The 71,772-nt window shown below is 43.0% G+C and overlaps 4 protein-coding genes and 1 long non-coding RNA gene across 15 annotated transcripts in view; 2 read left to right on the top strand and 3 right to left on the bottom strand.

Annotated features, from left to right (window-relative positions):
• LOC144715040 (alpha/beta hydrolase family protein) overlaps positions 1 to 2,118 on the bottom strand; it is a 5,851-nt gene extending 3,733 nt beyond the window's left edge. The window contains exons 1-3 of the mRNA XM_078589888.1: positions 1,686 to 2,118; positions 1,534 to 1,611; positions 311 to 961 (exon numbers count right to left, since the gene is read on the bottom strand). Coding sequence (XP_078446014.1) covers positions 311 to 961; positions 1,534 to 1,611; positions 1,686 to 2,036 — 1,080 coding nt within the window. The 5' untranslated portion in view covers positions 2,037 to 2,118. The remainder of the gene's footprint in view (positions 1 to 310; positions 962 to 1,533; positions 1,612 to 1,685) is intronic.
• Positions 2,119 to 15,218: 13,100 nt separating this feature from the next.
• On the bottom strand, positions 15,219 to 52,216 carry LOC144715099 (Metallo-hydrolase/oxidoreductase superfamily protein). 4 transcript variants are annotated; one of them, XM_078589989.1, is made up of 13 exons: positions 51,884 to 52,216; positions 51,644 to 51,791; positions 51,405 to 51,556; positions 50,683 to 50,865; positions 48,036 to 48,111; positions 31,395 to 31,472; positions 29,484 to 29,569; positions 27,236 to 27,309; positions 18,496 to 18,563; positions 17,749 to 17,878; positions 16,948 to 17,122; positions 16,726 to 16,801; positions 15,335 to 15,547 (listed from the first exon to the last, which is right to left on the bottom strand). In XM_078589989.1, the coding sequence occupies exons 1-12, from the start codon at positions 52,172 to 52,174 to the stop codon at positions 16,745 to 16,747; spliced, it is 1,518 nt and encodes a 505-aa protein (XP_078446115.1). In that variant the 5' UTR covers positions 52,175 to 52,216; the 3' UTR covers positions 15,335 to 15,547; positions 16,726 to 16,744. The 4 variants fall into 4 exon arrangements, with proteins under 4 accessions (XP_078446113.1, XP_078446114.1, XP_078446115.1 ...); XM_078589987.1 differs by lacking the exon at positions 16,726 to 16,801 and having other exon boundaries at positions 15,219 to 15,547; XM_078589988.1 differs by lacking the exon at positions 16,726 to 16,801 and having other exon boundaries at positions 15,219 to 15,547; positions 17,749 to 17,858; positions 18,518 to 18,563.
• Positions 52,217 to 54,228: 2,012 nt separating this feature from the next.
• On the bottom strand, positions 54,229 to 56,570 carry DELTA-ADR (delta-adaptin). The gene has a single exon (XM_078589747.1). It carries the CDS (start codon positions 56,525 to 56,527, stop codon positions 54,317 to 54,319), a length of 2,211 nt encoding a protein of 736 aa, XP_078445873.1. The 5' UTR covers positions 56,528 to 56,570; the 3' UTR covers positions 54,229 to 54,316.
• Positions 56,571 to 57,483: 913 nt separating this feature from the next.
• Positions 57,484 to 66,837, top strand: LOC144715101 (uncharacterized). 8 transcript variants are annotated; one of them, XR_013584527.1, is made up of 12 exons: positions 57,484 to 57,544; positions 57,745 to 57,951; positions 58,054 to 58,150; positions 58,618 to 58,682; positions 58,762 to 58,883; positions 65,205 to 65,274; positions 65,353 to 65,421; positions 65,504 to 65,565; positions 65,722 to 65,783; positions 65,857 to 65,984; positions 66,128 to 66,223; positions 66,592 to 66,837. It is a non-coding gene; the product is annotated as an uncharacterized LOC144715101 (long non-coding RNA). The 8 variants fall into 8 exon arrangements; XR_013584524.1 differs by having other exon boundaries at positions 57,745 to 57,978; XR_013584528.1 differs by having other exon boundaries at positions 57,491 to 57,544; positions 57,745 to 57,978; positions 58,070 to 58,150; positions 58,618 to 58,662.
• Positions 66,838 to 71,249: 4,412 nt separating this feature from the next.
• Positions 71,250 to 71,772, top strand: part of LOC144714970 (uncharacterized) — a 2,401-nt gene continuing 1,878 nt past the window's right edge. The window contains exon 1 of the mRNA XM_078589800.1: positions 71,250 to 71,404. Within this exon, the coding sequence (XP_078445926.1) occupies positions 71,294 to 71,404 (111 nt within the window). The 5' untranslated portion in view covers positions 71,250 to 71,293. The remainder of the gene's footprint in view (positions 71,405 to 71,772) is intronic.

Genomic DNA, 71,772 nt, shown 5'->3' with positions numbered 1-71,772 from the left:
ATTGATGAAGAAAGTTATCATGTGAAAACTGGATGGCCCTGATGCAATGAAAAGTTTGGATAATGTGTAGCTGAAAACTTGAGGGAGAGAGAGAAATCATGGGAGAGGGAGAGAGAGAAAGAAAGCAGCAACTAGCAACTCAAAAGAAAGAGCCTGAGAGAAAAGAGCAGAGATAGAGAGAAAGTGGAGATAGAATATGATAAGAGGATAATGACTAGAATGATGATGACATCACCATCTTCACCCAAGTGGCAGACAAGTAACCTTTTTAAGTGTTATTAATGCATTTTAAGTGGATTCTAAATCTTACAGCAGCAGGAATATCCTCCTCAAGATAGTTGTCAAAATCCCAGTTGTACATCTCGACAAGATCAAGTTGCTTCTGGAAGTCCTCTATAGTGGTTGAAAGTCGCTCGTGGAGGTCAAATAGCGGCGGAGAAACAGACCTATGACTCTCTTCAAGGATGCTCACTAACCCCCGGCTAAGCTCTCCAATCTGACTCGAAAGGGCAGAATTCTGACCAGCTTCCAACAGTCTAGAAATCTTAACATGGACATCCTCAAAGCGTTGAGACAGTTGGGCGTCTTCCAATAATTTTGACATTTGGTCAAAGAATTTGTCTGATATCTCCCTGAGTTGACTTTCACTGATATAGCCTGAGACCCTCTCAGTGAGACGAGTAAAAGTTTCAGTCAACTTTGTCACTAGTTGTGACTCCTCCCACGAAGACAGGACATCATCGTTGCCCTCATTAGGTTGTATTGCCAGATTCTGTTCTTCGGGTATGGCGGATCTGTGGCCATTAATACGAGAAGATACTGTCGTATTATATGGTTTGAAAGAGGTTTTTCCCTCTTCATTTGAGCCCTCTTGGTCAATGCGTGTGCTCAGGCCGGCGCCCCTCACTTCAACAATCCACGTGTCGAACCCTCGAGTAGCCATGCTTCGTGCAAATGAAGCCTGAAATAGGGAAAAAAAATGAGAGGCATCATATTGATTAGGAAATGGGCCTACGCTACCCAAGTTGACCAACATCAGAGAAACGCAACTAAGTTACTACGAAATTAATGCAAAATATTAGATAAATTACATCATCCAAAGGATTATGATCTCCTCTTCTTATGCCCAGATCCCAGAAGAACAAAATGGGATAAAGCCAAAAGAGTTTCTAGGATATTGATACGAAATATTAGATAAATTTGTAAACAAGCTAAAGGATTAGGATTTTCTCTTCTCAAGCCCAAAACCCAAATTGCCAATCTGGGATAAAGCCAATAAATTTGCTAGGAGATTTAAAACGAATTGTCCAGTCTCTCTGGCGTTAAGCTGGAAAAAGTTAATATCAATCCAATCAGCAAAGAAAAATTTAAATGAGAATTGCCAGTTAGACGCATCCCACGTTACACAAGCATACGCTCAGTTGTGAGTTAAAGAATAATAAAACAAAAAACCTTTGTAGAATTTCAGAGCATTCATGCAATAAGATGGATGAAGAAATAGAAAAATGGCAGAATTTATGACAGAAACATTACAGTGGGGGAGAGATCGTAACCAATCGCGTTCGTCCCCACGCCGGAGAGAAGCATCAACGGATGATTCCTCGACGGCGCCTGCAAGAACAAAATCAACAGCCAGAAAAAAAAAACAACCCCAAATCGTCAAACAAAAAACCCTTCCTACTCACATCCGCGCAAGGTACATATCGCCAGAGCGCGATCCGCCACTCAGTTCCAGGCACAGCAACATAGTGAAGCTCGTCCGCGGTACACACCGGGGGCTTCTCAACAGCGTTCTTCACAGATTCCACTTCAGACATCGGGGACAGTCTAGCTGACGCGGGAACCGCCGAAGGCGGAGGAATCTGAGAACAACGCGGATAAGAACGGAATGGAAATGATACGAGACTCTTCGCCGGTTGCCTTCTTCGATCCAGATGGTGAATCTCGCGACATGGCGAGATCGAATTGAAGCTGAAGGCGGCGGCGGCGGTGTGAAGAACTGCCCGAACATCGCCGCCGCCTACGATCGTCGGCATCTCTCCGATCCACCGATCGAAGAAGATCAACCCCCGTTCTCGAAGCAATCCGCACTCTTTCAACCGCCTTTGATCGCGAAAATTCGAGTTCATCGCTTATTCGGATATTTATACCCTGCAATTTAAGACGATAAGATATTCGAATTAAAAATTTGTAGCATAAAATAAATATGGTTTTTCTAGAAAGCTGAAAAAAAGTGGATAATATCTATCTCATGCCACTGTCAAGGCTATGATTGTCTAATAATAGAAAATAGTATTATTGGCTTTATAATGCAGTCCAACTGAGAATGTTTACAGAGAGGACTGAAGATATAGTTTAATAAAGACCCTTGCTACATTGTTTCTCTTTTTGAAACATGTGTATTTTGCATTCCAAAATCTGCACAGCTCGCTGAGCATTTACTTGGCACATCGTGTAGGGTCCCGGCTTAGTGGATGTGCGGTTTATGGCAGATTTCGAAAGAAATAAGACAACTTCTATTCCAAAACATGAATTTCAAGATTCTCAACCGAGACTCTCATGTTTGCTTTTTTCCCATTTCAATTATTGGAGCTGGAAGTTTCCTCTTTGCTCTCGCCAATCTTCATTAGTCAACTTACCGTTTCCAACCCAAACACAAAACATGGCGGACTTAGCAGTGACATTGGCTAAAGATATCTAATGTGACCCTTTGGCACATTGGCCTAGGCACGATTAGTGTGTGGGATAATACATGGTGCCGACACACCTTTAGCCTGCCACCCTCATTTTGTCCATCATCGACTGTATTTGATTGTGGCACAATTGTTAACGGGGAATGATAAGTTCAAAAAGTACGTGTATATATGTCGTTATTTAAGGGTTTTCCGAACTTACTCAATAAAATGTATTTATCCCTTACTGCTAAGTAAGGGGTCGAACCCTAGGGAGGCGAGAGGGAAATTCAATTTTTATCAGATTAGGGATTAGCACTCTAGATTAATCAGAATAAATTTTTTTACTTAGGTGATAGAAGAGACATGTAAATTGTAACTATCCTTCTAACTCTTTGAATTCAAATTATCTCAATTAATCAGAGATTTAATTCTAAAGTTTTTATTAGCAGTAAGAGTCAGATTTATGATTAGTTAACAATTCTTGATAAGAATTACTAACTAATCTCCTAACTAGATTGTTTAAGCGTTCACTTGATCTTAGATTTTTCGGATGTAAGCATCACTAAAATCTAGATCAAGAGTTTCTCATTAATTATGCTTTTACTTATTTATTTAACCCAAAGACTTAATTCAGCTCGAATTATGTTTTTCGAATTTTTTAGGGAATTAGAAATGGTTTGGACGAGATAGTCAATCCTAATTGTTTATTACAAATCTTTTTGTAAGGATTAATCCAAACTTCTCACGAACTAGAAGCCCTAAGGTAACATTTTCTTGTGTTTTGCATTTTTATCTGATTTATTTCTCACTGATTTGGAATGATAAGAAGGTTTTTTTTATTGAATTTTTATTTTATCCTAATTAATTCAAAATGGTAAATATGTCCTAAATTAGCAAATGGTGAATACGATTTGCTTATTCGAGAAATAATGGACTAAAATTATCATTTTGAATGGTTAGTCTAAATCAAGGAATACTAATTGAATTAAAAAAACAAAGTAAATTTAAGAATTAAGGTGATTAAAATCAGAATTTAGGAAAAAACGGCGAACATGAACGGAACTACAAAATCTCTAAAATTGAGTACAAAATCAAGTGCAAAATGCATTCAAAATAAACCTAGAAGTACCAGGGATGATCATAGAATTGATTTGGGCTGATTCCGTGCAACGAACACCCAATTTTCCACGAATTTAAGCTTGAATTTGGTGAACAAATGCGGTGACTGATCTGCAAAATTCCTGCCCAAATTGAGCTCCAAATAGCTCCTGGTTGATTCTTGAGTCTTCAAGGGAGCTAGGCGTTCTTTCCTTGAGCTTAAAATCACGAGTGTTTGCTCAATTTTCATTTTTCCCCTTTTTATCACTGCGGAATTGGAAGAACAAGTTCTTCTGATTCCGTTATTTTTCCTATCCTTTGCGCGTTGTACGCAGGGCGTACGACGCAATGCGATTGGTCCATCTCCGTTTCGCGTGGTTCCACTCCGTGCGCAATACGCACAGAATTGTGTACGCGCCTTCTGATAGGTATGCGCGACGTTGTGTGTGGTGCGTGATTTTTGTACCTCTTGCGCCACTTACAAACCATTTGTGCGCTAAAACTGGCCCAATAAGGGCCGGTTACGATAAAAAAAACAATTAAAATTTCAAAATAAACTGGAATTTTTTAAAAAAAAATATTAATGCAATAAAAAATGTTTTGTTAATTTCTAAAATCCATTTTATTATTTAATTTCCTTTTATTTATAGAAATAGGTCAATGAAAACATTTAGCTTCTTATGAACATCATTTTAAAAATGTTTAAAATGTATAAATTGACCTAATTATTTATCCAAAGTGTTGTTTAACTTGAAATTTAAGAAAATTATTCTTTTACCTAAAATCATGAAAACATGCATTAAACATTAATGTTTTTAAGCATAAAAAGCCCAAAAATATGATGAAATTTGCACTTTTATTAGCTCTTATTTGCATATTATCATGGAACACGAGATTCCAATGGGAGTAGCATGGTCTCCCGTTAGATGCCTTACCACCGGCAATGGCTACTGCCATAGGGCCCTCTCCCAATCAACCTATTTGGACGCTCAGGACTGATAGAAATTTCTTGTGTCGGTTCTCTTAGGACCATTTTCGAGAGAGATTCCCTATAAAAATGTCGGGTTTTCTGCATATGGCAATCGTCAGTTCTCACTCATGTCTCATTCTTCCTTTGGAGGCTCATGCACTGTGGCCCCCTAGTGATGATCGAGTAACCCGTATCGGCCACTCACTCAGTTCGCACTGCCACTGTTGCCCTGTCTCTCCTCAAGTTGAGACTAGGAATTTTTCTTCCATAGTGAGATAGGTGTAGAATGTTGCAGCCAATTTACTCATCATTGGCACCCGCTCTTACGCACCCACACTCCTCTAACACTATTGGAGTGTTTTGACAAGATCTTTATCACATCAACACCCCCTAAGCGAAGCCCCTATCTACACATCCCCATAGCTTACCTACTATGAGAGATATGGAAAGGACAAAATTCTACTTGTTTTGTTGGGTCCTGCATTCGAGCACAAAACGTTATGCGATTGCAATGGTTATGGTGCACACACCACCTCGTACCGCCCATTGCATGGAGCTCCCCAGTTACCTGCAATTTACTTCGCACCTAGGGCATCCTGGTGGTCTTGACACCCATCACCGCTTGGCTACAAATTGTCCATTGGCAACCACCACCAATGGGCATTCTAAAGTTCAATGTGGATGGTGTGGCCAAAGGAAATCCTGGACCAGCCAGACCGGGTGGTATTCTATGAGACAAAAAGGGAGTATCCTTTTTGTCTTTTATATTTCTATGGAGTCAAAACTAACACAATAGCCAAGGCTATGGCAATTTGTGATGATTTTCTCCTCTACAAGGAGTGTAACCTTCACAATATCAACATAGAATCATAGTCACAGTTGTTGGTCAACATCCTCCATGTTATTCTCCTTGCATACTCATGCTCACAATGGCATCTCCATAGTAAATGGCAAGATATCATGTGGTATCGCCCCCATTTAACCAACATTCGCCACCAGTTGCGCGAGGGACCAGGACAGCAGATTCCCTTGCAAACTATGTGGTATGCTCCCGCACCCCCTCCCTCTTCATTACTTGGCAGGACCTCCCTCATGCGGCTCGTGGTTGTCATCGCATTGAGAGGCTCGTCTTGCCTACTCTCTGCACGCGTTGTCTCCTACCGAAGGCTAGCCATAGAGAGTGGCGTGACCTCCTGCCAAACTGATGTCCCTCAACGCACTTCCATGCTCACATCCGAAGATGGCATGAGGACCTTCATACTCCATGTAGCACCAATTTTGAGGGACACACACACGTCATTTGGCTCTTGATGCCTCACAATGGTTAATTTTGATGCCTCACAATGGTTAAATATACATCAAATTATCTCGCAATGGTTAATTTTGATGCCTCCTTTTTCATGTCATTAGGATTGTCTCACCGAGACAAATAAATTAATCCCATATATTTTCCAAAGCAATGTGGTAATACCTCCCTAAGAATGAAACATACCGATTTGTGAAATAATTTACTCTGATCAAGAAATCATTTGAATAAGGGCTGTAATAATATCCTTGCAGCATTTTCTAGTCTTAATCCTATAGACTTCAACCTTCTAAATCCAATTGAAATAGTTTCAGGTGGACTATTCCAACCACATGAGAACGTGAGAGACCTCTCTTGAGAGCCAAAGGTACCAATGACAAAAGAAGCCATAGTTATAATCAAAATGTTAATGAGGCATTTGGATTGTGCCATGTAAAGGATCATAAATAAAAATCTTTTTCAAGTATAGGGCGCCACCTTGAAGGGATAGTAGACCTCCATGTACAATGCTTTTGATGTAATGAAGATGAAGATGATCAAGTATGAGTCAAATATCAACCTAAACCAGAATTTCAACATTAGCATTCTCATGCATCGATAAGCGAACCTGTATTTAGTCGATGATGATAATGTAAAAGTCATATTATGGTGTGCACACTATTGAATATGTCTGATATCACCATAGAGTGTAGCAACTTTGGTAGAGTTCCATCTTGGAATACAGTTAACTTCTTGTTACATGTCATTGATCCCATCCATGATATAGATCCATCAATACACAAACTCACACCCTATCGATGATAAAGCCATTAATAGTGGAAAATAGCATGGGAACAATATAATCTAGGGTTAAAAAGGATAAAGCCTAATATATATCTTTTCATTTTCCTATTTCAAATAAGCTTTACTTTTTCCTAAAGTCATATTGAGAAGAGAGTTTTCTTTATACCATCTCTCAATTGTTAATATAAGAGATTAAATCACTTTAGTCCATAACACATCATATTAAAATTTTCAAATAGCATCAATTTTAAAATTAAAATATTTGATAACACCCTAAATTCAAGAAATCAGCACAGTTTTATGCATTTAAAGAGTCTAAAATAGGGTTTTACCATATATTACATGTTAATTAATTTTTCCAAGTTAATTCTACTTTTTCCCTAATTTCATGTAATTTTATGATTTTTTATGGAATTTATTTAAGCATGGAATAATTTTATTTTAACGAAGATGGCAGGTATAAAAATTAATTTTAATGTTAGTTAATGGCAGGATGAATTACTGATTTTTCTAGAATTTTCTAGTATTTTATTGGAATTTTGGGGATCTATTCAAGGAAGAAATGAATTTTTAAATGGAAAAAATATATTTATAAGGAAAATATGAGTTTTAAAGTAATATCTAAACTTGGAGGGGTTTTTCTTAAATTGTTGTTTCAATTATGCCCTTAAAAACAGCTCTCGGTCGTGTGTGTAGGCATAAAGATGCGATTAAACTAGTTTCAGGGTTTTATTACAATTAATCAGGATTTTTAATGGTTTTCAGGAAAAATGGAGGAGAGAGAAAGCGAAAAGGATATATAAATAATTTTTTTGAGCGGTGTTGATTTGCGCTTGCGTATTTAATTAGGGACCTTTTTGCAAAATTCTAGGACATTCTCTCTCCTGGAGGTAAGTTCACCTCCCGTGCTGTGCATACAAAGCGCACGCACGGGAGGTGACGTGGCGCTCTATGATTGGGTGTAACTTATAAGGCACTATATATGGTGGCTATTTTTATTGGTTTTTTCTTTATTTTTATTTCAGGACAGGGGGTACGTCGCACTACGAGAATGAACATGATTTTTAAAGTTCAAATACATCAGCCAATCAAGGGACGACACACCATTGAGTGTAGAAAGTTAATTAAATTGAATAAATGGAAATTGATCCAACAGCTTAGATTGATCGATTTTCATTTATTACTGACTTTTGATCCTGAAGTCTGATTGAGATGATTGTTTTATGGATTTGATCATCTTGACCTCCTCTTTTCATTTAGCTTAAGGGCATCGAGTGTCGCTTCGCTCTATCATTTTCTTGTTGGACTTGTTGGAACTGCAAACTCAAGAATTCCAAAACGCTAGAACTCTGGAACTCCAGGTGCCCTTGGCGCGGAGGCCTCGAGTGTCGGTTCGCTCTCTTGTTTTCTTTTTGGACTGCCTTCCTTCCCTTTTGGACAGCTTTTCTGGACAGCTCTTTGGACAGATTTTCCCTTTGGACAGCCTGGACAGCTTGACTTGATAACTTTACTTGTTTTCGCTTCTCAATCGGCGAAGCCTCCTTCCAAAACTTGATGGATTATTCAGATCAAGCCTACATTGATGGATAAAAATTAATTACTGACTAGGGGTAAAATAGTATTTTTACCATTTAATCTAAGTATAAGAGCCAAATTTCAAGAGAAGGGGGTCATTTTAGAGGTGGCTCACAACTACAAGACAAAGAGGAGCTTCACCCTGAATCAACTCTATTATGTGCTTTCTATTTCATTGTATTTTATTTTTAGTGTGATTTGGATTATGTGTTAGTAAATTTTGTGATTGTTGTTCTTGATCGTGGTCTGCATTTCTAAATCGCTTGGCTTGAGTGGAATGTACAAACCCATTCTAGGATTGAGAGTAGAAATCATAAAATTGGTCGAGCTATTCCATTTGGACATTAAGAAAAAAAATATTAAAAATTTTAATTACTCGGAGATATTAGATTGCCTTTATGATCTAATAGTTAGCAAATTTTGATACCAAATCCCCCAAAACAAACTAAATCCAAATCATATTTTCTTCTTATCCCCTCTAATTGACCCTTTTTGATCCATTTTATTGGATCAAAGAAAAACATCTAGAGCTCCTCACTTCTTCTATTCTTCCCATCTTTTCTGCCTCCCTTTCTCAATTATTCCTCTAATTAGGGTGATTTGATCTTCATTGAAGATTAAATTAACCCTAATTAGGGTCAGCATGGCCCTCCTTTTCATATCTCCTTTTTTATTTTGTTCTTGTTATTTGTTTCCTTGTTTATCTAATAGGCCCCCCTCATGTAGACCCCTTTCTAGGGGACCATTACCATCCCTATATAAGGGATGGAGTGGGCGCCCGAGCCTCTTAAGTCTTTCTTATTTATGGAAAGAAACTCCACGAGCGTGTAGGAAAAGGAAGAAGAATAAGAAGGAGAAGGAGGGGAAAAGGGGGGGAGAGAGAGAGAGCTCCAACGCCGCCCCCGCTGCCGCTGGATCACCGCCGCCCGCTGTCATCGGATCGCAACCTCCTATCATCGCCAGATCGCTGCCGCCCATGCTCGCACCGCACCCTGCTCGCTGCCGCCTGGCCGCCACGACGCTCACCACATCGCTCGCACCCTACAACGCTGCCCCGCTGAGCTACCGCCAACTGCCACAGCATGCTCACACCTTGCCCGTGTGCCCCACCCACGCCACGCCCGTGATCGTCATGCAGTCGATGCTCTGCCGCTTGCACCGTGCTTCTGCTACCCGCGATCGCCGTGTCATGTTGCTCCCGTGCTGCACCTGTGCTACCCGCGAATGTCGGCCATCGTCGCACCTGCGCCGTGCTCGCACCATCGTGCAGCAACCTATGCCTGCGAAGTCGCCAGCGCTCACGCCCGTGTACGCACTCGGGCTACCGCTCGTGCCAGCGCCTGCATCGCTGGCCACGTTGTGCTCGCGCCCGTGCCATGCCTGTGCCATGCCGCCATCGACGCCTCTGTGCCCGCGCCGTGGCCGCACCGCCCGTGCCCCCATTCGCGTTGCGCCTGTGCCATCTGCCGCGCTAATGCTGCCTCTTTACGTCGTTGTCGCCGCGTTGAACGCCATCGTGCCTCACGCCGTTACCGCCGCGCTCTGCACACCTACATCACCTCCTCCACTCCAGTGTCTGGTCTCCTGAGTTGCGATACCGCCACCAGTCAAGCAACGCAGTGCCCATCTCCGACACAACTCCAGCGAATCCACCCTCTCGGCTTCTACACCAACAAGTCTTTCGACATCGGGACGACGCTGCCAAAGAGGTTCCTCGCTCCCTAGCTCACTAAGTTAATTTATCTTGTATCGTATACTTTTCCACTGTACTCCACTACGCTCGGGTTAGAATAGGTGAGAGGATAAACCACCACGAGAGATTTTACTCGAGTGATTTCTTCGGTACGGGCCTAGCCCATCTGTTACGTGTGATCGCCAACGGACTAAGTCTGCTTGGCGCCTTAGTTTCCATCATCACTCTGGCGAGGGTCAAGAGGTCACATGCATTGTCACCGGACACTCACCCAGACCTTGGAGTTTGGGGAAACCCCACGAGTCGGGGAATGCACGTATTTCCACCTAGGATATCACAACACGTAGCTACATCTCCGTAGGTTATCACCTGTCGAACGACGTCATTGACGTTGTCCGACATCATGACAGCTCAATGAGGATGATGCAATGAAGTCCTTGGCAAATGTAGTGAAATATTGGAGAAGATTTCTTCGATGATTTCCAAACGCATCAGTACTAACTTGGATGACCGATTAGGGTTTGACAATTGACCATGCCCTAAGTCATCATAGGAGTGTCCAGTAGATGAGGGTTTATACATACACAGTAACCGATGATGAACATGTTCCATGAGTGAGTCGATATACACTCCTTTGTATCTTCTAGGGCACAAGGTGAAGCTTGTCACCCCACATGTTGGAGACTCAACCTATCAATTAGGTTAAATTGATTAGACATGAATTCATCTATATGATGATATAGATAATTAATTTGGAAGGCCAATAAAGGTTATCGGGTCATTGGAGTCGTTAACTAGACTGATACATGGGCCAAGAGAGTTATACACAAATGGTCTTTTGGACATCAGAAGATAGTTTTGGGGTTTCTTTATGAAAAATAGCCACTTAGTATAAATAGGGGAAGGTCCTGAACGAAATTCACCCAGATCAGAATTGTTCATACGCCTTTCCCTTCTTCTCCTTTCTCCCCACACTTCCTCTCCACCCTAGATGTGATCGGGATGGTGTAACGATGGTGACGAAGATTGAACGGGCTCGTCAACGAGAAGGAGGAGATCTGATGTGTCGAGGACCAGGTGAATACTTGTAGAGGCTGCACAGATGAGCAACTCCACATGACTTGTTCGAGGAACAAAGGAATCACATATGCGACCCGTGTTAAGGTACTTCGTTTCAATGTTTTATCGATGCCGTTATGATTTTGCTAAAGTTGTCCATTGAGAATCATTTTGAAATCTTTAACCAGATCTAGGTCTCTAGAACCCTACATATGAGGCTGACCATACTGATCTTATCAGTGAGGCTAGATAGTGTTATTCTATCTGGACACTTTGATGTCTGTCTCGAGTATCCTTTGAATAGGAACATTTGTAACACAAACTTAAAGACTAGCGATCTCGATACTATGATCTTATAATAATTCACTAAGTTTGATCATGTATTCATGGAATTCATTATAAGCATTACACATGCACTATAATGAATACATTCTATTAATGAACATGGAACAAGATATGGAATGTGTGATTGGCTTGTTGGCCATTTATATTTCCATCATAAATGATATTGCTACTCAAGATGCAGTGGTCAATAGGACGCATGCCATTAGGACATAGCACATGTTCCTTTGACATTGGGTGTGAGCCTGTAGGAAGACAACCAAGCACATAATCATAAAAAGCAATTTGAAAGACTACCTAAGAGGTACCTATAGTTCTATCAATGATGCATTCCCATGATGTTTATAAAATATCACATGCATATATTTTATTATGATTGGTCATTTGTAGTCAAAGCCACGTAAGAAAGGTATGTTTGTAAATGTATGAACCGATGGATCCAGCATACATGATAAGGGCACTTATGCTAGATCATCTTGAATTATATTTATATCCTCTTTCCCTTTCTAATCTTTTTTTTCGTTATCTTCATAAATACTTTAAATGATGAAACTAGAATACAAAATAAATTTTTTATTATTGGAACGCATAAAATGTGTAAAATTATTCATATTTTTGTTCTGTATCAAAATTTCACTTTTCATATAACTTTTTTAATCCATCTCTTATTTACAGCTTCCTCTTAGGAACCTAAGACTTAAGAAGAAAGAAAAGATTTCAAACCTCCATTTTGTTTTTTCCTTTTAATCTCTATAACCTATTTTAAAAATTTATCATTCTGAACCTTTGTTTTTAATTCAGCTTCTAATTAAGTTTCTTTTAGTTTTAAATCTCACATCAATTTTCTCTAATTCACTCGAGGTTTATTGATTTTGACTTTATGATTTCAAACATCAGATTTTTGCATCTAACAATTTTTGAGTTTCATTATTAATATCATCTTCTAATTTTGTTTCTTCTCAATCTTAATCTTAGATCTATTCTTTCTAATTTCAATCAAGCAATTACTGATTTTGATTTCTGATTTCAAGGAAGAGAGAGAGAGAGAGAGAGAGAGAGAGAGAGAGAGATAGTTAGAGGAAGAGGCAGAGAGGATGATAAAGATAGAGCCGGAGCTAAATAGAGGAGTTGAGAGAAATAGAGGGAGGGAGTGAAAGAGGGGGAGAGACTCTGTGTTTGAGGGAGTAGGGGCAAGAGAGACAGAGTGAGGGAGAGAAAGACGGACAGACAGAGAAAGGGAGAGATACACAGACAGATAGAGACAGAGGATGAAACACAGAGAGAGAGACAGACAGAGATGAAGACAGAGAGAGGACGAGAGAGAGAGACGGACAGAGACAGAGATAGATAGAGAGGGAGAGGGAGAGAGAGAGAGACGACCAGACAAAGACATAGATAGAGACGGAGAGAGGAAGAGAGAGATAGACAGGGATGGATAGAGAGATGAAGAGAGGGAGAGAGAACAAAAGAATGATAAAATTTGTGAGAGAGAGGTTGGGAAGAGAGAGAGAGAGATGGAGAGGCAGCTCAAACTCTTTACATAACTTTGAAAAGGTTATAGAGTTATTCACTGACGCCAGTGTTATAGGGAGACAGCAAAAGATACGAGGAGAGAGAAGATGCTTACTTGATGTTAGGAGAATTGTGATATCTACGTAAAGGATTTAGTAAGGGAAAAACAAAATAGAGAGAAAGAGATTACAAGTAAAAGTCATTTCCATTACTTAAAGAGAGGCCCATTATTGAAGCATTATTTTTTTTGAAAATTTGAACTGTGATGATGATAACTTGAAAATTATAATGTTAAATTGATGTATATTACAGTGCATTTATGTGCTTTAATGGCCATATTTGCATGTTATCATATATAAATGTATATAAATGACTTACACTTTGACTTTATTATTGTTTCTAATTTTTTAGTATTCTTTACATGGTATTTAACCTCAGTGCATTGAAGAAATATTTTTTGCAGGGCATAAAATACTTGGCTAGAGGTTGGTAAAGGCTTTACTAATTTTCTGGTAAATTTTCCATATATTTTTAAATTTTCTGACCATTCTATAGCCAAGAAATGAATTTATAATTAAAAGAATATTTTTTAATGATTTACTTAGTATTTTTAAATAACTTTTCTTTTGAATTTTTGTGGCATCCACGTCATTTGCCTGAAATTTGGGTGAATGAGTGGATGCATTTAATAAATAAATAAAATAAAATCAAAAGGAGAGCATTATTAGTTCATTATGGCGTCGCAATACGAGATGCCATAATGAGGAAATGATTACGTCAAAAAGATGACTGTGGCGCTCGACGAGGTAAAGGTATGATTTGTTTTTTAATTTTTTAGTTAAATTTTTCATGCAATAAATGCACACGAAGAATCGATCTCCGTGTGCATTTATTAAACATACATATACCTCGTACGCAGTCGATTAGCCGGGTGCATTGATTGCATGCGGCAACCGACACACATGTATTTATAAAGAGATAGCAGTATTTAATAAACGCCGTAATAGATTCACTGCATGCATTAAATGCACGCGGCAATCAAAAATGGCGCATAATAATTTCTAACGAAAAGCAGTTTTTGTCTTTTATGAATTTTTTAAAAATAGGGCGACATGGCGCTTTGTTATCCATTCAAATGAAGCATCATTTTCCAATGATTATGACCTGTGGAAGCATGCAACGACGTGTCAGAATGAGATCCGAGGACAGTGAAAACAAGGAAAAAAGACATCAGCCAATAAGAAATAATCAAATGATCCAACGGTTGAGATTAAACGCCAGTAAAATGGGGTTATCTTGAGATCTAGCCGTCCGATTGAGCTGAAATTTTGAGGGCATGTTTGTCTTTTCCCCCTCTACGATCCACATTGTTGGATTTTTAAATAGATGTCAGGAAGAAGGCGAAATTCACTTTTTGAAGCTCTCCCCAAGGATTTGGCCAGGAAGGACACAGGAGTTGCTTTGGAAGTCGACAGATCCTGATTCATCAATGAAAGTTGTAAGTTTCTAATTTGCTTTTTGAACTTCTTCTTGAAAGATTCTAAAATGCCATGGCATGGACAAAATGTACATGCCCTTGAAGTCGATTTGAAATGAAATTAACATTGCATTTTGATTTTGATTCAAGATCTGATTGTTAATAATTATTCTACATTGATTCTTATCCCATTTTGCATCTTAGATCTAAAAATTAGGGTCGAATATCTTCTCTAATCCATTTTCCCCAAATTTGTCTACTTTCTCTCTCTAGGTTAGATTGCCTATTTTCTCTCCCTGGGTTTCAAAATTGATTGTTGAAAAATTCAACTAAACATCTAAAATACCAAAATCTAAAATTTCATTAAAAAATTCGTCCATCTTCAAGTCCAATTTTAGAAATCCCTTTATTGCTTATTAATTCTCAAAATTTAAGCCATAAAAATCGTCTTCATAAATCAGCCTAATTTGAATATTGGAAATCCGAATTGATCTTATAAAATAATCAATATTATCCTATCAAAAGTATCTTGACCGGAAATATTAATATCAAAATTAAGTTTCTACTTAATTTTGATTAATTATAAACAAAATTAAACATAATTAAAGTCCATTAAATGCAAAATTTATTCATTCTTGAATTAATTAATTTTAAATTGGATAAAAATTCTTGCAGATTACCTCCCTATGGTCCTACCCCTTGCTTGCTCTCTACCTAGTATTTATAGATTAAGGAAAATTTATAAATTTTATTGCTCAAGTCTAAAAGACCAAACATCGACATAATTACACGCCAATTTTAGGCTTATCAGATCACATAAAAGAGATTAATTTACACACCAATCTCCAAAAGGCATGAAAAGAGAGATTTATAAAGATAAATAGAAAGAGAGAAATCAAGGGGTGTAAATGTAGGAAAGAAGCATAGCGGCGAGAAGGGAAGCCAGAAAAGCCATGCCAGCACGACAAGTGCCCATAGAGACCATGAGGGGTCCGCAGACCCACCGACCCAGGAAATGCGCCCCACAAGATTTCAGGAAGCGCTCTCTAGAGAATCCCTGCCACAAAGTTGTGACCTGTTAGCCCTCACTCAGTCACATTACTTTTGGAAACGGAATGGCAGAGAGAAATAGAGCTAGAGAGAGAAAGCCAGAGAGAGAGGGACAGAGAGATGATCGAGAAGAACTGAGATTGACAAAGAGAGAGAGAGATTGAAGCAGAGACAGAAATAGACTGAGACAGAGACAGGAATAGATTGAGATTGAGATTAAGACAGAGAGAGAGACTGAGGAACAGAGAGAGACAGAGACACAGAGACACAGAGAGTGAGAGAGACTGAGGCACTGAAAGAGAGAGAGAGATTGAGGCACAGAGAGAGAATGAGAGAGAGATTGAGGCACAGAGAGAGAATGAGAGAGAGATTGAGATTGAGACAAAAATAGAGGCGACACTGCGACACAGAGCGTAAGAGATTGATTGAGACAGAGAGAGAGAGAAATTTAGGCACAGAGAGAGATTTAAGGTACAGAGGAAGAGAGAGAGAGCAAGAAATATTGAGATTGTGACACAAAGAGACAAAGAGAGAGAGAGAGTGAAACACAGAGAGAATTGAGACAGAGAGAGAGACTAAGCCACAGACAAAGACAGATTGAGGCACATAGAGAGAGAGGGACTGCGCCAAAGAGAAAGAGAGAGAGAAAGGTTGAGGCATACAGACAGAGAGAGAGAGAATAAGGAGAGAGAGAAACTGAGGCAGAGAGATTGAGGCACAGAGAGGGAGAGAGAAAGATTGAGGCACAGATAGAGAGAGGCTGAGGTAGAGAGATTGAGGCAGAGAGAGAGAGATTGAGGCAAAGATAGAGAGAGAGAGACAGGGGCAGAGAGATTGAGACACAGATAGAGAGAGAGAAAGATTGAGACTGAGATAGAGAGAGACTGCGGCATCGAGAGAGAGATTTAGGCAGAGATAGGGAGAGAGACTGTGGCATCGAGAGAGAGATTGAGGCAGAGAGAGATTAAGGCAGAGATAGAGAGAAACTATGGCATTGAGAGAGAGATTGAGGCACAGATAGAGAGAGAGACTGAGACACACAGAGAGAGAGATTGAGATTGAGATACAGAGAAAGAGAGAGAGAGAGAGACTAAGACGCGAGAGAGAGAGATTGAGACTGAGACACAGAAATAGAGATGAAGACAGAGAGAGACAGAGAGAGTGTGAGAGAGAGCTTTGCGGTACTTCTTTGGGACAACAAAATCTAAGGCGCCAGATTCGCCCTGTCAAAGCTTCGGTTGAACATCTCCAGTGAAAAACCCTGCCCCAACCCCAAACGAAGCCGTATATAAACATAAAAACAAAATGAAAAAACATTGATAAACCCACTGCTCTTTCCCAGCTATACCATTGTTTTGGACTCAACCATAAACCTAAATATTATTAAAAATGGGCCATCTTGGTTACCAGGGGGAGCTTTCCTTGATGGAGTAGATGCTCCACGTGGAGCCTCACATTTGACGAAGCCGCCAGCCAGAACTTGGGATCCACGTCAGCATATGACTTGGTCAGGATGTCGAAGAGAGATTGAGCTCCGCTGTTGATGGCCTCTAAAACAGCTTGCTCCCTTTCCCTTCGGTGCCTGAACAAAGTAATAATTATTATCGTTCACTGGTTTAAACATCAAAATCTCAAAAGAAACTGTTGAAAATAATCATACTGAAAAAAAAGTAAAAACATATATATCCTGATTAGAAAAACGTACTTAAAAACCAAAATTCGACCTTCATAAAAATATTAAACTCTTCTTTTGGAGAAACTAGCTTGGAGAGTTCAAACCAGAATGCTAAATCCTAGATCTGGGCTTCAAACTTGTTTAACGCAAGTTATATACCATAAAATTTGAATTTCCTCTTAAAAAATAAAGGCCGAGGGGATTACAGGGCTATTGAATTCAGGTTTGAAACCAAAAAAACAGAAAAAAGGAAGGAAAATGTATTTTTTGAATAAGGCATTGAGGCTTGTCCTCTTTAATTTTGGTCAGGTCATCATGAGCAATTAGAAAAGATGTAAGCATAAAATAAAAAAAACTGATTTTATTGAACAAACTTTTAATTTTATGTTTTCTGTTTTCTGTAATTTGACTTTGCCTTTATATACTGTGTGTGCACGTGTGTATACGAGAAAATGTAGGATTTTTCTCTCTGAATACATAAATACTATACATAATTATATAAAGGGAGGAATAAGGGGAAAGAAATAAGATACTTGAGATATCCACAAAGCATTCTCTTTGGCCAGCAATTGATTCTTCCATGCATGGGGATAAGAACATGAGGAGATAGCTCCAGGAACTTGTAAGTTGTTTCAAAATAGTCCTGTTGGGATGAGAGACGATCTGAGAAAGGATTAATCAATTCAATTATAGAAATGCACACAATTAAAAACACTTGTCAAGCCACTAAAAGATGGTTGGTTGATGTCCTGTCAGGATCTAATTCCTTTTAAAACAGAATTTAAGGTTTCGTATTTTCATTATTCCTTTTTCAATTTTTAAAACTAAGTCTCCTCTTGGAAAACTGACAAGATGAAAACAGATAAAATGCTCAGAGGACAACCATGTCGTTTCAATTCAGATGTACAACCTTAAATCAGTCTTATTTTTGCTTGAGATTTAAAATAAAATCAGTGGCAGTTTTATACTTTCATTGAACTCAAAAGCAGAAGAACCTTGTCCCATGAAAAAAATGTGTACATTATCTTCATCCACCTCATATTTTTACTACATTTTTTGAAAATTCTAAAAATATCCTCTTCAACAACTGATAAGGTGAAAACCATAAAATTCTCAGACAACAATCATGTAGCTTCAATTTAGACGTACGAACTTCCTTTCAAAAAAATATTTCTAGATGTTCAACCTTAAATCATCCTTATTTTGCAAGATATATGAAGGAAAATCAATGATTATTTTTCATTTTCATTGAGCTCAAACAGAGGAGAAGATTTTTGTACCATGAAAAAAAGTGCATGTTACCTTCATGTTACCACCAGCTCTATAATCAAGAACGGCGCTTCCCTGACTGTAAACAAAAGGGTCAGGGGACATCTATCTGAGACAGTTTCTTATATTCCTTATTTTGTAAAAAAAGTCACAGAGATACATTTATCAACAACATCGTCAATATTTTAATGGAACAACACGGGGATCAGCTTAATGGAAATTCGGACAAACAAGATGATACACAAAAGAATGCAGAAGACTAACAACTAAACAAAGAAAAATGCAAACAAACTCTCTATTCATTCATAAATAAAGAAATATAAAAATTATATGTTCACAAAATAATCACTTGAATAAATCCAATTAACATCCCCTGAAACAAATAATTTGTTCTCCCAATTTTGTATGGTCTCTCATTATAACTAAATAGATGTTTATAATTTTATGCCTGTTTTCCAATGAACATGGCACTAACTGAGTAAAATAACGACTTTCTTCAATCAATACTCAGCTTTTTGATACACCTCCGCCGATCAAATGACAGCATCGCAGAAAAGAATTACCCACAAAGCCGCATAATAAGTTCTGCTTTCGAGTACAGGTTAAGATGTCATTCCTAATTTAACTGGAGTTTTGTGTAAGAATGTAATAGTACATATGCCTACAGGACATAAAACGTGAATGACAGTGAACCATTCAACTGAATTTTTTGGGTTTAATTAACTGATCAAGGGCGGCGAGCTCCTCTCCTTGCTCTGCGTCCTATCTCTCCCTTTCAATCAGCCAAAGCTGACATGGTATCATAGCAGGTTCAGATAAAATAAAAAGGAGACAAGAAGAATAAGAAGATAAGAACATAACACGATAAGAAGAAGAAGAGAACTGGCATTGCACGACTACTGGAGTGCAGGCATACAACCACAGGGAGTAGGAGTACCAGTGGAGGGATAAACCAAAGAGGAGTCAAGGCACTAGGTGGATCTATCCATCGCATTTAATAGATGCTCGACCCAATGCCAACACGGTGTTGAGCGCAAGGTGTGCCAAACAAACATTCCTCCAAATGCACCCATGTCACACAGCCATCAGGCAGACAACCAAGAGAGAAGCACATATGATGTGCTGCAAGGACTACCACAGAACAATGGGCACAGATATGTCTGCCATTTGTTACTGCAGTACACAGCAAATGTTTGTCAAAATGCATGGGCATACCACCATGGCACAAGAGTGTGACAACAGAAAATTTCGCAATAGCGTAATACCTTCTTCAGTATTGATCTGGAAACTTCAGAAGAAACCTTTCTCGAATGCATCCACCCAATTTGGAAATTGAAGAAGAGAGATGCCATTGTTAGACCAAAACACAATACGACCCAAATTGAGAGGAAAATCCAAATTCAAAATTAGAGGTGTAGTAGGTAGAGGAGAAATGGAATCAAACAAGGAATGGATGACAAATTAGGGAAGGAAGGATCATTCCTTCTCGCCTTCTGATTGCAGGTGCCTTCCATGAACCAGCCCTCAACCAAAGCTGCTGATACGATTCCAATAAAATTATATGAGAGAAGGAAGAGTAGAGGAGAAAAAGGGAGACTAGAAATGGTCATTGGTCCAGGTTGAGCTGACCTGGCATAATGACCACCAGTTCTTTACTGGTAGTTAGTTAGGAATAAAGAAGACTATAAATAAAGGAAAAGGAAAACAGAGTTGCATCTGATATCAGGCTTTCTGGGGAGCACGCGAGAGCAGGGAGGATGTGCTGCATTTGGCCGAAGACTTCCGAGTGACACGGTGCTACCAAGAAAGGTGGAGACGGAGACAAGAACTACGGGCATTCTGCTTGAAAGGCTTAGTAGAGAGAATCCCTCATTGTAAGTGACTCACTCTGTTTTCTGAATTTCTACCAATTCGATACTAGAACGTATCAGCTGCCTGCTAGAGTAAATGCTTTCTTGAGCCGAGATGATCTGCTCCTCCCTGTCCCCTTCTATTAATAGGCTTCCATCATTTACCGTGGCCTCTTATTTGTGCATCATTGATATGTTCTTGAAAAGGAAGTATTGGAGTGCCAAAGAATTGATGAAATGAGTGAGGGCACCTGGTCAATGCAGATGCACTATGGACACACCGCCAGTAGCATGGGCCACAACGAACCCCTTGATAATCGTCCAGAGTGACACCATTGATGCATCACCATGAATATGGCCAACTAGGTGGCCATCATTATGTCAGCTTATCATGCCAAACAAATTCCAATTTGTGGTGTTCAAAGCATCATTGGATCACAGGAGGAGTCGTGGGGCAAACTTTGAGGTGCCACATTTCATGGCGTTTCCATTTCAATACATTAATTCATGCTTTACTTGTGGTGACATCACACATTCAACCTAACCTGTTAAAGACAACGCGGCAATACCGTGCTTGAGACCCTCTTGAGTGCTGAATGCATCTTTGTGGGGCTTGAGATGTCTTTTTTGGCACCAGAGATCCATAAGAGCATGATGCAGACTTATGCAACTTGGGAGAGACCCCAAAGAAGCCAAAAGAGTCCCAAAGAGATGAGGAGACCCAATGGCAGCTGGTGTTCACCCTAGTGTTTGACCACAGCGCACATCATGGCTTAACTGCCTGTCTATCCCCACATGACTGAGGATAGGCGGCCAACAAACCAGGTCAGCACTGTAGAAGGACCCTGGAAATAACTTGGGGTGCACCCTCTAGCCGTTTGAGACGACATCAATGGTTTTGGCACTAGTGATTGCGGGTGGAAATTCTGGAGATGGCATTGGTTTCAACACTGGTGATGGCATCAGTGGAGACGCCAGAGACAGTTTATAATATTCTGGGATGGAATCTGATACAACACCCATTATGAAAAATGGAAGGAGGCTGAAGTATAATAATTGAAAATATCATGACAAACTAACAGTGTATAAAATAAAGGTCCACAAGTGCGAGAGGAGGAGCAAGATCCCTTGGAGTCCCACATGTTTTTGATGCATGAAATTTTTTCTTTCATTCTCTCATCGATATACTTCTTATCCAAAGGCCAAAGGCTCCTTTGGTCTACAATTTATAGCATGACTTTTGGCCACAGCCCGCTTCCATAATTTAGAGGCATGGTATTTTGAGAAAGCTAGATGCTTCTGCATGAAAGTGATGTCTCTTCACCCCCTTCTCACCTTAGTGTTCTCAGGGGTACATGAATATAAGTCATCCAATCACTCCATAACCTTTTCTCTCTTCAATAGTGTGAATACTGATGTTTCCTCTTATTCCTCATGCTTGAGGAATTGATGTTCATGTTTTCTTAAATTCTTTCGAGCTTTCCCTCCATTTCCATGCAGACTTCCTGTGTTTCTCTCTATAAGGGTTCTTGTTAGCCCAAACCCAAACATGTGTTTTGCTTTGTTCGAGGTACATAGAAAATTGTACATTGATATGATTCGCCAACACATATATGTTCAGAAGAAGCCACGGCAGCGGCCCGGTTCAGAAGCCTCGCCCCCCCCCCCCCCCCCTCTGACGATCCCATTTAAGCCCTCTCTCTTGAGAAGAGAGGGTAGGAAAAACATCACTGTGAGTCTTCCCCTCTTCTCCCCCTCCTACCTCTTCCCCAGGTCGTGACATTCTCTCTCCGTGCCTGCAGGTTGATGCCGCCATCCTCTGCCGAGCAACGTCCTCCCTTCTCTGGCGATCCTTCAATTTCCCCTCATCATTCCCGTTCTTCCTCTTCATCCCCGGGAACCTCTCATCCTCCCTTCCCTCCTAGGCCGAACAATCTCTCATCTCATCTTTTGTTGAAGACATTATTTGCCTAATTGAGAACATCAATTTACAAATTCAAGGATTACATCGCCGTTCGATCCAGTCTCGACTCGAGATCGTAACATACATCACATTATTTTAAGATGAAATACATAAATACATGTTACTAGGAGAACGAAACTGGTCAGTTAACTGTCATTGTAAGATTTGTTGAATAAAATGGATCTCCGTCAGAATTATTTGTAAATAAAGACAAAAGGGGATGAAATAAATTGGTATATCTAGAAAGATGGACTTAAGTGACACAGCCTTAGTGTGGGAACAACGTTGGAACACGATTTGAATCTACAAGCCCTGCTCTACTTAAAGCAGCCACGTCATGAATCTATAGAACTAACTTTTCCAACGTTCGAGTCCAAAAGGGGGTTGTGCTAGAGTCCACAAGCACTGGATCATTCTATAACAAAGAGAACACTAAGAGCGGAGAAACATGATTCTCAACATAACAAAATACTTCAATAATACTCACTGAAAGGTAAAAGGGGCATCATATAGGTCACTAAAGTTGTACGGTCATCCAAAATAACAGTACCCATGAAACGACAACTTAAAACATTCAGAAAAATAACTCTGACAGGATAAAACAGAAGGTCAGCTGCCTAAGAGGCCTGAGCAGGGATATTCTGCAGATTCCGTAGCATATAGAATTCGGCAAAACATATTGTGTCACTTAAGCAGATTCTGACAATAAAAAACAAAAGATCTGAATTTCTAAAAAGATTTAGCACAGATCTTCTGAAAATTGTGCCGGAAAAAGAATCTGTCTGAAGATCTTGTCAGAGAAAAATCTGTTAGTGGACTTTGTGGGTATTTATGTACTTTTCTGCAGATCTTGTCAGTTTCTAGATGGATCTGCATCTTGGGACACCACCTGCTTAGGGGCTTTAGTTCTATAGAGAAATTTGGACCACACCACCTTTAGTTCTATAGATATGAAGTTGTGTGATGCTCCACTATCAATCATCACTACCACCTCAGCTCCATGAATTCTTCCTTTTAGATTCATGGATTTTGGGTGAGTCACTACCATCATAGTATTCAAAGATACTTGCGCAAGAAGAAAATGATCTTCTTCCCCTGGTTCATTCCCAATCATGATCTCTTGAAAAACTAGCGCCTCTTCTCCTCTCTCTTTATCTTCCTCTGCCGCGATCAGGAATTGAAGTGTTTTCTTGCATCAGTGGCTTGGTCCAAATTTCTCGTTGCAGTTATAACACATGCCTTTCTCACGACGTTTCTGGAACCCCTCCCCTGTTAGCATTATTTTCTCTGTATGCAGGTGTCTCTTGATTGGCTTCTGGTTTTTTGAATTTATTTGGGGCATGACTCCCCCCTACTGAACCCTGGGTATATGTCGTGAGAATTTTGCTTCCCTGGAAACGTGATCCACTATTAGGTGGTCGTCCCCCTATTTGACAGTGGCTCTCCCACACCTGCCACTGGGCGTTAAGTTGTTTCTCAGTCTTTAGTGCCAAATCCATCAGTCTTCTTAATCCCAAAAATTCTTCGACATCCATTTATGTCTGAATCTCTGTTTTCAATCCTTCTAGGAAATTTTCGTAGAAAAATTCTTCGACATCCATTTCCGGCATTGGTGGCAAATAAACCGACAACCTTTCAAATTCTTTCCAGTATTCCTTCACTGTTTCTGTCTGCTTGATGTCCATAAACTGGTGCTTAATATTGTCACCAAGTGTTTCATCAAACCTTTTTCCAATTTGTATCTTGAAGTCGTTCCAACCAGTAAACGCGTATCAATCAGTGGTCCATAGATACCACTGCAAGGCTTCACCCTCTAGATTAGCCATAATCACATCTATTCGATCTTCCATTAGCACCTTTTGGACCTGAAAGAAACGTTCCATTCTTCTCACCCAACCCTCAACATCTTCCCCCCAAAATTTTGGTGCTTCCATTTTACTCCTCGTTTGTTATATCTGCATCTTACTTCTATTCTCGATGCGTGGCTCGTTCCTTGTCTCATCTTCCCCCAATCCATGGCTCTTCTCCGTCTGTTGGCTAGGTGGACATTCCTTCTCATTCCTTGGTTCTCCCAACGTGCTTCCCTGATTCAGCAGTGTAAGGTTTCACAACACTTGCCTAATCAATTCACCATTCTCCTTGGCTTCCCCATGCAATAGTTTCATTTCTTGTACGATCCTCTTCTCTGTTCTGCTTTAATCTCAACCGACTTCACCTCTTTCGCATCCAATCTTGCTTCTACTTCTTTCAGCGTCATTTGGCAGCCAAGATCGCTGCTCTGAACCAATGATACGGTTGTATCTTAAAGAAAGGTATCAATCGCGAGAATTGCATGCACCCGCACCACGTAGTGCAAATCACTGCCTGCTAGTTCGGTGTGGAACTCTGATAGCCTTCCAAATCCAGCCTTCCAGTGGGGACTCCCGATCCTTGTGTGTCGTCCTCCTCCTCGTGACATGGCTCAATGCAACTCCGACCCAAGAGGGCGCCTAACCACCAATTTCTTGAATTCCCATTCTGAATGCCTCGTAGTGCAAATCACTGCCTGCTAGTTTGGCGTGGAAATCTGATAGCCTTCCGAATCCAGCCTTCCAGTGGGGACTCCCGATCCTTGTGTGTCGTCCTCCTCCTCGTGACACGGCTGAATGCAACTCTGACCCAAGCGGGCGCCTAACCACCAATTTCTTGAATTCCCGTTATGAATGCCTCTTTTCCCCTTCACTCGTCCTTATATACTCTCCAGCGGAGTACTTATTCCTTAGTGGGCTTAACTCCCCACTATTATTAATGGGCTGGTCGTTGCCCGTTTATTTGTAAGATATCATGTGTTACTCACGTGATGATCTTATTTTCCTCATCCAAGCCCGTGTTGACCCAATCTTTGGTCTGGGTCTCATGCTGACATGGGTCGCATTCTTTTGTCTTCTCTTGTATTCAAGTAACAAGTTATCTTGTTCGTGCCCTACCTCCATGAAGCATGGGACAGGAATATTTCTCGTCCCACGTAGGTGTTGTACTCTTCACGACACACTACGATGACACCAGATGAATGCGAAGATAACCCCTGCTCCATGTGTTGCCACCTTTGAGGGACTGGAACGAGCTGCTCGCGCCTGAGCACTCCTCCGCGGCCAATCGCAGTATTACAATTGTATCTTTTTGCTTTGTGTCATGGGCGTGGGTGAGCGGGGTCCATGAGTAATTAGGATATTTATGCTTGTTCCATGACTATAAACTCATAAAACCATTAAATCTTTACATTTATAAAACCCCCTAGGTGGCCTCTGGGGCACGGCTGGATCGGTCTACGAGCACAACCCTAGGGTTTGTTGTACTCGCCACCACGATTTTGTCAATAAAAAAAAAGTAGGCATCGAATCGGGTCGGCCTACACTTCCAGGTCAGCTCACTTCCGGGCCTTCTTTTGGGCACATACGATATCAGGGTCATAACAGGGTCTCCTTAGATAAGCAATTCCCAATGTTATGGGCTATCGATACAAATGTTAATACAATATGAACTTCCTCAACAGGTAGTTGAGGAGGACACAAGTCAGGAACTAGATGCTCATAGATCCCAATTAAGGGCAGAAACCAGAGCTCTATAAATAAGAGGGGGATAACCCTCAAAAAGATATTGGCATTTCATACCTGATTTGGCGGGAGCAGCTTAAGTTGCGGAGATTCTTCAAATCCAACAAGAGGGAAACAATCCTGTGAATTCTTTGGTGACCAATCTAGTTTTTTTTTTTGAAGGAACAGTGGGAAGACCACCCGAACTCGGCGGTCAACCCAAAATTAATATTGATATATATGATCGTGACAAAGTACATGTCCGGCCAGCCTGGCTTTTTTTTCCTCCTTTATGTCCTACTAAACCAGTAAGATATACAATTCTCCACATCATGTAGCACCGATTTCAGCGACTCAGCCTTCCCCTTAAATAACACCTCATTGCGGAGCAACCACAACGTCCAAAGCACCGGGAGGCCCCTTCCCCAGCTCGATCGTCCTCTGTCCGCCCTTCTCCTATCTAGTGGCGACCAATCTAGTGGCAGCCTGTCACACAGCACTCTACTATCTCTCTATACTCTCTAGAAAATTCTACTCGTTGTTCTTAGATTTATTTTGATGCAGAGGCATCGACAGAGTTGGGTGCGCAAATTTTTTTAATTGGAAGTTTTTTCTCTCAAGAATTGATGCTATTTGATCAGATCCCTAGAAGATCCACAACATGGTCCTTATAGAGTTTGCTTAGGCCTTTTGAGCTTTCAATTGACTAAATATATCTCAACCATGAAGGCTCTGGTCACTATATTTACCATATCCTCTTTTGAAAGAGATAAATGTTATATCGTCGAGTTCTCAGGGAATAACATAAAAATATTTGGTCATGTAACTGAAAGCAGTAAAGTTCATACCCTCGTACCTGTGTGGCTTGCTTTTCTGTTATCGTAGCCCTAGCTGGAACCACTAAGTCATTGGCGAATGTAGACTTGCACTTATTCATGTGTTAAACAAGTAAAAGTATGGCCTTAGAAGTATACAATGTGCCCAATTACCTTAAAATAATTGTTGAATAACGTTCCAGAAGAGATTTTAAATCTAAAAGCTCAAGAGGAAAAACAGTTTGATCTCACTAGTTGAAGAAACAGACCGACAAATATGTTGAAATAAATACTTTGAAAGGGAAGTCATTTTGGAAGTACATTATGATCAGTAGCAGACAACATTCTACAGAGTCACAACAGACTCAATTTTCAATTTAGTCAAGCAAAACTTGAACAATATTTGGATTTTCTCAGCCAATAGAAATGGTAACGATCCATTTTGTTTGTAACATCATAGAGGCGGAAAAAATCAAGATGAATTATGAGAAAAAACTTTATATTCTTCCATTATCCATGATTCATTCAAAAAAATATCCATGAAGACTCACCCAACACAATGATCTCCGACAATAAGAGAGTTTGAACTAACATGAAGCAGGGCAGCATGGCCATTCGTATGCCCCTGCAAATTTATTTAAATAATTCAGATTGTTAAATCAAAGGAAAATTTGAGCCATAACATTGTTGCCAGAGAAGAAAAAAAGCTTAATCAAAAAGGACACCAAGATTTCAACTATGTTGGAGTCTACATAGAATTTGTCCGTCAAAAAACTTAATTTAAATCAAGAACATGTAATGATACCAGGCGGATCTATGGGAAATGCTCGCTTGATATCTATCTGATATGCCTAATTCGAATGAAGAACCTATGAAATTTGATTTTAGAGAAAACCTTCCAAAAATAATATAGATTTGTCATCTGGTTGCATCAAAACAAGGTGCTGTTCAGGGGAAGAATGGCTTCTACAAATGGAGCCATACACAAAGCGGAGGGTTTAAAGGCAACATGGCTCCAGCGGGTGACAGGCGGAGAGGGGAGGGTTTGAATATGATCGGATTGATGGTGAAGAGACTGTAATGTCCTCATGGGGGGGTTCACCAATTCATCGTGTGTTCGCCCCTTTTATATTTCAGGGAAAAAAGATTTGTCTTCTTGAAGAGAATTTGAATTGTAACAAAGTACATCAAGTCATAAACGTGATTGGAGAAAATGAAAATAAACTGACATCACTCACAAGAGGCCTCTCTCTCGGGAGCGGCTGCTCCCACTACTCTAGTCTCCTTGTGGTGTAGGCCGGCTCCCGGGCAACTTCTAGGAAAAACTACCTTTCTGTCTATCTTCTCCTACAATGCTTTATTTAAACGATATCTCACAACACAACCCCATTCAACCATGTGAGGCCCAAGGAGAGCCCCGATAAAAAGGGTAGGGAGACCTCATCACAAGCAGCCAATACAACCATGAGACAATCTCTCTCCTTATTTACTTCCATCTTTTCTCTCTCATGGTCTTATTTAGCATCATCCTCTGAGTTCTTGCCTGAGGTGTAGGTGATCCTCTTCCTCCCCCTGTGATTATCTTCCCCCTATCTCTTTCTCTTCCCTTCCTCTACGGCAACAATCTTTCCACCAGCTCTTTCCCTTGCCACTCATTTCTCTCTTGATCTGGACACACGCTCTCTATCTCTCTTAGTTGAGAATCTCCAAGACAATCGCTCTCATTATTGAAGTATTTTTTTTTGACATCTGGCATGTGCAATTAGGAGGTCCAAAAAGATGCGCCCAAGGGGTCATACTATTTGATAACAGAGCCAGCATGCCTCTGCACTTGCACCTGTCTGAGATGCCTAAGGGAGTGTGATATGCAATGCTTCTCCAATAATTACTAAAGATGGAAAAAAAAGCTCAACTAATAACAAGACCACATGCGGACTAATCGGATGAGTGAGAATCTATAATTAAGGATGTCTGGAAGGAGCTGAGCATTGAGTCCTTTTCTTCAAGTTTTGGCTGCAAGGAGCAATGAGTGGCTGGGGAGAAAAATGAGGACTATGATATAGAATAAGGAATGTTGATCTCCTTTATGCATTCTATGTTCTCCTCTCCAATTCTACTTCATTCTTTGTCTCCCTCTACATTGTTTGTGACACTTTCCACAAATCTTGGTATGAACATCCATCAGGATTCTCTGATACTCTTCTGGTTTCCACAATTGATTGCAATTCTCAGATCAATATCAGAGCCACTATGTGGGTGACAAAGTGACGAGGAGTGAAATGGGATCTCGAATCACCGACACTCAGGTACACCACCTAGAGGAAATGGGGCCCCTGCTCACGTAGGATCTTTTCAGGTATGCATCAGATGTCTAATTTTTATCATCATTTTTGCCGTATGAAACGAGCTCAAAAGCAAACCCTAAAAGCCATAGAATTCAAAGTATATAATAATCAAGGGTCTCAATGAATTTTGTTGAACTCCATGCTAGGGCTTGGAGGAAGGAGAGGAATGAATTCCTTAACTAGAATGTACATGAGGAGGGGTATATATACCCTAGGAGAGAGAGAGAGGAGAATATGAGTTAGTGATAAGTGAGGGAGCCTAGTGGGTTTATAGAACATGACCCACTAGGAGAGGCCTCTCACTAACAAATTTTTATCAAAGCCACAGAATTCACCCTTTCAGAACATTCTAAAAATAATATGAAACTAATTATAAACAGTTGATAACAAATAATAAAGCTTGCAAAGAGAAAAAATCACATCTACTGGTTAGATAAATCTTTAAGCCCCATACCGGTGCAAATATCACTTGCAATTGGTCACGTCCAATACTTATTTTGTGGCCATTTGATACCTTGATAGAATCACCAGACCACGTGTCTGTCAGAAAATGATGGGTAATGAATGAGTGTATCCATAATTGTTTGTCATGTTTTCATTATGCATGATATGAAAATCAGCAGGAAACAAATTGAAAATACATCAAACAAGAGTAAATACCATTAGTTCATTATCACGTGATACAAATCCCAAACCGAAGAGGGCATTTTTGCCATTTCATTTTGTTATGACTTCCTTCTAAGTGATGAGGCCCCACATTGGATGACAAGAAGGAACTTAGAGGTAATGTGAACGTTTGCACAAGGATGCCCACCACATTGTAGCCTTGCTGACAATACCCAGTCCATTGGAATTCCATCTCCTCGGCAAAAACCACTGCACCAATCTCTCTTCCTTTTCTTATAGGCTAAATCCATTCCGTCTATAGATCCCTCCCCATCTCCCGTCTATGATACAACCATCTAAGTCCATAACATCATGCTCTGTATTCGACTTATTCACTTGCACTAGAGTGAGGACATTCATATGAAGCCCATTTCTCAATTAATCATCCATTCTTGAAGGATTCAAGGAAAAAACTCACAGATATTCTCAACTGTCTTATGCTATTACATAATGCAAGTTAAAACCAGAATTAAGGAATCACAAATCCTTACATGACACAAATTCTGGTCAGATGAGTCTGGGGACTTCTTAGTCAAGTCCCTAGCAGCCTGAAAAGGATGACTCCAGCACTGCTTCTCTCTCTTGTTCAGAATTTCCACCATAAGTTAATGATTTGGTTACCGAATGACAAAGTTTAATTACCAGAAAAATAAGTGGCAGGATAGGCTTATTAAACTGTATCACATTGCCCATTAGTCTTCAAGTGAGTTTTACTCATGGAAAAAATAAGAAAGCAAGTCAGACAAAAAGGAAAAAGTAACATAATATAAGGTGATAAGTCTAATGTAGACCACAAAAAAGATTGTGGCCCATCAACATGTAAACTTTTTATACATATATCCACTGCCCAAAAATGCCAAGGAAGAAACAAAATTAACCTGCATGAACTTGGCTTCAGTCTTCTCCTTAGGAAATTTTTTTCTTATGTATTTTTTCTTGTCATGCCAAATTTAGATTCAAGCTTTTTATCGTATATTTATTTGCAATATATAAGGTAATCTACTCAGACGACAGTTTCAAATACTTCAGTATTCCCTTTATCCATACATCCTCGTAGATCCCCTGAGCCATTAATCTCTATTCAGATTTTGCACTGAACCTGGAAGCAACTGGTGTAATGAACTACACTGCGCTGGACCTCAAAATAATCACAGCTAGGTTTATTATATGAAAAAAATTATAATTTGGTGTTTTATTTAGGGTAGTCCACTTAAAATCTGTAACTCTCCCCTGAGGATAACAAACAAGTTGTAGACAAATGGCTCCTTCAGCAAGAAAGGAAGCAGACACAGGAGACAGAGTTGAAAGGTTATTTTGGCACCAGGATATCCTACCGAGGATGTACAGATGTTGATTGGGGCATGGAACTGTAATTGCACCTCTGAGGTTTTTTTATTGTCTCCATTACTCCTGTCTCTATTCCCATGAAAAAATGCCTTAATCGACACTTGGGGATGCCATTACCTTGACTCTCTGTTGTTGCAGTGGCCTCACATTTAGTTTCCTACAAGTGTCCATTGTACATGATTTTAATTTGTAATAGCTGTACCATATTTTATATCTGCCCTCATTCTTTCATGCCTTCCCTGATGTATATATGGAAACACGACAGACAAACTAACAATGAACAAGAGTCCTGTACAGAAATGAAAATGTAAAGTTAACTACAGAGAATTAAGTAAAAATATCAGTTAAAAACCTTTCCCAATTCGATCCAAAGTGTTCTCATGAGCCAGAAGAAGAGCATCAGGGTTGCATTTCTGGATAACTGAAAGCCCTGGAATTAATCCATATAAAGTACATGAATTAATATATTAGATGAAAGCATGCCACAAACTTAGAAGGCTTAACATTTTAATAAGCATGTAACGAGCAGTAATTCTTTTAAACACTGGTATGCACTTAAATAAAGTCCTCTCTCATCAGTTAAGTCGTAAATGTTCACATCTGTAAATGTTAAGTACAAAAGAGAGCTTCATTCAATGATTTTTCCAAATAACAAGACATCATTCCAAATTAACTTGTCTAAATTGTATAAAATTTTGCCCAAATTTTGGAATTCAAGTTCTCTAAAAAATATATACTGTGTCAAGTTTTCCGTTGGATCATGAGCAGGAAGAGACACAAGAATAGGTCAAAAAATGCATGGTCTTTCATTTCCTGAATATGATATAGATATACAAATACAAATGTAGGTTACATGACCATTTATCCCTTTAGATGGACAATGGTCCAATATTATGACTGATCTGAGTCCATAACTATTACAACAGTAATGTCTTCTAAAGTAATGTGTAGCATATTATAGTCATGTGCTACACGTTAAAACACCTTCCCTTGATTGGAGGAGTGGAAATCTTCCATTTAAACTTGGATACAAGAGTCATGTGTCGATCCTTGGGCAATCCATTGGTCAAGGTATCTGCTAACTATATATTGGAGCTGACATTGACAATATCAAGGGTTTTGATTCTAGTTTTTCCTTGATGAAGTGACCGTCAATCTTGACCTACTTTGTCTTTTCATATTAGACTGGATCACGGGCCGTGCTAATGGGTGATTATTATCGTTAATAAGTGTGAGAGGTTGTGTTGGTTAAAGCGCCAGTTTACAAAGAGCACCTGAATCTAGATAGCTTCACACTTCCCCTTTATAAGTGCGCAAAATTTGGCTTCAATAATAGAGGTTAAGACAACTTTTTGATTCTTGCTATGTTGTTACCGCATTCCCACACAGTACAAAACTGTGTCAAAGTAGTAGAGCTGTGATCAACCTGTGAGCTAACATAATCAGAGTCATTGAAACTTCTAGGGAAAGTGGCCTACCTTTTTGGGAGGTGAGGCTAAGCCCAATAGTTTTTTTTGAAAGATAGGCTAAGCCCAATAGTTCATTTAAGATGCCGTAGAACCCTGTGTGCAACGTGCATGAAAAAATGGTAGGACACAGCATAAAATGACTAAGAGCGTTAACAGCATAAGAAATGCCAGGTCTGAAATGGGCAAGCTAATCAGTTCAACAATAAGCAACTGATAAGGTAACTGGTCAATAGTATGTTCGCTCTCATCCTGCAGAAGTTTTAAATTAAGTTTCATTGGAGGGGAGAGTGGTTGACATTGAAGGTGACCAGTGTCGTTAAGATCATAAATATATCTCTACTATGAAAGAATAATTTATTGAGAAGTATGGGCCAGTTTTGATGGCAAGAAGGTATTTTAAGGTACCCAAATATTTAAAATGCCGACTGGGTTGATTCCCTTGGAGGAAAATTTCGGCAGAGTCTTTCCCAACCATAATAATGACATCAACATACACCACAATAATTACAAAATTATTAGGTGCAGTATGTTGATAAAATAGAGTATGGTCACCAGTACCTTGGTGGTTTTGTAATAATTTCTTTGTTGACGTAAGTCGTCCAAACCATGCACTAGGTGAATGTTTGAGTCCATAAAGGGCTTTCTTGAGATGCGACTCTTGTCCAACTAGAAGGGGTTAAAATTCCTCATTAAGAGTTCCATGTCAGACTGGAATAAGTCCCAATTTTGGTTACTAACTAGGAATATCAAACGTCGAACATTGTTCATTTTTTCTCTGGGTGCAAAAGTTTCCATATAATTAGCGCCAAATTCCCGCGCATATCCATGTGCAATTAATAGATCCAAAAGCTTTCTTTCTTTTAGGAATTAAGATCATGTCCCAAGGCTGATCAGCATGTCGCACAGCCCTTCATTCATGACCTGCTGGTAATGAGGATGATCAATGGCTTGATGAAGTGATTTGGGAATATTTACCTGTTCAAGATTCATCAAAAACGATTGCACATCAAGGACATACTCTGATTAAGTTCAAATATGAGTATGAGGAAAGGGAATTGTCTCCAAATGGATGAGAACATTAGATGGAGGTGTATCTGAAGAAGTGTCATTGGTTAAGGACTTGACAACATGGGAACTGTGCTGAGAGAGTTTTCTGGTCATCCAGGTAAAGTGTAGAGGTAATTAGGGGACTGGCCATACCCAAGGAGTTCCTTGGATAGTAGTTTCAGTTTTTCAGCTTTAAGATGTTGTAGCTGATGCAGAAGGTACCGTAGGTGGCACCATTATGGAAGACTAGCCTGAGTCTGACCTGTCATCCAGAGTGTTAGACAGTAGAATTTTGAGTTTTGTTTTTCAACCCTACAGCCGATGTATTTGTTTTTATTTCCTCTATGATGGCTTTATTTTTTACCATTGTAACCAGGCTTGGACATTAAGATCCGAACCCACCGAGATAGTTAAAAGGGTGTCAGCCTTAAGGAGTAAGAATAAGAAGGATTTTTCTTGCGTTCAAATTCTGCTCTCGCTACTCTTCTCTGTTCTCAGTGCCCTAGCGCTGCTTCAAGTTGGATGTGTTGGAGTTACCCAAAGGCTGTGGTGTTCAGAAACTCCAACGCAGAGAAATAGGAAAAGAATAAAAAAAGTGAGAAAAAACCTTTGGTCCATGTTGGATTCAAGCGCATACCAACTGTGCTAAAAGCTATAGCTGATAACAAGTGCATTACTTTTCATCTCTAAGCATTATGTTGTACTTCAACACTCCCCACAACACCTGCCTCTGACATATTTATGGCCCAAGCGTGCAGTGTGTTGCTTCTAGGATTTGAACCTGCCACCTGTCTCTGATACCATGTTTTCTACACGATAAGATCTAATTGTTCTGCTACCACATTCTCTCGAGGGTGTAGGCGCATGATGATTCATGAAGAATCTCATGCGCCTTAAAAATGAAAGAATTTATGGCCCAAGCGTTAATTCTAAGATTTGAACCTGCCATTCTGACACATATTTATGGCCTAAGCATGCAGCGTGTTGCTTCTAGGATTTGAACCTGTCACCTATCTTTGATACCGTGTTTTCTACACAATATGACTAATTGGTCTGCTACCACATTCTGTCGAGGGTGTAGGCGCACGATGATTCATGAAGAATCCCATGCGCCTTAAGAAATGAAAGAATTTTGGAACTAATAAATTATTTTCCATTATCAATCCAAAATCATTTATTAAATCAATGATGAATCATAACAAAAAACTTGCATCTTATAGCTGTAATCTTAGACTTAGTTTTCATCAAGCGAATCCAACAAGGACTGCTCAAATCATCAACAAGAACTAAAAGCCAACACAAACCTCCTTGAATGTCAAAAATAGAGTAGAAACCCATACCTCACAATGAATTTGTGCAAACATAATAACTTTGTACCCAAATTACTAACTTAAAAAAAAAGATATTTTTTGCCAAATTACATGACATGTAAACTTGTCCAAAGATACTGATAAGTAAACACTTCTATAAATCTTCCAGTGAGAAGTCAAGATCAATTCAAATTTCCAAAGCCAGCTGAGTTCTTGAATGAGAACATAAAACGAGAGAAGAAGAAATAGAGTTGATGGAGAAAGAGGAAGAGTTTTAACACATGCAAAATTGGAGACAAGATACAACAGAAGGAACAGATGATTCTTCTCTCTGGATGAAGGCTTCTCTTGCTCCCCAGCCTTAACCTGTGCAGCCAGAATAGGACTGCTGACTTCTAGAAAAACCTGTCATCTTACTTTCGTCCCGCTTTATTTGTAAAATGCATGGGTCTGATACAAACCTTAATCTAGGTTTGTATCGGGAGGAGGTTGGAGGACGAGGTAAGGTAGAAGTTCCCGGGGGTAGAGAGGAGAAATGGGAATGGTTGAGGGAAGGGCGAGCAGATGGGGAAGGGATTGGCCGAGCCGCCTGAAGATGCATTGAGGAGGAGAGGGGAGACAAGAGACGTCTTCTTTCTTCTTGGCTGCCCTCCTCAAGGAAGGGCATCCCTATTTTAAGGAAATACATAACAGCCAAATGACTAAAATGCCCCTGTGGGTTAACATGATGAAACTACCCCTAGATAGGTTGAGGATCCTCTCTAGGATCCTATCAGGGTCATTTTTTACTTACTACCTGCTGATGTGGCTCTCCCCTTTTCTTGAATTGGCTCTGGTACGTTCTGTTAGGACTCCGCAGAATCACAACGCCTTAAGGCTAATATAGGCAGTTCAGTGCAATTACAAAGATTCTCCAAGAAATCCACGAACTCAAGAAAGGAACAAGTCTCACACAATAGAGATTACCGGACTCAGACGTGGGGGAAAAAAGAGGTAGAAAGGAGTGGTATTAGTCGAAGGCCGACACGGTCACGACCTTGGCTCGGAAATGCGGCGACGGCTACTGGATCGGGAGGTGTCAATCTCTGGAGGATCTCCACGGTGATTCAGGAAAATACTTCTTGATGCCCTCCTTCTGCCGCTCCCCACTTATTTATACCCTTCGCTGCCTCCTTCTCCCAACTGATTTTCCCGCCTTATTTCAAACTCCCCACATGTGTGCGTTACTCCGCCCGTGTCGCATCTTGAGCTTGAGCTTTTCTCTTCTTCGCTTGATAAGTCCTTGGTAGACGCTTATCACGTTCTTGTAATTAACGCAGCAGATACCTGTTGACAAATTTCAGGGCACATAATTTTAAACAAGAGAAATAAGGATGGCCTAATTGGCAATGGAGCATCCAAATATGGTGTCCTCTCGATGAAGATGCAGTGAATGCCATCATCTGGGGGAGAGGTGTAGATATTAGAGACCGGTTCGAAGTCAATCTAGACTATGCTTCTGGGCCCCACCTTGTCATAGAGAAATGCATCTATCCCATCAAAGATCAGCTGATAAGATGAAATCTGTTCTAACCTTTGTTCTGAGTCTTGGAATATGCAAAACATGTGTAAGTTTCCCAACAGAGGGCCCCGGAGCCAAAAATCAGCTAAGTACCAGGGGCAACCTCCCATGGGTAGCCCCGTGCAGGCTGTGGCGCCCAAGCGCGCGGGCAGCAGACCCAGGCGTCTCCCTTCTGTCCAATGCGCCCCCCCCCCCCCCGACCATTGAGACCACTCGCGTCCCTGAGAGGGTCGACTTTACACCTGCGCCGGGGGAAGAGGAAGTACCTGTTGAAACTACCAACTATAATCTTCCAAGGAAATTGTTTGGCGTAAAAAAGCAGATCAACAGAACACAGGATGACGGGAGGGATCGCCCGTCCTGATACCGATATTGGATTACGGTGTCAGGACATTTTCCACAGTACCAATTCTCATTACTGAAAGTAATATGCCATTAGCAGTCTGAGCCTTCCTATTGCTCGGGTATGTTCATGCTGTGAGACATGGTTCAGAGCACCCAAATCTAAGATTTGGAGAACAGATCAATGACATGGTTCTGTGGAAATTGAAAGACCATCAGATATTGTCAACAGGCACCCATTTCTTTTCTTTATACTCTCTTTCCTCCCTAACCCTGTCTTTCAGGTTATTGTATAACTACCTTTATGGAATCTGATAAGACCAGATCCATCATTTCAAATCATTGGAGACCCAATCAATGTAACCCAGTACAGGCACTGGATAACTCATGCTAAACCTAATTTTAGTCACATTTTTTTCTGGTTGAGTCTATCTCTCTCTTGGGGTCTAGGAATTGGACAAGTGAAGATGGAGCAAAGAGGGACAAGAAGCCTTCCCTTCAAGATCAGCTGAAATCTGACAGATATAACTCATTGGACCATAGAAGAAGTGCCAACTATTTCAGGATGATTCTGCAGTAGAGTATTGGTTTGGTGAAGTGCTTACTTGAGCTTCTTGATATCACCAGGTTGGCATGATTGGTTAAACTGTTATTCCGCTTCAGCATTAGGAATAGGGACTTGTGTAACACAGTTCCCTGTGCTCACCTGAGGAGGTCGTCCATGGAGCTTCCAATACACCCCCAGGTGTGGCATGATTTTTTGAAATAAGAGGAAAAACCGTTGGTCCTTCTAATCATCCTTCATATTCTAAGATAACTTCTTCTGTCCCTGAGCTTTTATATTATAGACATTATTTTTTACCTCGACTTTCTGGTCACTGGTAGAGTTGAGTCCCAGTCTGATTGTTTGATTTCTGACTTAAATAACAGTACCCCGAAAGCTGAGCTAAAGTTCCCAGTTGAAGAGTTGACCTCCAACAGTCCCAAAATCAGGACATAGTCCCTTTAAATGCTGGTAGAGGTCAATTTCATTCCAAAGGGCTTCAACCTCACTTACATATTCCAAGGCCTTGCATTGCCCCTGGAGGAGATGCATTAGCCAATCCACAAAATCGACTATCTTGGATTCATCTTCTCTCTTGAAAAATCATTTTTGCATTATATCCCTATATTCCATTTACTGAATCATAGTACATAAGGCAATGACATAGTTCAGGAAGTAAGGAATCTAAGATCCAGGTGAAGAGGATATCTTCCTCAATTTTCCATAAGAAGAAAGAATTATCTGTGGGTGCTGGAAAATCAGAGGTCAAATGGTAGAGTTGTCCTCCTGGTTGAAAAATGTACTGCACATACCTCATCCACTGGTATAGATTTTTTTTTTTTGAACTATAACATGGGATGAACACCCGACGAATCGGTGAACCTCCCATCAAGACCACTGGTATAGATTATGACCTATAAACAGATTGTGTGATGCAATTGGGGAAAATGTAAGTAACCCCTATCCTGAAGATGGGTACCTGACTCTGGACCAAGGTCACCACCACTTGCTGCATTTTCTTTGGCTGTAAGTTGCACTTCTAATGAAGTAAAAGAACATTTCTATTGGAGAGGAAATGTGATAAATGAAATAATCTCAACTGAAAAAGGCAACAAGCAGAGATGACACTCAAAGTTTTTTGGTTTATCAGGTGTTGATGATACTAAAAGTCTGTTGGTATCTCCAAGCATCAATTCTAGGCACGACGAACTTGCCACAGCAACAGGTGATTGATCAACTAAGATGGGCCAACAGATGAGAACAGTCAATCAGTTGATAAAGGATGACTGCTTTGCTCCTTTAACAGGCACCGATCAAAAAGAAAATATGGTCAAACGAAAAATGAAGAAAGATGGTTCTGTCCCGTCAATACTCGCCGGTGTTTGGGGGTGATTTTAATGTGACGTTGGAGGCGGAAGACAGGCCTAATGGAGCAGAAGAACGTGACCCAGGATATGAAGAATTCTGGGCTCTTATTGCAGATGCATCACTAAAGGAAATGGGGCCGGGGGATTGCACATACACATGAAGGAGCTCAGCGGGCCCTACAACTCTCTCGCGGCTGGATCGATTTCTATGCTCGATGGAGCTCCTTGAAAAATTCCTGCTGGCAGATGTGAGGTCGCTTCCTCGACCGTTGTCAGACGACACTCCGATAATTTGGCATTCGCAAGAGAGAACCTCGCGATCCACATATTTTAAAATGGACAGGTCTTGGCTTCTAGAGGAGGGCTTCAAGGAGGAGATAACAAGATGGTGGACTGAAGGTCTACAGCAGAGGTCGGCCACAATAAACCTGTCAAAAAAAATTGGAGCCCTACGCAACCATCTCTTGGAATTGAGAAAACATATAAAAGAGAGACGAAATAGAAGGCGAGTCGAAGCTCTTGCCAAACTCAAGGTTTTGGATGACCTATAAGATGTTAGAGTTTTAACACAAGAGGAATCAAGAGAGCGCCATAAACACAGGGAGATAATAGCCGATGAGGATAAGAAAGTGGAGATGGATTGGAGACAGAGGTCGAGACAACTGTGGCTGAAGGAGGGAGATGCAAACACAAGATTCGTTCATCTCATAGAAAATGGGAGGAGGCAAACAAATCAGATATTAAGGGTGAAAGCAGGAAACCAAGAGTACATCGGTGCCCGAGCACTGACAGATCACTTTAGGAGCTTCTCAAGACAAGGGGCTAGACACCAATGGAGGTGGAGCAGAAGAGGAGCAACTAGACTAAATGAGACACAACAGAGAGACCCGGTGTGTCCTTTCTCAGAAACAGAAGTCTAAGCCGCAATCAAGGGACTAAATGGAGAAGGAACCCCAGGGCCTAATGGCCTCCCAATCTTCTTTTATAATGTCTTTTGGGAGACAATCAAGACGGAGGTAATGGTTACGGTGGAAGAATTTCGAAAAGGAAATTTTGGGTTGGAAAAAATCAACTGTGCTTATTTGGTTCTCCTCCCAAAATGTCAAGGAGCTACTAGAGTGGGAGATTTTCGACCTATAGCCCCGCTATCCAATTCCATATATCTTATCATAGCTAAGGTCTTAGCCAACCAGATCAGGGAAGTGATTGGCGACTTGGTAGGTCCTTTTCAATCTGCCTTTATTCCTGGAAGACAACTGATTGATGGTGTAGTCGTTGCATCAGAAATTTTGACCGCATGGAAAAGATTGAAAGTTAGAGGGTTCATGTGGAAAGTGGATTTTGCAAAGGCATACAACTGCCTTGACTGGGAATTCTTATGGGCCTCTCTAAGGAGTCGTGGTTTTCCAACCAAATGGTATGGTGGATGAAAAGATATAGTACATCCCACTCTTTCGCGATGCTGGTGAATGGACGCCCTGAAGGAGGTTAGATTCAACCACAATGAGGGGTTAGACAAGGATGCCCTCTAACCCCGCTACTCTTTGTCTTGGCCGTAGATGCCTTTTCCAAAAGCACAATGGAGGCTTGCTCATATGGTCTGCTAAACAGTTTTCGGACCCCAAGTTTCCTGGTAGGTATTCCTCTTCTACAATATGCGGACGATGCCACTTTTTTCATAGAGGGTACAGAGGAGGAAACCAAAAACCTATCCATCCTACTTGACCTTTTCCAAACTGTTCGGGACTACACATTAACCGCACCAAATCAGCCTTTGTTGGATTTGGATAATCGCAATAGGAGGAAGCTCTCTGTTCTAGAGCCATGGGGACACCTAGTGATACACTTCCCATGAAATCTCTGGGTCTCCCATTGACAGGGGATCGTATCAAATCTATAGACTGGCATCCAGTAGTGGAGAAGATAGAGCGAAAGTTGGAGGGATGGCAAAGCAGAGTTTTCTCGAGGGGGGGACAATTGGTGCTTCTACGCCACGTGCTATCATCGATACCTACTTTCTACCTCTCAGTGTTGAAACTACCAGTGGGGACCAAGAAGTGTCTAGAAAGTATGATGAGAAGATTTCTATGGAAAAGCTCAAGATCGGAGTAAGGGAGGGGGATATCCCTCGTATCGTGGGATATAGTGTGCAGACCAGTTCGCTTGGGGGACTAGGAGTTCTTAAATTGCAAGATCTCAACTCAACATTACTGGCAAAGTGGTGGTACAGACTTATGGGACAGGATACATTGATGGCTACACTAGTTTTAAAAGACATGTATGGCTCGAGTTTGAACTGGGAAGTTTGTGGATATCCAGTCCGAGCAGCCTCTGCATTCTGGCAAGGGTTGAGGTATGTGTTTCCTCAAGTCCGTGATTTCTTCGAAGCCAAGCTAGGAGATGGCACGTCATTCCGGTTTTGGCTAGACGCATGGTTCCCCCTAGGCACATTGAAGACAAAATTCCCACACTTGTATGCCATTGCAAGGACCCCCCATGCCATAGTGAGCGAGTGTTGGGATGGCACATGGACCCCATGCCTATGCGACACATTATCCAACCAAAGACTGGAAGATTATACAAGGTTGCAGCAAACACTAATCCGCCTACACCCGCTAGGAGGGACACAGGATAGGTGGAAGTGGATAGGCGCATCCTTTTCTGTTCGAGATGCCTATGCGAAGCTTAGCCGCTGACAGACAGGGAAGGAACCGAGGATCCTCTACGTGTGTCGCACCATATAGAGACAAAAGTTCCCCCTTAAGGTGGAAATATTCTGGTGGCTGCTCCTTCAACGAAGAATAATGACAAAGGTTTTTCAGAGGAAATGGCTCCTAGAAGCTTCGGCATTGTGTTCTATGTGTACAAATGGTGACGAGGATTGCGCTCACCTCTTTTTTGATTGTTCATTTGCCCGAACAGTATGGACCTGTGAGCCACTCAAGGGGGTGGATATCTCATCAGAGGTGGCATTTTGGGAGTCAATACAAAATGGAGCACCGAGGGGGCGAGAGGGACAGGTTTGGCCCTTCGCAGTGCTATGGGCACTATGGCTGCACAGGAACGAAGTCATCTTCAATGAACGGGAACCATCGACGGATGCGGTGATACAAGCAGCTGTGGGTTTTACTATTTCATGGTGTAAAATCCCAAGGCCAAGGCCCTGGCTGGCCTTTTAGGCCCTACATGTACTCATCGATTATATTTTTATCTCATTGGGAAGGTCACCGACTTTGTGTGATCTCCCCTATCCTTATTTCAAAAAAAAAAGTCGTCGGTGTATGCAGAATACCAGTTCATGTGAAAAGTTGATTGATGGAGCAAGATGATTGATTGATCAATGTGGAAGACCCATCGATGACAACAAATACCGGCTTTGTCCTGTTAGAATGATGGTTCTGATACCATGTAAAGTTTCCCATTTAAGCATGCACATGAAGAGACACAAGAATAGGGTATGGTTTTCACTACCCTAATGTGCAACAGTTTCCTGTAAAGATAAACAGATACATAGGTAGGTTATATGAACACTTAGCACTCGAGATGGGCCAGCGGACCGATAATATGACCCGTTGAATCCATAACTAGGGCAACAGTCGTATGCCTTCTCGAGTAATGTAGCACAAAATATTCATGTGTTACACATTAACATAATACTTAATTTTTTTCCTTCAAAATGTTTATCTCTTAAATTAAGGTTGAAATGAACCAACTGTTACAGATGAAATTAAAAAGAGTGTAAGCATGACAGAATTCTCTTTAATAATGGCATCCACTTCATCAATACATTTCTTGAAAACTTGTTGTCTAGAAATGTCTAGAGTATTGATCCATAGAAGAAACAAATGTATTAACAAGAGAAAATAAAATCTCCATAATGAAGAAGGGAGACTACAAGTGTTTATATAGGAAGCCCTAATGGGCTAATTAAAGAAATGATAGAATAAAGAGAGAGGCCATAATGTCAACACTCCCCCTCAAGCTGGAGTGTGGATGTTTTCCACACCCAGCTTGACACAGAGCTCCTCAAACCTAGGGGCATGAAGCCCTTTGGTGAAGATGTCTGCAAGTTGATCAGCTGACGGTACATATGGCGTGCAGAAATTTCCCAACTCAAGCTTCTCTTTAATGAAGTGTCGATCAATCTCTATGTGCTTTGTGCAATCATGCTGGACGGGATCATGAGCAATGCTGATAGCCGATTTGTTGTCATAGAACAGCTGAACGGGAGAAGGAACCAGGCGCCGTAGCTCATGAAGAATCTTGGTAATCCACAGTGCTTCACAAAGACCATGTGCGAGGGCACGGAACTCGGCTTCAGCACTTGATCGGGATACCACCTTCTGCTTCTTACTCCTCCACGTAATAAGATTGCCTCCCAGGAAGGTGCAATACCCAGAGGTGGATCGGCGATCAACCACAGACCCTGCATAATCTGCATCAGTATTAACTTCTAGGCGAAGACCATTGTGACGACGGAACAACAGTCCACGGCCAATTGTGCCCTTCAGAAAACGAAGAAGTCAATGGGCAGCATGAAGATGGCTCATTCGAGGATTTTGCATAAACTGACTAAGAACACCCACTGAATATGCAATGTCGGGGCGAGTGTGGGTGAGATAAATCAGTTTGCCCACAAATCTTCAATACTGCCCAGGCTCAGCAAGGTCTCCATTTTCATCAGCGCCAAGTCGATGATTTGCATCAATCGGAGTCGAGATGGGCTTGGAGTCCTCCTTTCCAAGCTCATAAAGAAGACCTATTGTATATTTCCTCTGGCAGATGAAAATCCCACTCGAAGAGTAAGCCACTTCAATACCAAGGAAATACCGTAACGGGCCAAGATGTCGAATAGCAAACTCCGATGACAGATAAGTAGCCAGCTGGGCAATGGTCTCCGTATCATCACCCGTGATAATAATGTCATCGACGTATACAAGAAGGATAGCCACTCCCCCTGACGTGGAATGACGATAGAAGAGGGTGTGATCTCCATTACACTGGCGATATCCACGGTGCTTCATGGCCATGGTGAAACGGTCAAACCAAGCACGAGGAGATTGCTTCAAGCCATACAACGCTTTCTTCAGGCGACACACAACCAAGCTCGGAGGAGACGGCACCAAGGAGGTATACCCAGGAGGTAAGGCCATATAGATCTCCTCAGTCAGGTCACCATGAAGAAAAGCGTTCTTTACATCGTACTGCTGCAATGTCCAGCCACGGTCTGCAGCCAAGGCCAAGAGGATCCGGACGGTATTGATCTTGGCGACAGGAGCAAACGTTTCCTGATAATCAATGCCATACTGCTGTGTGAACCCCTGCGCCACAACACGTGCCTTGTGCCGTTCAATAGAGCCATCGGAATTTTGCTTTACAGCATAAACCCAACGACTGCCAACCAAGTGCTTGCCCGGTGGTAGAGGAACCAGATCCCATGTATCATTCAGAGCAAGGGCTTGGAGCTCCTCCTCCATAGCCCGACGCCAATGAGAGAGCGATAGGGCAATGTCCACCGTCTTCGGAAGGGAGATAGAGTCAAGGGAGGTGAGAAGAGCATGGTAGGAGGTGGAGAGTCGATGAGATGATATAGAAGCTGTTAATGGATATAATGGGGAAGATGGAGGACAAGACACCAGGGCTAAGGAAGAATGTTCTGGAGGATTGGATGAGGAGGATAAAGGGACTGCTGGAGTAGAAGGAACACGAGATTTTCGACGAGCAAGGGTGAGGCCATAACGTTTTTCTAGGGGGCAGCGGCGTAGAGGGAAAGGAGCATTAGAGGGAGGAATAGATGGAGTATCTGGTGGAGGATCTTCTGAATGAGTCAATGGAGCAGAAGATGAATCCTTTGTAATGGCAGGTGGGGAATCCAAGGAAGAATCATGAGGATCTGGAATGGTTTGTGGAAGGGGAACAGAGGATTGGATATCCACAGGGAGAACTAGTGGTGACACTTCGGAGGGAACAGGTGGGGAAGGAATAGATGCTGGTGGAGGCGTAGATGATGAAGGATCAGATGAAGGAGGTAAAGAGGATGAGACTGGAGAAGAGGACGAATAATAGGGAGTGAATTCGTCAAAGGTGGCATCCTTTGTGATGATAAATCGACGAGAGGGCGTATGGTAACACCGATAACCTTTTTGGGTGGGAGAATAGCCGACGAATATACATTGGATAGCACGAGGGTCAAGTTTGTCACGACCAAGATGGTGGTTGGGAACAAAGCAAACACACCCAAATACACGAGGGATAAGATTGGTTCGAAGAGAAAGGTTTGGGAAGAAATGCTGGAGACGGTCAATGGGAGTAGAATAATCAAGCACCCGAGACGGAAGGCAGTTGAGAAGATGAATGGCTGTAAGAACGGCTTCGCCCCAAAAATACTTGGGCACATGCATGTGAAACAAGAGGCTCCGAGTCGTATCAAATATATGACGAAATTTTCGTTCTGCAACACCATTCTGCTGGGGTGTATATGGGCAAGTGGTTTCATGGATAATGCCTTTTTGCTGGAAGAAAGTGGTTAACGTAGAGTTGACATAGTCTCGGGCATTGTCGGAGCGGAAGCGACGAATGGGAGTTGAGAATTGGGTCTGAATGAGAGAATAGAACTGGGGAATAACATGAGATATATCGGATTTATTCTTCAACAGATAGGCCCACGTGTAACGAGTAGCGTCATCAATGAAAATGCATAACCACCGAGCACCAGAAGTGCTATGAACAGGGGTGGTCCCCACACGTCGGTGTGAATGAGAGAAAAAGGGTTCGTCGAATGAGAAGAGGAAATAGGGTACGTAGTACGATGATGTTTAGAAACTCGACAAGCGTCACAAACAAAGCAGTCAACAGCATGACCTTGAAATAGTTTTGGAAATAAACGATAAAGGGTATCAAAAGATGGATGGCCGAGGCGTCGATGGAGAAGCCACAAACGCTCATGAGACGCTGACAAGGAAACAGTAGCAGCAAGAGAGATCGAAGGAGATCGAACAAGATAGAGGCCATCATGCTCTTCAGCAATGGAAATCTTCTTCCCCGACACCTTATCACGATAAAAACAGGTATTAGGGGTGAAAGTGAGATCATGGTTAAGATCGCGAACAAGACTGGATAAAGAAAGAAGATGATGAGCAAGACGAGGGACATGGAGAACTTTAGAAAGTTGCATAGAAGAGGAAAGAGTAACACGACCAATTCCAGCGATAGTGAGAAGATCACCCGAGGCAGTTTTGACTTTGGAATGGCCGGAAACTGGTTCATAGGTTACGAAAGCTCGCGGATTAGGTGTCATATGAGCCGTGGCACCCGAATCAAGAAGCCAAGTAGGAAATGGAATAGAATTCTCAGAGTTTGATGACGATGTTGGAAGAACGGGTGACATACCTGCGTGGGCTAAGGAGCACGAGCCCACGACTGGAGGATCAAGTAATCGCCGGAGACGTTCCATTTCCTCATGAGTAAAACTGGCAGGCGAGGCATTGGGTGGAAGAAGACCATACGGTATAGGCACTTGACCCGGAGTTGGCACTGGACTGACGGTGGGTGCAACAGTAGCAACATTGCTTTGTTGCATTCGTTTCCGTTGAAGTTTAAAGCAGATCTCCTTGGAGTGACCTCGCTTCTTGTAGTAATTGCAGAAAAGCGAAGGATCACCTTTAGGAGAATCCTCTGTCTGAGTAGCTGCACTCCGAGGCAAAGCACCAGTTGATGTAGTCATCGTCGGAGGACGAGTGGAGGTAGACGACTGTACAACCAGTGCCGAAGCCGGGAGCTGAGCCTGCTGGAAACGAGATTCTTCGATCCGAGCACTACGAAGCGCGTCCTTGAACGTAAGTTCTTTCTCCCGGTGGATGAGCTGAGCCCGTAAAGATTCATACTCCGGGTTGAGCCCCATAAGGAACTGAAAAACCGGAAGCTGAAGGGTATACTTGCGATCCACGGAATGAGGATCTGGAGGCATGTAGTGATTGATCTCATTCCAAAGAGAGATTAGCTCCGTGCTGTACTCCATGACTGATCTATCCCCTTGACGCAGGTTGATGGCCCGATGTACTAGTTCATAGAGCGTGGCAGTATTGTGCTTCTTGGAGTGACTGTCAAGTGCCGCTTCCCACACAGCCCGCGCCGACTCAAGAGACAAGAATTCACCCTTGATGCTGGGTGAAATGCTGTCTAATAGCCAGCGATGAACTACTCCTTCCACATCCAACCAGTCGTAATACTTGGGATCCATTCTGGGTGGTCTGTCTTCAAGCAGATGGCACATCAGACGACCCTTGAGGGTGATCTGAACATACTGGCGCCATTGAAGTAAGTTGAAGCCAGTGAAAATTCCATCCGGAGGCATCTTAGGCAATGAAAAAGGTCCGGGCGAAGTGGACCAATTTCCCGGCTCAAGAGAGGACGCCGGTGTAGGAGGCAACCGATCAAGAGTGGATGGAGTGGATCCTGGTGTCACATCAGATGCCTGAGTTTCTGGACAAACAACATTCTCAGAGCTCTCCATGGTCTTGAATGCAACCAACAAAAAAAAAATCCGAAGAAGGCCTGCGCACGTGGAGGAGACTGCACGAAGAAGGACCTGCTTGGACAGAGGAAACCCCACACTGAAAGACCCTGCGCACAGAATGAGCACACGTGGAAATCTTCTTCACGAAGAATTCCGCTGCACAGGCTTAGTCGCTGAGTCGGCCGCGCAGAGAGGGACGCCCGGCGCAGAAGACCTCCGTCTGGCGCAGAATCGGTCGATTAGAAGCAGCCGCGCAGAAAAGGACGCCCGGCGCCGAATCAGCCGAGGGAGAAAGAATCTGCGCAGAAGACCTCCGCCCAGCACAAGAAAGCCTCCGTCCGGCGCCGAATCGACCGAGAGAGGCCGAAAAAAAAAACGACCGAGAGAGACCGGAAGAATCTGTGCACAGATTATGCTGTGCAAAGAAGGTTCTTCCGTTCGAAGGATGGATGGAGATGGCCGGAAAAACACCACCGAGAGGGGCACACGACCAAGCCGGGATTTGGGTTAGGGTAATGGTGGCTCTGATACCATATTAACAAGAGAAAATAAAATCTCCATAATGAAGAAGGGAGACTACAAGTGTTTATATAGGAAGCCCTAATGGGATAATTAGAGAAAGGATAGAATAAAGAGAGAGGCCATAATGTCAACAAAATGAAAGGGACCAAACACATCCAGATTCTATATCAGAATATTTTGTTTCTAGGTTTATATACAACTAGTATATTCTGTTGAGTAATCAACAAGAATGAAAATATTATCTTTAAAGAATTGGCTGAAATCGTTTGAAAAAAAATACTAAGGTATTATATACCTGGATCCTCATTTTACCTACCATTAACATGATCTTGGTGATGATGAGTCACAAATATCAGTAACCTTCTGGGAAGTGCTGCTACAATACCTTTTAACTGTTAATGGCATGGAATATTTAGCAAATGGAAATGGCCATAAGTACTTTAGCCAAATATCATATAAATTAGAGTGTGGGTTTTCTCTGAGGTAATTAAGAAGTTTGAAAAAAGACATCAGAAAGCCGAGATCATGAAAAAAGCTATTCATTTATACAGTTAAGGCTTTCAATTTGATTGCATAAGAATGTATGAGAACCACTCGAGGAACAGTTATGTTATTCTTCAATATGATGTCAAACTATGCCATATGAAATAGATGCAACAACTTCCTGCGAAAACTTGAATTCATTAAGGTCTATTAAACTGGTATAGTCAAAAGGGAAAGAAGAGCCAAAACTCTTTGGCGCTCTGTTATGTTTTGCGAACTGTGTAATTGGGAGGATGGGGTCAGAAGGGTTGAAAGGAGGCCAAAGGCCTGGAGTTTGGTTGGGGGGGGAACTAATTACCCTAATCCAAGATGTGTCCAAAAACATCCATTGTGCCCTCCCCTGGATAGACTACAACTATTTAATTAAGAATCAACTTTATAGAAGATGAGAATACCCTGAGGAGATACAAGGATCATAACACACTAATGTGGGCTCCTCTTGCAATCACTCGATACTCCTTTTGCAGCCACAGGACATCCCTTTACGCTCATGTCGTGCTTCTGTAACTAGGATGTAGTCAAAGCGTCAGCCAAACCATGGCCCATTAGCAGTTCATCTGTGTTCAAAGACTCTCTGTTCCAGTCAAGCCATGATCAGTATATCTCCAGTCAAGGCCCAGACTGTGCTGTCAAATCCAGTATCATCAACAATCAAGCTTCTGCCATCAAAGATCAAAACCATGGTGTTTAGCTGTGTTCAAGGTGCAGTCCACACAGTGACAACCCAAAGTCTGAGCAGTAGTTCATCGGCCGTGAAAACCACAGTTCATCCCAGGTCAAAGTCTTTTTCATCCACAGTGACGTCACAGTCAATGCTGTGATCAAGCTGTGTTTCATATTGAGGTGAATCCCCTGTCAAGGTCTTCAATACAGCTCCTCAATGTGACAGAGTCGCTTTGAGGTCTTCAGTGCCAGTCACCTTGATATTTGCATCATCGTTACTAGATCTTCAATTTGGCTGCCTTGACATGGACACCCTGCTCTGAGGCCTCCACTGCATTGCAGTTCTTTCATGAATATCCCGTGGGTCTCCCCCTTGCAAGATCAGGAGGTGTCCTAAGCGTAGTAGCTTTTCAGATAGCAGCACCCTCAGGTTTGTGTGTGTGATGGCTTGACTCTTTGCTGCATTCCTGTGATGGTGTGTCCCCACTCTAGTGGTGTGCCCAAGGTCTTGCCTCTGTGAATCCATAATCCAGCAGCGTGTCTGCAGTCTTGCCATGGTGTCGTCACCCTAGAACACCTGTTTTGAAGTTGTGAATCCCCAAAAACATGCTCTGAATGGTTCCCTTTCATTGCATTCTATCTAGCTTAAGTAGGCAGATAGAGGCTGCATTTTTAACAAAAAGAAATGAATTTTCTCCCCTTGTTATCTGGCACTACCAGAAAAGAAAGAGCACTCTTATGATTAGACATTGTCTCGTAGCTCAGCTTCCATTTTCATAGTTCTCCTTGATTTTTATAAGATATCTCCTTCAATTTTTCATATTCCACTTGTTTCAGCCAGAAAGCCATATTCTATGGAATATTCTATCTTGCCAAGGCATGACGCCACAGAAATTGAACCTGCTCCACCCAAGTTAATAAAGCCACTTGAAAGCATCTGTGAAACACGCCAGAGTCATATCAGGCTTATCCCACAAGTACCATATGCTAGGAAGCCAAGTGGGATATCAGAAAAGGAAGGTCTCTTTGTTAGTTTAAGAATTGAGATGGCATTCCCTCTCTTTACATCTCACTTTCCACAGAGTCATCTCCTTCTTACCTGCATCCTGCCCTAACACCCACTCCCATCTCTCTCACTTCTGAGCCACTGAACTATTGTTAAAACTCTAGATCCAAACAGAGGGAGATTTAGAAAAAACCAAGAGAGATAGGGACTACAGAATTTTCAATTCAATAATTGAGGGAGAAAGGTTGTATTGTGCTTTATCATAGGTCTTAGGTCCTATTTATGGATTACTAAATCCTATTCTGCTTCCATCCCTCCTGGATCTCTTCTGTTTATCTGGAATCACTGTATACTCTGAAGTACAGGTTCCAATCAATATAGCCCTCAGTATCATCATTTTAAAGAAATATTTAAGTTTCTTAAAGTTTCAATCATTATGCTTTGGAAGGGATAAATGCAATGGAATGGAAGTTTTCACCCAAATTATATTAGAAAGACAAAGACAATATTGATCCTCCAAAAGTGAAGAAATATACATTTGTCTTTATATATTTTGCTTACTTCAATGCCAAAAATGAATATACAACTCCGAAGGATTCCTTTACAATCATTCATGAGCAATTAATGCTAAGTATGGATGTACTTCTATCAGTCTAGTTGGAAGTGTTTAGCATTCAGTTTTACCAGTCATAGAGCTAGCGGTGGAAATAAAGCATGGCTTACAAATAAGATGAAAACTAATGTATCATACCTTCGCGTGAACTTCAGAAAAACAACCAGGATCAACTAATAGAGCATCCCCGTAAGTAACATGTGCACAATTCTCAACTTCATCATCGTTCTCATACTTCTCTACAATCACCAAATTTGTTGTTCGGAATGGCATAGGAGTTTTGCTCTTCATTGGTAAAATGTAAACACCAGGTGGATACTCCTACAGTAAAATATCCATATCAGTGTGTTACTAAGATATAAAATAAACACAAGAGAAGGTGTGTGTGGCTCTCATACTACAATTCTTAATTCTGACTTATTTGACAACAGTCTGCATCTTTTTTGGTCCTGACTATACAGCCTTCTGGCACACCTCCTTTAAAGTCTTAATTAAGAAAGAAAAGGGGAACACAGGTCAAATCACTCCTGAAAGTTATCCCATATGAGGTCTCGTTAATACAAATACAGAAGACTTGCATTGGACGTTTTTCCGGATCATCCAAAAGGTACTCTAGGTTGGAAAAAAAATCAGATAAACCAAATCTCTGACAGAATCAGAGATTTGATTTTCCATTCTTTCCCCCGTTTGTCCAATTATGTTCAAAATGTTAATAATTTAATCTTAAAAGGATTATGAACAATTGGAAAGCAAGTCAGATTAATTGGCAAATAATTTTTTTATGATGTTTGTGATTAATGAACGATTGCTCAGATGTTTGTGCATAATCAAAGAACAAGAGTCGGGTAATCATATTGCACCTGAAAGAAACCCGTATCAGGAGTCTTCCATTTTGGCTCGGAAGATCCAGAGAAAAACATAGTCACAAATAAGGGGCCGATCCGGTCGCCACAACGATTAACCTCCTTCAGCAACTTCAAGGCCCTTCGCGGAGATATCCATCTGGCTACATCTGAAAACGTACTCAAACGTATCAGAAGAAAAAAAGGTTCTCCGTCGCCCAGCTAGGGTCAAATATTCTTAACAATGGGATCACAACCTTGAAAACATGTATCGTGAAAATCGAATACTCCAAGAATAAACAACGTATGAACAGCAGAACCCGGTCCAAAATCCGGCTCTTCGACAAGCTTCTGGCACACCCACCGCCCACACACCGCGTTTGGAATCCCAACCTGTATCATCACCTGCAAAGAACAACTACAAATGTCAATCATCTCAGCAACTACAAATACTCTGAAAGTACAGTTTCAAGAAACGAATAATCCGAAACATTCACCTGTTCTACGGCTGAACGGAGATCAAATTTCATCAAATCGACGTCTCTGGAGAAATCCTCTGCCTTCTCGAGCACGATCGCGTCGATCGCCGCGCCGTCCGCCGCCATCTTCAACGGCGCGGAAGGCAAATCCCAGAGATCGGAGTCCACGTACTGTTCGTACTCTTCCTGCACCGGCGGCGCCGCCTGCCTTACCACCAGGATCTCCTCTTCCTCGCCATCGCCGCCGCCAGGTGAGCTCGCCGACGAGGAGCTCGCCTTGAAGACGCAAGCCAACCTGTACACCGCCATTCTCGATACCTCCGCCGCTTCTGAGCACCGACCGAACGGCCCCTTTTTGAAGTTTGGGGAATACCCCGCCATAAACGGTTAAGTTACAGAGAAGCAGTTACGGGTTAGGACGGACGACGACATTGGACGGACGGGACGGATCCCTTACTACAGTTATAGTGCACACTTAAGGAACGGCCCATCCGGGGCGTGACGCCCCGGACGTGACGGAACGCATGACGATCCGTGACAGGCGGTGAAGTGACGAAAATTTCATCACGTCACCGTCCTGTCACATGTCCAAGGATTTTGGAAAAAATCCGTCACGTTCCCTTCACTGTCACGGTTTGTGGCGTCCCTGTCTCGTCCATCTCACCCAATGACATCACCGTCACATGTGACGGGAAAAAACTATGCAGAGGAGAGAGAATTGGAGGGGTATATCTCCAATTATCTTTGGACGACATCCTTTTGCGAGCGCGAATTAATGCAGGGACTTTTCTATAAAATGCCAAGAAATCGAGTTAGCGACACCACGTGACGAAATCTCGGCTGTCGAAAAGCTCAAATCTAGCGATTTTTAAGCTTCTTTGGTCATTTTTAAATATCTGTGACGGCCGTCCCGTTACGTCACTTGTCCAAGGCCCCCGTCACCGTCGCGTCACCGTCACGCCCAGTTCTGCATCCGTCACCATCACCGTCACGGGCCCTTAATTTCGTCACCGTCACCGTCACATCATTCGTCACGTTGCCGTCACGATGATGTGCGACGTGATGGATGACGGCTGCCTTTCCCTATGCTCAATCATCCAATATGGGGACGAAGGACCGGATAGGATAAAGATCGTCTCGTCCTACATACCGATTTATAGAGGTTCCGGCCCAAATGGTACCGTCCTAAATATTTTCATCCACTTCCCGTCCCGTCCAAGACATTCTCGTCCTGTCTGACATCCAGGATGAAGCAGTACTTATGCCAACCGTGCATCAGCATTAGGCCACTCAGAATTTGACACGTGGCAGAAAAAGTGAGTCGCCCGGCAGACTGGAAGGTTATTTCGTCCATGGACAAAAAGTTATTCCGTCTGGAGACTGGCGGATTCTACATCACATCATTCGTCTGAACTCCTGTATGGGATGATTCTACAATAACAATAACCTTCCCGTCCGCCTCCGTGCACTATAACTACAGTTAATTACCCAATACTAGTGTTTGCCAGTGCATATCGAGGGAGGTATCGGCATCGGATATTGGAAGGGGCGAAAACAACCTCTGTCAGAAGTAATATCCAAAATCTCTGGTGGATATTTGATATTGTTACTGTAGCAACCGATATCTGCTATCTGCATCCATTAATAATATAAGAGTGAGCATCCAAAATTTTGCAGAAGATTGAATTGCACTAACAGAATGAATATCTTATATCGGATGTTTGATAGTGGATATTGTCACTATGACTATGAATATCTGATATTACACATTGAATTATCTGATATCTGTTGTCGGATTTTGAAAACTTACGAAGAAATATTTCAGATGTGGTCAATGAAATACCATAAGTGGCCCAACATAATGATCACTTAAAAGACGCCCAAAAGACTGATCTAGATTTCATTTTTTGGATTTTAACGATGTTACAATACAATTTTTTCAGCTAAATCTCTTGGGATAAGCTCATAGTGATCATTCTTCACCCATAATTATCAAATTAATTTCAAAAATATGTTTTAATCGTTACCCCCGACCATCATTGCTCTCATGATTAGCGCCCTTTGGGAATGGTATTTTTTGTCATACATTTAATCTAAAATACAAACGATTCCTTCTATTTACTGAAGAATTTTACGATATTTAGACATCTAGTTCCGTCCAATTTTTCCCTGATAATAATTTGCTCACTATCAGACATAAACAGAGATCCGAGGGCAAACACTTCCATTTCCCGATGACGCAAAGGGACGGAAAAGGACGGAACAGAACACCAAATGATGACGGATTCAAAATTTTCATTTCTCTGAACCTCGGAGACAAAACGAAGGGGAAGAGGAAGAACATCAAAGGAAAAACCGAGATCGATGAAGAAAATTCAAAGCTTTGAACAAGATTTACAGACAAACCGCGGGGAAATCAATCAATCGATCGATCGATCGATCAAGCAAATCTCACAAGAGCAGATCTCTAACTGGCGGCGACGGGCGACTTCTTCTCGGCGAAGATTTCTTCTTCTCCCCTTCGTCCAGCTTCACCACGACCGCCGGCCGCGCCTTCATCTTCATCTTCCCCGCCGTCCCCGTCACGACCAGCTTCTCGATCAGCGCATCCACGGCGGAGGAGCCTCCCACGTGGCCACCGCCATCGCCGTCCGATCGAGGAGCCTCTCTAGCAGCCGGGAAGTCGTCCTTGGGGAGATAGAACAGCTCCTGCTCGCGGCGGCGCTCCGCCCCCGACGACGGCGGAGCAGAAGAAGAAGAAGAAGAAGAAGCTTCGAGAACTTCACTTCCTAGAATAGCGTCCAGCTCCGAGAGATCGTCTCTGAGGAGAATCCCGTCCGGGACGACGACGACGACGGATCCGGCTGGGACGACGAGCTCGGCGGAGAAGGCCGCCGCGGCGAAGTCGACCAGACCGCCATAGCCGGGAGCAGCTCGAGCTTCCTTGAGCGACCGCACGAACCCTAGAACGTTACGCGCGCGGTCCTGCAACTCCACCGCCCGCGATTCCGTCAACGGATCGAGCGAAGCTTCGATCAGGGCCAGCGCCCGGTTCGACTCCCCGTCGTCGTCTTCGTCTTCGTCATCCTGGCGACGGCAGCCAAGCAAAAAGACGAGCACCTTGAAGACGGCCTGCAGGTAGACGGCGCGGGCGCGGACGGGGAGAAGCGCCGCCCGCGGCTGCAGGAGAGCTTCCAGAAGCTCCACGTGGCACCTCGCGAACTCCGCGTACTCGCCGGCCAGCCAGGCGGCGGCGGTCAACACCTCGGTCAACGCCGGGTTCCCGAGGAGGGAAGGGTCGATGAGGAGGTCGCGGGCCAGGCGAGCGAGCTCCGGCCTGGCGTCGGTGAACCGCAGCGCGACGTCGACGAGGCGGCGCTCCGCCTCCTCCGCCATGGCGAAGTGCGGGTGGCGGGCGAGCTCGCCGAGGAGGGAGACGAGCCAGTCGACGTCGAGGACGAGCTCGTACGAGTTCCGGCAGCTCGCCGCCATGACCGCGGCGAGGATCTCGCCGGCGAAGTCCGGATCGGAGCGTTGGGCGTGATCGAGAAGAATCGCGGAGATGGAAGGGAGATTCTCCGCCGTGATCATCGCCATGATCAGCCGGAGAGCTTCCCGGCGGATGTTCCCGTCGGCGTCGGCCAGCGATCTCGCCACCACCTCCCGATTCTCCTCCACCGCCCAGAGATGGATCGGCCGGAGCAGCGACAGCGCCGCCAGCCCCAAAAACCTCAGATTCGCGTCCTCGGATCCGAGAAATTCCCCGATCTTCTCCACCGCGAGCTTGATCGCCCCGTCGAATCCGTCCAGGCAGGTGAAGATCGTCCGGACGCACTCAAACGCCAGCGATTTCGCGGAGCAGCGCCGGAGATGATCGCAGATCGGATCCGCGATCCGCCGCGCGAGCCTCGGCTCGAGCGGCGCGAGCCGGGAGAAGATCTTCAGGACCTTGATCGAGATCCAGTTGTTGGTGGAGTCGACGAGGATGCGGAAGAAATCGGGGGCGAGAGGGAGGTAGGGTTTGGGGTCGGCGGCGGAGAGCTCGCAGAAGACGTTAATGGCGGAGGAGACGGTGCGGGGGTCGGGACTGCGGAGGTTGAGGAAAAGGCGGTCGACGGGGAGGAGGGAGGAGAGGCGGAGGGAAGCGGCGGAGGCTTTGAGGCGGAGGCGAGGGCGGGGGGAGGAGACGAGGGAGGAGATCTCGGCGGAGAGGTCGCGGGCGAGGTCGGCGGAGGCGGCGGCGGAGGCGACGAGCTCGAGGGCGAGCGCGGCGGCGGGATCGGACGGCGAGGAGAGGTCCTTGCGGAGCTGGTGGGTGGCGAGGGGGAGGACGGGGGTGGAGGGGGAGAAGGTGAGGGAGGCGGCGAGGTAGGCGAGTTTCTTGTGGAGGAAGAAAGGGGAGGGGAGGAGCTCGAGGACGTGGAAGGCGGAGGAGGAGACGTCCACGCCGTGGAGGGCGCAGAGGAAGGTGAGCTTCTGCGCGGCGACGGCCTTCGTGGAGGGATCGGAGGCGCGGATCTCGCGGCGGGCTTCGGCGGCGGCGCGCGCGAGGACGGCGGCGGAGGGCGGGGAGTCGGCGCGGAGGGCCTTGATGAGGTCCTCCAGAGAGCGCTGGAAGAGCGTCTCCATCAGCGACGGCGGCCCCGACGACGAGCCCGCCATGGCCGCGCTCCACAGAAGAAAGGGTTACTTGCACAGGGCCCGCTCGGCCCCGTCTCGAGGAAGAAGAAGGTGGAAAGCGGGGCGCGATCGAAAACTCCGTCCGATCTGATTTTCCATGAAGTCGAACTTATCCGACCTGATCGGAAATCAAGTGGGCCCCACATTAAGTTCGGGACGTAAAGAGCCGGATGACGAATTATACGAACGAAAATTTCGTCCCTCATTGCTCTCTTGTTTAAAAGAAAATCCCGAATGATAGCGTCTCGTCCCTTGACAGATCGGCGTCCTGCCACTGATCGAACTTATTTGATCGGATCGATCTAAATTGATTCGGTGGTGGGTCCCACCGATGAAGTCGAACATATCCGATCTGATCGAAAATAGAGTGGGTCGAACACTACGGGACGGGACGGATAACGGCGGCGCCAGATGAAACTCCCGTACCGTCATCAGCCTCTCTTTTTCCGAGAGAAATCCCTCATGATATCGTCTCGTCCCGTGACAGATCGGTGTCCGGTCACTGATCGAACTTAGTTAATCGGATCGATCTAAATCCATTCTGTGGTGGGTCCCACAGATAAGATCAAAAATTAAGTGGGACCCACTACGTTGACGTGACGGGACGGATGACGATTGTTATGAAGTGTGTCGTTGGCTAGAATTTTGTCTTCTTCCGGCCCGTCGCGTCTCTCTCTCTTTGGATGTTACTTTGACGTGAAGTGAGGTGGGATGACGCTTGTGACAGGCAAAATGGTGACTGATACTGCTTGTTTGAAGAAATCTATCTCTATCTCTATTACTATAAAAGGAAAACGTGTACCCTTCTGGCCTCTGATTGGCCAGGACGGGTTGGAGAGAGAAGAGAGATAGAGAGACTGAGAGAGAGGAGAGAGACTAGACTGCCCTAAGACTTCGACCCCTTCTCCAGCTCGATTTCTCCACTTCGATTTCGTCACCTCCCAGCCGCGCTCTCAGCCCCGTTTTCCAGCTCCCAGGCGCGTTCCTAAAACGTGAAAGGTATTTTATGATTTCATGGGTTTATCGCATCTCTCTCACTCTTCATCCTTATTGGATTTGATGGCATACTTTCTCTACTGACATTGGATTTTTTATCCGAATGTATTCATGATTTCATGGGTTTATCAAATCTCTCTCTTTCTCTATTTGTTTATCTATATCTTCATTTATTTAAATTTTGTCCCGATCTCTTTGAACAGGAAGTGTCGACAAATATTGCTCGAAGTTCTCTTGATGAACTCCCGATTATACCTTAAAAATATAAAGTTTGGATCGAAAATGTAATTTATAAAATAATTTTCCTCTCCAATAGGCCGAAATATTTTATTAGATGGACGCGGCGGGGTTAACTTAAGAATCATTCCTTCCACCATAAACTTTTGGTGGAACTGTATTTCGCTTCGCAGGTTAACCAGATACGCCGCCTCCTCGCGGTACCATTTTTGCGATTCTTTCGATTCTTACATTCTTTCGATTCTTAAAATCCTTACGTTCTTTCGAATATTTAGAACGTGAATTCTCCAGCTCTCAGCCCCGTTCTCCATCTCCCACCAGCTCTCTCAGCCCCTTTCTCCAGCACCCAGCCGCGTTCCTAAAACGTGAAAGGTATTTTATATCTTGGATATTGTTTGCCTTACTTCCTTATTTGCCTTATCACCTTATATATCTTGGATATTGTTTGCCTTACTGCCTTATTTGCCTTATCACCTTATTTGCCTTATTGCCTTATTATTGCCTTATTGCCTTATCGCCTTATTTCGATCTTTCGCTCTCCGTCATTCCTTCCGCCATAACTTTTTGGTGGAAATGTATTTCTCTTCGCCGATTAAGCAGCTTCGCCGATTAAATTTTTTGTGAATTTTTATAACGCAAATTGATTTTTGGAACGCGAGTTTTTCATATCTTTCGATTTTTCCGCACGCCAGATTTCCGGAACGTTCGATCCTCGCTAGCGCAAGGTTTCTTATGTTTTGCGATTCACCCGGAGTGTCTCTTTCTTTCTATGCGATTCTTATGTTTTTGCAACTCTTATTTCTCTTTCTTTTTCTCCCTCTTATTCATGATGTTTTTAGAACGCGGGGCGAATTTTACAATGCGGGTATCAACATCACCACCAGGTAATCCTCCAGCGGCGAAGGTTCGATCGCCTTCTTCCGAACTCTTTTAATCCGAATTACTATTTTCCACAATTGTGATTAGAAATCACTCATTTGCAGGGACGAACACCTGGGATTAGTTCGACCTCCGGGTTCATACGCGCGTGATCAATCTGGATAGCTCGCCGGAGATTGTCAAACCGATAACGTTGATCACGATCGAGCCCGACGTGGAAGTCGAGGTGACCATCGCTGAAAACTTCCCTTCCATTATCTGCTTATTAATAGAGAATCGATATAGTTATTCTTTTGTTATTAGAGTTGTATTTCGAAGAAGAAGATCGATTGTAGGTGAAGATTACGTCGATCGAAGCTCGCCGCGGTTTGGGAACAGCCGGAGATCTGACCAGAGAGGAATGTTCTACGTAGATTACAACAGATGGTCGGCGGGAATATTGGTAGCCTAGGCGCGTGTAGACCACGGGCCAGCTGCCAACGACTCACGACGTTGGGTTTTTCTCCGAGGAGAACAAACGATCAATTTATCTTTCCTTCATAGTAATAGAGATAGATATATTGATCCACTGTTGAATAGATGTATGGATAATTGAATGGACAAAGAGATAGCGAGATAGACTGATCGAAGCTCGATGCGGTTTGCGCATGGCCGGAGATCTGACAAGAGAGGAATTGTCTACGTAGACTGGAAACGACGGTGGGCGGGAATAGAGGTAGACTTGGCGCGTGGAGACCACGGGCGACCTGGCAACGAGTGACGGTGTTCACTTCATTTGAAATGAAGTCACACTTCGTACGGATAAATGAATGGACGGAGGGACTGACCGCGTTGGATTTTTCTCCGAGGAGAACAATCGATCAATTTATCTTTCTTTATAGAGAGGTAGAATGATGGCGAGGACGCCAATGCATCAGCCCGGGACACGTCACCGCAGGCAGTCGGGGTCAACACAGACGTTACGGATCCAAAGATGAAGTCAACAGAAGTCAACCCACCTCGGTCAACAGGAGTCAACGAAGAAGTCAACACGCCACAACCGTCGTCCGCCACGCCACCACCATGACACGACGCCAAAGGCAGATCCACAACTGCCCTTTGGCGTGATGTGATGCACGGCGTGTCTTATTTTCTAGTTATTTTCTTTCCTCCAAGGCCTATATAAGGTCATTTGTTTCAAGAACTCAGAGGCAATCATAATTCAAGAATTGAGTTTTCTTTCTAACTCTTCTTGGAGGATTGCCCTACCTCATCTTGCCCTAACCTTCCATCATCGCCGCCGCCGCCGCCACGCCGCTGCTGCCGCTCATCACCGGGTGCGCTCCGCTGCACTCGCAGGCACTCCGCGCGCTCCGCACTCGGCGCTGCGTGCCAACCAGGGCGGAGTGCCCGTTCAGTATCACGCCGGCCGCCACGTGCAGAATTACCTGCAGCCTCTACACACACCACGGTGCTGAGGTATACCTGAACCCTGTGGTGTCGGCGTGTTCTCCGCTCAGTATTTTCTCGGGAAGTTTCACCGCAATTAGACTTGGATTTCCTCTTCTTCTCTCCTTTTCTCGAGTGTTTCTTCGCGATGTGAATTCGAGGTATTGATTTTGGGGAAGACAGTACTCCCGCCCTCGATAAGGGTGGAGCTGCACCACCAGATTTCATCGGTTTTAAGTCCGAGAATCGACCGTGATTTCTGTGGATTGTTTTATCCCTTACCCATTCCTACCCATAGCCTTGTCATCCGCCCTAAATCGTCCATCCCACAGTCGTCCTACGTCATAGAACACGTGTACGTTGTACACTGGATTACTGTCCCGACCAATTACAGTGTCCGACACCCGAAAAATTCGGTGACATTATTCGGCGATATTATCCGGTGAAGAACCCACCAATTCTTCAATAAACCAATATACACATGTACGTTGTATACTGGACTATTGACTCACAATCAGGGCCGGTAGCACGTTACCTTTCTCAGTGAGCCACCGATCATAAAGACTTCAGTTTAATTTTCGGTTATTGGAGAAATAAGTTTCTCTTTGACTTAACTCCCTCACAAACCAAACTAATTCCACCTTGCCGTCTAACAATTTCTCCTCCTCTTTTGGTGGACGTAGCAGTGTAACTAAGTACCACTCTTCGTGTCGTCCATACAACTTTCTTTACACTGATCATGTTTTATTCACATAGATCCTTTTTAGAAGACACTTATTTTTTGATCTTCAAAACTATTAATAGGTACCTCTTTGAAAAATCTTCCAATAATCAGCAATTCCATTCAGTACTCTATCCTCCGTTCTGATCTTCAATGCTATTAGTAGGTTCTCCTTCCGAAGACAATAATATGAACACCCCCGTTATGAGGAGCAACCGTCGGGCTGAAAGACTTGCATATCGTCGATCCACGGGATCGACAAGTGTGCCCACACTCCTCTCAGCTACGTGCGATGTGAAAAATGTTCAAGCCAATTTTCTCGGTACCATGAATGCATCATGTGCTTCGTGCCAGTCAAAGTTTTGGATAGATGAATGCAAACCCAGTTCCAGTCAGTAAAACCCCGTCTTCTACTTATGTTGCAGGGATGGTAAAATCAACTTGCCAACATTCCCCAACCCGCCTCCATTGCTACTTGAGCTGCTTGAGGGCACGACCGATGAGTCCAAGCACTTCCGCAATTTTATTCGAGCTTACAATTCAGCATTCAGTTTCACATCAAGCGGTGCAAATTTTGATCGTAACCTGGCCGACAATTCCGCCGGTGTGTACACTTTTCGAATCCAAGGTGTTGTTTATCATCAAATCTCAAAAGCTTTGCTGCCCCTCCCCGGTCATTCTCCTTCTTTTGCTCAAATCTACATCTACGACACAGACTATCAGATAGAGCGACGAAACTCAATCTTCCCTGACTTAAATTGCACCATCTTAGAAAAGATCCACTACTGCCTGAATGTGTCCAACCCATTTGTTCATCAATTCCAAGCTAACAATGAAGAAACACTACTCACCGCATCCACGCAAGAGTTCGAGTTATGGGTTGGAGAGCCTTCCATTGCTGACAGACGTTATGCTCAACCCACATGCTCCGAGATCGCTGTTCTTATGACTGGGGATGGAAATGAAGGAGACAGTAGGCGTAGCATTGTTCTTCGCAAGCGTGGTGGAGGACTACAATTCGTTAATCAGCTACACGGATATTACGACCCACTCCACTTTGTGCTGCTATTTCCTTATGGTAGTCCGGGATGGAGCACCCAGCTGAAGGAAAACTTCCAAGTAACAATGAAACAATTCTACGCCTACCACTTCATGGTTCGTGACACATCAAGAGTGCTTCATCTCTCCGGCAGGCTTTTCTAGGAATATGTCGTGGACTCTTACGCTAAAGTTGAAGAATCACAATTACATTGGGTTCGTTGCAACCAGACAACATTGCGTGGATGCCTCTATCGAGGATTAGTTGATCAAGTAGCCTCGGACAATGTTGATATGCCTGCGGGACGGATGATCATACTCCCACCTACATTTACTGGCGGACCACGCTACATGCAAGGGTTGTACCAGGATGCTATGGCCATCGTACGAAAGATGGGAAAGCCTGATTTATTTATCACAATGACTTGCAATCCAAAATGGCCAGAAATCACACAAGCTCTGCTCCCTCGCCATAAGTCACATGATCGATTTGATATTTGTTGTCGCATTTTCCGCTTGAAACTAAAGGAGCTTCTCCGTTTGTTAATCGAGAATGAAGTATTAGGCAAAGTAAACGGACGTGTGTACGTCGTTGAATTCCAAAAACGTGGTCTCCCACATGCTCACATGTTATTGTTACTAGATACTCCCCACAAGCCGAAAACCCCAGAGGACATTGACAAGACAGTGTGCGCTGAAATTCCTGATCCTTGTGACAAAGATTTATTTGACTGTGTCACCACGCACATGATCCATGGCCCCTGCGGTTCTGCAAACCCAAGATCCCCATGTATGAAGGAAGGTAAGTGCTCTAAGAAGTTCCCAAAAGAGTTCATAGACTCCACGCAAGTCAACAATGATGGGTACCCTCTCTACCGACGTCGCAACAACGGGCAATTCATCCAAAAGGGTTCGCATATCATTGACAACCGTTGGGTTGTCCCATACAATAAATATTTGTGCAAGGCATTTAACTGTCACATTAACGTGGAAATTTGCTCTTCCGTTCAGTCAGTGAAGTACCTGTACAAGTATGTGTACAAGGGCCATGATCGCATTCATGCAAGAGTTTCTGCTACAAACCTCGGCACTTGCAGTACCACTCCCTATACTCCGCACGACGAAGCCCAAGAATATCTGGATGCGCGATACATATCTGCATCAGAGGCATTCTGGCGAATTTGCGAGTTCAGCCTACAAAAAATGTACCCAATAGTTTTCGCCCTACAAGTTCACAATGAGAATATGCAAACCGTTGTATACGCAGAAGGAGAAACAATTGGTGAAGTCATGGGTAGGTCGGATCGCACGCCACTCACAGAGTGGATGCGTTACAACAGGGAGCATCCGGACGATATTCAAGCCAAACATATGTTGTACTGTGACTTCCCCTCATACTATACGTGGAACGATTCCACCCGACGTTGGACACGACGTCAACGACAACAGTGCATTGGAAGGGTCCACTTTGTCTGTCCTCACGACACTGCACGATACTACCTCCGATTAATGCTTCATCATGTTCCAGGAGCTACCTGTTTTGACAATCTAAGGACCGTTGCTGGTGTTCTCTATGACACATATCAGGGTGCTGCAACTGCTCGCGGCCTACTCCACTCTGATGCGGAGTTTGACAATGATCTGTCTTTGGCAGCAGGTGTCGCTTCTCCCAATCAAGTTCGTAAGCTCTATGCGATGATGTTGCTCTACTGTGAAATCTCCAACCCTCTTATGCTTCTCCAGAAACACCTTGATGCTATGTCGGATGACCTACGTTTAACCAGCCAATCACAAGACCCACATCATCTACAAAAAAAAGTAATGATCCTAATCGATTCAATCCTCTATCACAATGGATCTTCGCTTGCGTCATTCCCAGGGTTACCCCGAATAGTCGAAGACCAGTCAGTACATGTCACCAGCAGGGCAATACATAGATACAACATCGAGAATGCAATCCTCACCGCAGAACACCTACAAAGCATGCTGAATGAAGAGCAGAGACAACTTTACGATGCTGTATTTGAAGCAATCGAATTTCCACAACATGCTACTATGGGTAATGTCTTCTTCGTCGATGGGCCTGGTGGATCTGGTAAGACGTTCCTCTACTCAGAAATTCTTGCAAAGATAAAGGCCTCTCGCCTGTCGGCATTGTCAACTACAACAAGTGGTATTGCCACGCTCCTCCTCGAAAGCGGGCGAATCTTACACTCCACATTCAAGATTCCTATTCCTGTAACTCACGTCTCAACATGTGGATTTTCACCTGATTCGATGATCGGCCTCCAGATTCAAGCGGCAAGTATTATAATTGTTGACGAAGCACCAATGATGCACCGCCATGTCTTTGAGACTCTCGATCGAAGTATTCGCGATGTGATGAAGACTACCAACCCATATTTGGAAAATGTTCCTTTCGGCGGCAAAGTTGTTGTGATGGGAGGTGACTTCAGACAGATAGCTTCCAGTAATACAGAAAGGCTCCCACGCAATGATCATCAATTCAGCCCTTAACCGAAGTGAGATATGGCGACATTGCTCTGTTTTCTGTCTCAAAACAAATGTCCATGTTTCGCCAGACCAACGAGCATGGAGCGAGTTCTTACTTGCTATTGGAGAAGGACGGGCTGGCACAGATGTCTGTCTTCCACATGAGATACTCCGCGTATCCTCCCTAACAGATCTCATTTCCCAAGTTTATGGTTCCTTCGATGATGATGAAACTCAGCTGTTGACGAAAACGATCTTAATACCCCTCTGAACGATGATGTCGTTGAGGTCAACAACATGGTACTAGACGTCTTCCCCGGTGAGACAATGGAATACTTAAGCTCTGATGCAATCCCCCCCGGCGAAGTCCACAACAAATCCCTGTACCCGATTGAGTTTCTGAACACAATTGATGATGCAACTATGCCGCTGCACAGGCTCCGTCTTAAGATTGGGTGCATAATAATCCTCATCCGAAACTTGAACACATTACAAGGCCTTTGCAACGAGACTAGGCTAAGAGTTGTTAGTTTCTTTCCAACAATGGTGCAAGTCAGTATCATCAGTCAAGGAAATTTCTATGGTCAAGTCCACCTTCTACCACGGATGTCGCTCTACCCATCTCAATCAAGGCTTCCCTTTCGATTCAAGCGCCTTCAATTCCCAATTCGGCTGGCCTTCGCAATGACGATTAATAAATCCCAAGGCCAAACTCTTGACACTGTTGGGATATATCTACCAAACCCTCTTTTCACTCATGGCCAGCTCTACGTCGCCCTCTCAAGAACAAGACTCGGTCCAACAGGAATCATGTTCTGCGATGGTGGAAAAAATTGATCGCACGTGACTAATGTTGTTTACACGGAGATTTTCCAAAAGTCGACGTTGCGATCATGACCGAGGCGATGAGCATCTCCATACTCCGTTACACTCTCCGGTACACTCTCGAACTTGCCCTCCACAACATATTTGCATTGCTATCACAATCTCAACGCCCCATAAATGGATCCTTTAGGTGACACGGGGCTACGGCATGATTCCCTCCTCCCCAACCTGCAACCAAAGCAACAAGCAGACCCAAGAGGTGATAAATAAATCTTGATTTGCTCACACTACAATACATAGCATTTTACTACTTCTCACTGTGAATTGTTTTTCTTATGAAGCAATCGGATAATTATCGAGAAGCCCATCGGTGCGGAATATCGTACGCTACTACAATGGCCAGGTAAGGTTGACCCATTCATCTAATGTCACCTAACTATTACTAACTCTAACTGGCTACAAGCAGACCCAATAGATGATAGATAAGATGTAAATTACTGACATTACGGTACATAATATTTTACTACTTATCGCCGTGATATATTTTCACTTCTGATAGCAATCGGGTAATTATGGAGAAGGCCATCAGTGCAAAATATTGAAGGCTACTGCAATAGCCAGGTAAGTTCGGTCCATTCAACTAATGTCGCCTAACTTTGATTATCACTGAGTTTCTACAATTACTCTCTCGCAGTGTCTGCAACTTTCCCATACGTATTGCACGATCAATAAGCCACAACAACTTATCAAAACTACACATTTAATCCACTCCGCACGACGTGAGGCCTGCTCAGACGTGGCATGTTTTCTCCCGTTCGAATGGTAATTTCATTCCACAGGGTTCCGTTTATTATTGAAGTTTATATCACATTGAGCATTTTATGTCCTACAATTGTTGATTTTTTGCAACACACGATTTAATCTTCCTCTGAAATTCTGATGTCAATTTCAAATGTGAATTATAGCTGTGGAGTGCACCAATTTTTGTTGCGGCTGTGTTATTTATCCACTGTATGGTCATACCCCATGTGAGCTTTGCAAGCGGGAACCACTAGGAGGAGGTTGAATCTTACTCATTTCCTCTCATAATTAACCACTTTATTGGGAATTACGTCTTCTTCCAACTGTTAAACTGTCTCCCGCAATATTGCTCTGATATCTGATACTACTGTTTTGATTAATCAGTGCACTTGCCCTTCTACCTCTCGAAAATCATTACTTCCCCCGACTCAGCCTACTCAGCTATGTCAGCCCGCTCTTCACTGTTGAAATCAGGGCAAAATTTACAATTAAACATCGAGCCAAAAACAAGTCAAAATTTACCCCATTCTCCGGTCGCTTCTTTCAAACATGTCTTGCTCCCAGTGGAAAATCATCAATTTTTGCCCAACTCAAGCCACATAATTACTTACTATTTCATTCCTTCCAGGTGGAACGTCAGGCTGAGGGACTTCTCTTTCATTGCGGCATCTTCCCCATAGCCTCTACTGGGGTCTAAAAAATTTCGCTCAGCACGGCCTGCCAATGCCATTTCTCATCAGCATCCACTGCACTAGATATCACATCAGCACCACAAAATTTATTCGCCAAAACAATTTTGCTTCTACATCCCAAACTTGCCCTGTTAAACTATAACCATTCAGTTCAGCACGGTAACGGCCCTGCTTTTCATATTCATCTCTCTACCTTGCGCGAGCATTGCGAGCGGGCCCCACTAGTTACTATAAAAGGAAAACGTGTACCCTTTTGGCCTCTGATTGGCCAGGAAGGGTTGGAGAGAGAAGAGAGAGAGTGAGAGAGAAAAGAGAGAGAGATAAGCGGTTACGGTTACACCAGCGGAGAAAATTTATCCGTCTCTTCGTCGCTCCATCTTTTTATCTCTCACTCTCCCTTTGTCTCTCTCTCTTTCTCTCTCCTTCTCTTTCTCACGCTCTCTCCCCCTCTCTCTCTTTTTCTCTCACTCTCTCTCTTGCGCTCTGTCTCTATCTGTCTCTGTCTCTCTCACTCTTGCTCTCTCTCTCGCTCTCTCTCTCTCTCGCTGTCCCTCTTGCTCTCTCTCTCTCTCCCTCTCGCGCTCTCTCTTCCTTCATCGCTCCCTCTTCTATCTCTCTCTCTCCCTTCGTCTCTCCCTCTTTTTCTCTCCTTCTCTTTCTCTCGCTCTCTCCCCCCTTTTGTCTCTTTCTCTCTCGCGCTCTCTTTCTCGCTCTTCTCTTTCTTTCTCTTGCTCTTCCTCTCTCTGTCCCTCTTGCACTCTCTCTCTCTTCCTTCGTCGCTCCCCCTTTCTATCTCTCTCTCCCTTTGTCTCCCTCTCTGGCTCTTTCTCTCTCTCCCCCCTCTCTCCCTCTTTATCTCTCTCCTCTTGCTCTCTCTCTCTCCCCTCTTGCTCTCTCTAACTCTCCCTCTCCCTTGGTCGCAAGAGAGAGAGAGCGAGAGGGAGAGGGAGAGAGGAAGAGAGGGAGAGAGTGAGAGGGAGAGCGATAGCGAGAAAGCGAGAGAGAGAGAGAAAGGGAGAGGGAGAAGGAGAAAGGGAGAGAGCGATAGTGAGAAAGAGAGAGGGAGAGAGAGAGAGGGACAGGGAGAGAGGGAGAGAGCAATAGTGAGAAAGCGAGAGGGAGAGAAAGAGGGAGAGGGAGAGGGAGCGAGGGAGAGAGCGATAGTGAGACAGCGAGAGGGAGAGAGGGAGAGAGAGAGGGAGAGGGAGAGGGGGAGATTGAGAGAGCGATAGTGAGAAAGCGAGAGGGAGAGAGGGAGTGAGAGAGAGGGAGAGAGAGAGGGAAAGGAGAGAGGGAGAAGGAGAGGGGGAGAGAGAGAGAGGGTGGGAGAGAGAGAAAATGGGAGAGAGAGGGACGCATTTTACCAATTTGATTGAAGAAAACAGGCGAATGATGTTCATCCTGGCCTCTTATTCGCTGTACCTTCCTTCACTGGTGAAAGAGAAGGAAGGTTATCGTTTTCGTTCATGGGTTTCCCGTCAGAAATGCTTTTTACATAAAACGGTTACAGAAACGGAGCACAGCCGGGTCAACTGAAACACACGTTCATCAGAAAACGGGGTTCAACTGCAGGGACTCCGATGTTCTCCAGCTTTGCTCTCCAGCATCATCCACGCCGTCGGCAACGTCCTCGAAGCCCCCTTGGATTTCCTCTCCGGCAATGCCTGCAGGTTTCATTTCTCTCTTCCTCCCCTATTCTCTCTCTCTCTCGATCTCGATCTCTATCTCTCTCTCCATCTCTCTGGTTCTCTCTCCCTTCACCTATATCCCTCTATCTCTATCTATCTCTCTCTCTCTCTCTCTCTCTATTTCTCTCTATTGTATAGATCTCACTCAATCTCTCTCAAATCGTATCTATCTCCCTCTTTCTGTATCTGTCTCGCTCTATCTCCCTCTCTCTTTATCTCTCTTTATCTCTATCTATCTCTATCTATCTCTATCTATCTATATCGCTTTACCTCTTTCTATCTCTATTGATCTATCTATCTCGCTCTATCTCTCTCTATCTCTTTCTATTTATCTCGCTCTATCTCTCTCTATCTATCTCGCTCTATCCCCATCTATCTCTCTCTATCTCTATCTATCTCTCTATCTCTATATATCTATCTTGCTCTATATTCCTATCTCTCTTTCTCTCTCTGTCTCTTTGTTTATGTGTCTTTTCTCTCGCTCTTTCTGTCCCCAGGTTTCTACTTCAATTTCTGTCTCTTTCTCTCTCTGCTTCTCTCGAAACCCTTTTTCTCTCTCCTACAAATTGAAGGAAACATTCAGGTCTACGTACAGGCTTCTCTCTCTATCTCCCTCTATCTCCCTCTATTTGTATCAATCTCACTCAATCTCTCTTAAATCGTATCTATCTCGCTCTTTTTGTATCTGCCTCGCTCTATCTCTCCATCTCTATATATCTCTATCTATTTCTCTCTATCTCACTCTATCTCTCTCGATCTCACTCCATCTCTCTCTATCTCTATCTATCTATTTATCTATTTCGCTCTATCTCTATCTATCTATCTCGCTCTATCTCTCTCTCCATCTCTCTCTATCTCTATCTGTCTATCTCTCTATCTATCTACCTCACTCTATCTCCCTATCTCTCTCTCTCTCTCTCTCTCTCTTTGTTTATGTTTTTTCTCCCCCTCTCTGTCCGCAGGTTTCTACTTCAATTCCTATCTCTCTTTCTCTGCTTCTCTCGAAACACTTTTTTCTCTCTCCTACAAATTGACAGAATCATGCAGTCTTCTTCCTCTCTCTCCCACTCTCTCACTCTCTCTTACGTTATCTCCCTCTCACTCACTCTCACTCTCACTCTCTCACTCATTATCTCTCTCTCTCTCTCTTACTCTCTCTTTCTCACTCTCCCTTTCTCTCACTCTCTCCTACTCTCTCTCACTCTCTCTTACTCTCTCACTCTCCCTTGCACTCTCTCACACTCTCTCTCACTCTCTCTCTTACTCACTCACTCTCTCCCTCTTTCTCTCTCTCTCACTCTCTTTCTCTCACTCTTTCTCTTTTTCTCTCTCACTCTCTTACTCTCGCTGGCACTCTCTCTCTCTCTCTCTTACTCTCTCCCTCTTACTCTCTCTCTCTCACTCTCTCTCTTACTCTATTTCTCCTCTTATTCTCTCTCTCTCACTCTCTTCTCTTATTAATCTCTTTCTCAATATCTCTCTTAGTATCTTACTCCCTCTTTCAATTTCTATCTCTTAATATCTTACTATCTCTTTCTTACTGCCTTTCATTCTCTATCTCTCTCTCTCTTTTTCAATTTCTATCTCTTTCTCTCTGTACCACAATCGAAACCCTTATTTTCTCACGAGAAATACCTTCAGACCTAGATTTGCAATGAATATCCTGGGTTTTCATATCCAAACGAGCAATGCACCTTCAGTTTTTCGATTTCTGAGGGTTCTTGGGACGGATGTCTGCATTGTTGATTTGTGTTTTAGTGATTCGTTTTAGAATGATATTCTAGATTGTTTTGTTGTTTGTGGGAAATAAATTCCGCTTTCATCGTTATTATCCTATCTGCGATCAAGATTGTTTTTTTCCTCACATAGTATCCGATCAATTATGATTTTTTTCGTATTGTTTTTCAAATCGAGTCAACTATCTCTCTCACAGTCTCCAATGAAATTCGTGCGTTGATTGGTCACACTATATGTCCAATAATAGTTAATTTGTTTAGATTTTCAAATAGATTAAACAATCTCTCAATCTAATTCATGGGTACAGTAAGCACACCATCTGTCCAATTATGAATTTATTTAGTTTTCAAGTAGATTAAACTATCTCTTGATCTAATTCACGGGTCTATTAATCACGCCATCTGTACAATAATTTATTTAATTTATTTAGTTCTCAAATATCAAACTATCTCTTGATCTAATTTATGGGTTGTTTATTCACACCTGTAAAATATCGTTTTAAAATGATTGTTTATGCACAGATGTTTGCATTGTTGGTGTTGCACGTACCCCGATGGCATGTTTTTTAGGCACCTTTTCATCCTTGCCTGCTACCAAACTTAAATCGATTGCTATTGTCCTTATAAATTCTTATACTCTACTTAATTATACTCTACTTTATTTCAAATTATTCTTCTTTATGTAGCTGTCAGATAATTCTCTTGGCGGAACTGAATTACAGAATTTTGTTGGCGGTGGCGGAGGCGAGAAGCTTCGATGCAAAGAATGAATGGGCGAAATTGTAGTATAGGGACCAGGTGAGGTCGGCTCCGCCACACGTTTTGCTACCCCTGGCATGTAATCCAAACAAAAGCGCCTTCGTTTTTTTCCTTCTCCGTCATTTGTCTACAAGCTTCTGATCTGTGTGGTTCGTCTGAGTGGCTGAAGAAGGGATTTTTTAATTATCTCTCAGAATGAGTGCAGCCCCGCTTTCTATCTCTTCTCTCTCCATCCGAAGCGAGCATTACGAGCGGGCCCTACTAGTCCGTCATAATAGCGTCTCACCCAGTCCGATTTAAATTCATTACGTGGTGGGTCCTACTGATCATGGATCGGATCTGTACGGGTAAATGGGTAACGGGTCCCAGCCCGACCCGGTGTCCGAATAGGTATAAATAAAGTGGTCGGAAGCGGGAAATGTTGGTTGGTTGTGCGTTTCCTCTGTTCGTAGGAGATGGAGGGTGATGGGGAGGAGAGGCGGGAGGCGTCTTTGGCGGCCTGTCCCTTGCTCCAGCCCGGATTCAAGCCTTCGAAGGTGTCTCAATTGCACATTGAAAAGTTCAGAGTGAGTTATTTTCTCTTGCGACTTTCGTAATTGCTCTGCTCGGCGTGATCTTCGCACTTCAGTTGCTGTTTTTGTTTCTCTGATTTGATTTTGTTTTTTTTTTCATATTTTCGGATATTATTTCATCACGTTGTTATCCTCACATCTGCGTCTGGTGCTTTGTATTGTGGTCTTGCTCTCGCTCTCTGCATGATCTTCCGTTTTGATGGGGTTGAGTGTTTGTTTTGAAGAAGATAGGCTCGTGTCATGTAGCAGAATGTTGCGTTCGCGGCGGGTCTAAACGTAATTTCAGTTTGAATTGCCAAGATGTCCCCACCGGAGGAATATGTTTAGTTTGGCAAAAAATGCTTTTCTTCTTCTGAGTCTGC

This window comes from Wolffia australiana, chromosome 18, assembly GCF_029677425.1.
Source record: "Wolffia australiana isolate 7733 chromosome 18, ASM2967742v1".
Taxonomy (NCBI): domain Eukaryota; kingdom Viridiplantae; phylum Streptophyta; class Magnoliopsida; order Alismatales; family Araceae; genus Wolffia; species Wolffia australiana.
This window is presented reverse-complemented; position numbering and strand designations above follow the sequence as displayed.

Bases quoted from the DNA above. Each gene is read 5' to 3' on its own strand.
- LOC144715099 (XM_078589987.1), bottom strand. From the start codon at position 52,174: ATGGCGGTGTACAGGTTGGCTTGCGTCTTCAAGGCGAGCTCCTCGTCG. The intron at 31,473-48,035 runs GTAGGTAAAATG...GATTAATTCCAG, and splicing joins TCACCAAGATCATGTTAATG to GGCTTTCAGTTATCCAGAAA. The intron at 17,123-17,748 runs GTATCTTATTTC...TACTTTGTTCAG, and splicing joins ATGCTTTGTGGATATCTCAA to GCACCGAAGGGAAAGGGAGC.
- DELTA-ADR (XM_078589747.1), bottom strand. From the start codon at position 56,527: ATGGCGGGCTCGTCGTCGGGGCCGCCGTCGCTGATGGAGACGCTCTTC.